Source organism: Pogona vitticeps, chromosome 4, assembly GCF_051106095.1.
Source record: "Pogona vitticeps strain Pit_001003342236 chromosome 4, PviZW2.1, whole genome shotgun sequence".
NCBI classification, from domain to species: Eukaryota; Metazoa; Chordata; class Lepidosauria; order Squamata; family Agamidae; genus Pogona; species Pogona vitticeps.
In genome coordinates this window covers 144,419,070-144,491,158 of record NC_135786.1, presented here as the reverse complement: position 1 = coordinate 144,491,158, position 72,089 = coordinate 144,419,070, and the positions used below count along the sequence as shown (strand labels likewise).

General features: G+C 40.6%; 1 long non-coding RNA gene across 1 annotated transcript; it reads right to left on the bottom strand.

Moving 5' to 3' along the window:
• Window positions 1-30,989: 30,989 nt before the first annotated feature.
• Window positions 30,990-65,980, bottom strand: LOC144588611 (uncharacterized). The gene is made up of 2 exons (XR_013544233.1): window positions 65,922-65,980; window positions 30,990-31,402 (listed from the first exon to the last, which is right to left on the bottom strand). It is a non-coding gene; the product is annotated as an uncharacterized LOC144588611 (long non-coding RNA).
• Window positions 65,981-72,089: the final 6,109 nt, after the last annotated feature.

Sequence of the window (72,089 nt, the reverse complement as noted above, 5' to 3'; positions counted from 1 at the left end):
TATAACCTTGCTTCTGAATAGAAATATGTGGTGATTTATTCATGGAAGCCAATTTCTATATCAAAAAATGAGAAACGACAAGTAAATTCTAGGCAAATATCTCCCCTTAGTCTTCTGAATTTTATTATCTCTTTGATGGATGGGTTGATTTTTTTTCTTCATCTTCAGCTTGTGCACTTTGAAGGAGAACTGTGTTCCCATTCACATAGCAGTGCACTTGAGGCCAATACACTTAAAATGCAGATTTTTTAAAAAAATCTCCTCCCACAATGTGCTCAAGGCTACCTTCATCTGATTTTTATTTAAAATGTCCCATAACTGAGCCTTGACTTGGAAAAATGGGTGCCGAAACTGAGCCCCGGTGAATCTATGAAACAAATTACCGTATTTGCCGGCGTATAAGACAACTGGTCATATAAGACGACCCCCCCCCCAACATTTCCACTCAAAATATAGAGTTTGTTATATACTCGCCGTATAAGACTACCCCCTCCTCCGCACACCTTCCACACACCAAATAAAAGGTGCTATTCATTGTCACCATTGTATGGCTGCAGCGCGACCACAGTGCCTCTGGCCCACCCCTGCATCTCCCTGTGACCGGCACTAGTGCGCAAGTGCGCATGTGTGAGTTCTGCGGAGACAAGGGGCGGGCCGGAGCGCCACTGCTTCCCACCAAGCAGAACAGGCCGGTCACGTCGAAAAGGCTGGCACCCTTGTCTCGCTGCTGATGCTCGCCGCGACCACGCTGGATACTGCACGATACTGGATGGTATTTAGAATGAGGTGGGCAGGCATCGGGAGGCTACTGTGGGCACCGGGTGAGCATCGGAACGCCACTATGGGCAGCTATGTCTATCCCAACTGAAGTGCACCCAGCATATAAGATGACCCCCCCCCACTTGGAGGCATGTTTTTCAGGGCAAAAAAGTTGTCTTATACGCCAGCAAATACAGTAAGTCTGGACAAGAATCCCGTGCTTCTATCCAAGATTTGAGGTACCAAATTTTGCCATTTAGCAGAGGGATCCCTATGACTGAGGAAAAGGTTTACATACCACTGGAAACTGGAACTTATTTTTCCAAGGATTCATCCCCTCCAACACAATAGGCAAAGCTACTCAACTTGGCTACTATTACTTCCTTTATCTAATGGAGCACCTACAATCATTTCCAATCTTATTAATGAGAAACAGTAACTGAGATTCTGCTCTCTACCTGCAGGAGAGCTATGAGATTCACACTGAATAGAGATATGCAGACTATAGGATGTGAAACCTCCCCTGTCCTGCTCACATGTAGTAACATCAGGGCTGAAGAATTGGAAAAGCTTTCAGAGGTTTTTGTGCCTTTGGGGCCAGTCTAATTAAAGTCCTATCATAATATGGATTTTGAAATAATTTATTGCTCAATTAGTGTATTTATAAAAATGAATCTTACAAATCATAAACGTGTTCAATACCGAGAAAAGATGAACAAGATGTAAGCTTTGCTTGATGTGATTTTAATCCAAACTCAAGAAAATTCATGCCGGTTTCCCTCCCCCCCCCCCCCGGGACTGCTTTTAGACATCAAAAATGTTTTGGGTTTCAACTCGACATGATAAGAAGAGCCTTACTAGGGACTTGAAAAAAGATTATAAAGCAGATTTACCAAAATACACCTGGCTGGGTATCACCTTTACACAACCTTATGAGAGAATTGAAACTTTTAAGATATCAAGATTTATTTTTAAAAAGATTGTGATTTAAGGTCCAAAGAAGAGTTAGAAACACAAAACATATATATAGACTGGTGGTCTAGAGCAGTGGTCCCCAACCTTTTCTGAACTGCAAACTGGTTGGGGGGGGTGGGGTAACCCCCTGCTCACAGGTGGGCAAGGCACACCCTGCACTCGCAGGTGGGTGGGGCACATGCTCATGCATGCATGGGTGGATGGGGTGCACTAGCAGGTGGGCACTTGTGCGCATTTGCAGATGGGCAGGGTGTGCTCGCGGGGATGGGGCATGCTTGCACGCATGTGTGCATGAGTGGGCGGGGGCACCCATGCATGCATGGGGCATGCCTGAGGGGGGTTGCATGGGGGAATGCATGCGGGGGCAGGAGATCTGTTTCCATGGCACAGTCCTGCCAAGGCCACAGACCGGTACCAGGCCACAGACCAGGGGTTGGGGACCCCTGGTCTAGAGTACAAATGGAATCTGGGAACACAAAAGACAAAATAGTGGGCTTCTACATAGAACAAATGGTATTTGATAAATTTTGTTGGGTTCAAACAAGAAAGCAATAAAGAAAATGTCTGATTATCTGCTCAAAACTAAAATGCAACTTGAGATTGTAAAAGAATGTATGATTAGGTGGGCACAAAATATAGGATATAATATTGATCAATGGTTGCAAATGTGGAAAAAATAACATAAAGCTCACAAAATGGATAAATTTATATATATATATATAGTCAGTGTAGCGAGAATTCTTTATGCTAAGAACTGGAATAAATCGGAGATACCGAAGCAAGAGGAGCTCCTGGAGAAGATTTGGGATGCAGCCGAAATGGATATACTATTAGAAGTGCTGAAAGACTGTCCAATACAAAAGGCAACTGAACAATGGGATTTATTATATAAATGGCTTGAGTCAGTAGATAGAGCTTGATTAACATAGAATTAAACTAAGATGTAATTGCGAGTAGGAATCTGGAAGGGCAATCAAACTGTAAAAAGGTGAAAAGTGGACTTGATATTCCAATGCAAACAATCAGGATTTGATGACAGTATATTTTATGTTCTCCTTCTCTCTCCCCCCTTTTCCCCCACATTCCCCTTACTTTCTGTACTCTTTACCCTATCCCCAGCTTAAAAAAATAAAAGGGAAAATGGGAAAAATATTTCAGTAGTTTTTCAAACATAATATGAAAAAACAGAAAACAGAAAAAAAACAGTTTTTAACAGAACACCTGAAAGTTCCCTCAGTATCTCACAATAAAAATGCAATCTAATTGTAAAAATCCTGTGTTAAAAAAGCAAATTGCCATAACAATTCAAATATCACATCTTAATTAATGTTTCAAAGTTTAAAATAATATCCAAAACAAGTAAACTCATTTACAGTCTTAATTAAAGGCATTCATTCTAATGTCATTTCCTCTTGCTTTTCTTGAGTTACGGAGAACATTTGATTTCTTATAGATCTCATTATTCTTGCGATTGGACGAGAAGCCTCACCTCTTGCTGTTTTGACATATGAGGATGATTATTTTGTTTCTATATTCTATGCCATTTGCAGAATATTAGTAATTGTGCTAGATGATATACAACTGATGGATTCTGCTGCAGTCTCATGGGAAGAAGGTATAAAGCTAAACATCTCACCCATGAATATACACTAGGAACAGGTCAAAATAGGGAGAAAAGTAGTTTCCATTGCTTATAAAATTATCACTAGAACTATGTAAGGTTACCATTGTTTTCCATCAGTACAAACAGTTTACTTGAGCTGTACCTGATATGCACATTCACTAGTTTGTAGAAATAATTTTACACTAGACTGGCCTTAGCGGTGTAAACTGAAGGAAGCAGTAAGTCCAACAAGGCAGAATTTGTGTATCCCCAGCACATCCATCAAATGGAGATGGAAACTGACAGTTTATAATAAGAAAGCTGTCAGGATCGCGACTAACCGCTACCTTGCTAAGGTGCGGGCTGCTAGACAATCACACTTCGCTAACCGGATAAGCAAAGCTTCAGATCAGCAGGCGGAACTCTTCCGTATAGTTCGCAATCTATCCGGAATTGGTCTAGGTGACAGGCCTCCTAACTAATATCTCACTGACCAATTTGCAGCATTTTAAAAATCTAAATTGGAGGCCATCTGCCGGGATCTCTCTCCTTTTTTAAATACAGTGGATCGAGCAGAGATGTCCAGCACTCCACCTTGCCTGGTGAGTTTCTACCACTTTCAACCTGTGACGCTTGACATTGTAGACAAGGTGCTAGGTCACTGTCGGGCCACCACCTCCTCCCTTGACCCTTGCCCGGCCTGGCTAATCAAAGCAGCCAGGGCTATAACAACAGAATGGGCCACAGCGATAATTAATGGGTCTCTCCTTGTGGGCAATGGACTAATGTTTATTTTGCATGCTCACTCTAGAGGGCAGATCTACTATGTCAACTGGCTAGCTGCTATGCAAGTTTCACCAAAAGTTCCCTCTGTTACAAAAATCAGCTGTCGCAGGATTCCAAATTCAAGGGCAATTTATTTCACATTCGTAAGTAGTATTTGGTTTTGCCTGAACAAGCCACATCTTCATTTCTCAAGTGAATGGCACACTGCCAAAGTACACTGACTCTCCCTAGAGATGCTTCACAATGTCTTCATCTATTATCAGATACTTGAAATCACACCATGGCACCATGACATGATCATGCTGCCACTTACCTAATCAACTCAGGGAACAGGTCTCTGCAGATATGAAAGGAGCCATGAGCGTTCCCCTCTGAAAGAGAATCAATAAATATTAAAGTATAGAAGGTACCTTTGTATAATGTGTACTGCAACAAAAATGTGAATTAGATTTGTTTTAACAATGCTTTTGTTGCTCAAAGCCTTCTGGCAATCAGAAGAACTGTAATTGATATTTACAACCTAAATGGACATGAACTCTCTCACTCAGGATCACCCCCAAGAGAGAACTTAAGAAACTAGAGGAACTCTAAAAATCAAACAAAACTCTATTTGAACTGATTTTGGGGACAATAATGTAGTTATTTAGATCAAATCAATACTCCTTTAAGGGGCCTCCATTATCATAAGTCACCCAAGTATTTCATTTTGAAATCAATGTTTAGGCATATGATTTCCCTAAAAGATGCTTCTGCTAAATCAGGTGGAAGGAACTTTAGGCTCTCCAAATGTTGATGAACTGCCACTCCCACCAGGTTGGCCAGACTAGTTTGGATGGATGGGAATTCAGCTCCCACATACCATAAGGAGCACACCTTCACCAGCCCTGCGCTAAATAAAGAGAAAAGTGCAGTATACGCCACCCAATTACTGCATTATGCTACTTTAAAATGGATACATCAGATTTATATAGTCTAAATAATCACTTGGATAATACCAACTATAATTTCCTCAGCTCTTGTAAATTGAGCTTTCTGTTATGTTACTTTCTAACCACCAACAATTATACTTCTTTCTTTCACAGAGAAAAGGGAGAATACATAAAGATTGTGTGTTTGACCATAGAGTGAGTTTGAACACAGGACACAGAATGAACCTTTGGCTTATTTAATGAGTATCTTTAATGTAAGTCAGCGAGAATCAAATGTTAGTACAGTCTGTCCTCTCAGCACACCCTCAGTTTTCAAATAACTTTGCACAGCCCATCATATGCACACTTTCAAAGGAAGGGTAAGGGCCCAGTGTCCCCCAGGTTCAAAGAGTACCAGTGTTCAGAAACATTATTTCCTGCAACTCATTTGAAGATATTCTCTTTTTCAAGATTGCCCTGGGGAAACACAGTGCTTACAGAAAAATGGGGAGGGAAGATACAAATTAATATAGAGACACCTTCGGAGGGACTGAAAATACTAAGAGTTACATGCTTGTCGTCTACAACTCCACAACTCTGTATGTGTGCAACGCTGATTAATACCATAATATATTGCATACATCCTATATTTACTTGCAATATGAGGATTTCAAAGACAGTGTCTAATGAGTATTGTATTTCTTTTGTATAGGAGAAAGTGATAAATGTAGAAAATGCAGATGCTGTAACACCACTTAGAACAGTAAACTGCTGTATACATTTAAGAAATGCACATCTATACAGCATTTATGAAGATGAAAATAATCAATACAAACCAACCCATTCTGGTGCACACTGACTATGGTTTGTGGCAGATTACATTTGAGACAATTAGCCATACCTAGGGCACTTACAGCAGAGTCCTAAACAAAGTTAGTCAGAAGTAAAACACTGGCTAGAATTTACCCCCACCCCCATGTGTAGAGGAAAAAATCACAGAAGTCACTGTGCTTCATAGATGTGGCTCCAGTTGCTTATTAGTCACATAATTGGGCATACAACTATCAGTTCATCAATTAGCTTCAACTAGTCATGGTGAAATGAAATCAATCTCCCTTGATTTCATTTCCAAGAGGTTTCTGGCCATTGGGTTCTGTAAGATTTACTACCAGGTAATTGAATATAGGATTGCACACATTAAACGTTTTTGCTGTTCACAAATATATTTGCTGTTCTCTATTATACACATATTCAAATGTGTAAAAAAAAACAACCACTTCTAAAAAATTGTGATTTTAGGGATTATGAAGAGCAGCCTTTGAGTTTATAGTAGGATTCATCCTCCCCAACCATGGCAACCTTAGACGTGGCAAGCTTCAAGGCTGTCATGCTTGGAAAGCCTAATTTAACTGTAGGCTCACAGATTGCTCTGTATAATTTCTAATAGATTACATTTTTTTAAAAGAACGTTGACCTTTATCTCCCACCGTCCCTTACTACCAGCCATGCTGATGGAACTTGAAGCCCAAAACATTTGGAGGGCACCATGCTAGGGAATGCCGGGAAAGGCAATGCTCACATGGAGCTGTATGTTGATGGAGCACAAAGTAGAAGACCTGAGGTGGAATCTCAGGGCATAACCACAGCTTATTGCTCTTTTGTAGTCTAAGAGCAGCTACATCCTTTGGGAAATATCCATCTTTTCCATCCCCCAGTTAATCAATATACAAATTGGGGCTGGGTAATTTTGGCAAACTACAACTTTGCTTGCTTCTGCTTTTAAACTGGATATCAGTAAGCAGCATTCCCTGTACCTGTTACTAATTTAGATAACAGATAGAAAGCTACTTTGTCCATATCTTAGAAGTTCTGGATTCTTCCCTTTCCTTCCTGTTGCTTCTTCATCTATTTGTTGCCTTTCCTGTCACCTCCGTTTTCTGCTTTCTGAAGACAATGTGGAGATAACACTCCATACTGTGTAAAAGGTACACAGTATGGAGCTGTAAGTATATGGGCTTTAAGCAAATATTTTTGTTTACTTTGACCTAGAAGTATCCATACTAGCCACCTTCCCTTTTCCAAGAGGAGGCCTGAGACTGGGTGATCTCTCCATGCTTTTCTCATCACTGAAAATGAAACTTAATTTCAGATCCCTCTGCCAGGTTTAGGATTGTCACCTTCTCTTACATCTTACCATAAAGCCTAGAAATGCTTGGCTTTTGACTTCAACATTCCTAAATGGCACTATTCATTGTTGAGCTAAGCCAGATAGCTCTTCAAAGAAGCTGACAGTAATGCAATACAAACCTTTCACCATGGATTTACACACTGTTTTGAATAGATGTTTCTAAGAAAACTGGAGTAGGGGCAAACCCCCACTCCTCTCATGTAGGAGCTTTTCACTTTCTAAAGAGACATTTCTATCACCTTCTGAGTGTTTTAGCCACTCTTCCTGGTATGCTGCTCTTACTCAGAGTCCAAGCATGGGAAGAAAAGGAGCACACTCTACTAAGGTCGATGCTCAGTTCAAAGCTAAAAACTGAAGAGCTATATATTTAATTAACACTTCTTCAGTCTTATTCTCATTGAGCTTACTTTTTTTTTCACACAAACAAAAAAATCTCTTTAAAAGAAGCAAAACCTCAAAATAGTTCACTGAAAGGTTACCTCAGATTAAACAACAATTTCAATCTAGTCTGTTGAGGAAGACATTTGAAGCTGACTTGGCCTATGCTGCAAAGCTATGAACCTGTCAAAAAATTAAATAAATCCTGAAACCATCCTTGTACAAAGAAGCAATGTATAAACATCATTTATCAGTGAAATTATGTGTAATCAGTTTGCATACCAACTACTACCATGCCTAGATTTAAACATAAACATAATCTTTTTGGGAAAATTTCTGGGCAACAATCATCATCCATAAGCTTGCCCTGCTTGGTGTTCTTCACACCATTGATTTTGCAATCACTGGTCAACCAGTCACATAATAGACAGCCCACCCAAGGCATGTGTGATTGCATGTGGTTTCCCCTTATAGCAGTGGTCCCCAACCTTGGGCCTCCAGATGTTCTTGGACTACAACTCCCAGAAGCCTTCACCACCACCTCTGCTGGCCAGGATTTCTGGGAGTTGAAGTCCAAGAACATCTGGAGGCCCAACGTTGGGGACCACTGGATTTTGACCAAAATAACCAACCAGTGTTATAAGAAATTTGAAAAGGAAAGCCTACGTTTATGCCACCTTTGTGCTGGTACTGATGTGGTCACTCTTGTTACACATTTATACTGGGTTTAGAGAAATTAGACTTGGGCACTGTCCTTACTAAACCTACCAGCAAGCTACTAAGCAACACTGAACTATTCTGAAGCCATGTCTAACATTTTGAAATCCAAAGAAGATAAGAGATAACTAAACAATATCTAAATAATGGGGTGACAGACAGCATTGAAATCCACTCTCTCTTGGTTCAGCTTATGACAGTCTTCAGAAAACTGTGCAGGGGAGAGTAGGTTAGCCATTAGAGAAGGTGGAGAGGGTAATGTTGAGGGTTAGAAGAGAAAGAGGAGGCAGAGAATAAAAGGAATACAATTATGATGGCAACTGAATGTTTTACAGTCAACTAGCCTAGCATTGCTTGTGTTGTGCTCATACCTTGAAAATAAAGTTTAACTATTTTGTGTTTTAATCACTACCCAGGTCTTTGGGACCAAGGGAGCTGTAGCATTCCAGAGAAACCCCAAACTCTATACTTTGGCAGAACTCCTTTCTTTGCTTTAGGAGTCCTGGGGTGGGTTCCAGAGAAGAAAAGTGAACAGGGATATAGGAGCACCAGCCAAAAAAGGAAGTGGCTATCTAGGGGACATGTGGTTACAAATGGCAATAGACTAGGAACTGTGTGAAAATGATTACATGCCACTGTCCTTCCAGAAATAATTCACAATTGGTTCTTGATCTTCTAGGGCCATTTTTTTGCTTGTGCCCAGGTTACACACCTCTTATTATCGTAATTTCAGGCAACCATTGTAAGCACATTTTTAAAACTTTTTTTTGGGGGGGGAACCTCATCCATGTTAGCAAATGTGTACTGCAATTTGAGGTCATTTTTGGTTGTGATGGCAACCTTGCAAAGGGAGTAGGATCCTGTGGTGAAGCCAGTGGAAATAGCAAGAGCTCGTTCTGTCTCCCTACTGTAGCCCACCATGTGTTTCTAAAAGTAGATCTGGAGTCACATCAAATGTCATAGCAGGCTGAGAAAAGGAAGGAGAAGAGAGCAGAAGTAAATGCCAAAAATTCCTCTGGCAGACCCTTTCAGTTTAATCCAAGCTGTTGAAATCTGGCTAGAAATCTGTAGAATGTAAGCTATCTAACCGTGATTCTGTCTACATTCTGTCTACCCTCTTCTGGATGCAAAAGGTGACACATATAGCAATCCCTTTTTTCCTTCTCATTCAGCTTCTTTATAATACAGCCTAGCAGATTGTCATCCTGAAAGCAGCTTCGTTTTTTGGGTTGAAGCCATGTAGATAACTGCCTTCTCTAGCTTGTGCTGTTTAACAATAACACATTCAGTGCTAGTTATTAAGGAGTAGGTGTATCAATTTCTGCAGACTAAAACATATTTATCCCTTGAAACCATTTTTCTTTCAGGATGATAGATTTCCCAAAGCCATACTGTAAAGTTGTCATTCACTGCTACATGTTCTAGAAAACACTGCATGATTTTTAAATTATGCTGAAGTTTCATGTTGCCTAATACTGGAAGGCAGAACTGAAGTTCAAAGACATACACTTCACAGTTTATATGGCAAAAGAAATGAATGCTTTGGAAAATATCAACGATGCAATTAAATTACACCTAACTCTGCTAGGAAAATCTGCTCTTAGTTTTGCAACCAAATAAACAAGAAAACACATTTTAGCAAGAAACAATGGATCTTGAAACAGAGTTATATAAACCTTCAAACTTTGACTTAAGTATTTTCTTGATTTAAGATGTTTTCATCCCACTTTTCCCAAGTACAGTATAAACAAGAGCCAGCTATTAAACTGTAGACAGGTTTTATTTTACACAAGGTTTCATAGGCTGCAGCCCACAAATACTTACGTCAAAGAAAGCTGGTTAGTCTTTAACATGATTTTTTGGTTATTTTTGTAACAGACTAACAAGGCTAGTCCCTTAATTATTTAAACACAATGATAGAATTCTCCAAAAATGATTCCTAATAAAAAGGGTTATGTGCCATAATGTCAGTTCTAATGTACAGCAACCTCAATGGAGGTTTCAAAACATGTAAGATATTTGAGGAGTGATTTGCCATCATCATCATTCCCAAGCAACTTTCTATGGCCAAGCAGGGATTCAAACACAGGTCTCTTGAGTCTCAGTCTAACACTCTCCCTTAACACCACATTGGTTCTCACGAAAAAAATAACATCATGAAATTTAAAAAAACAGTACAAACAATAGATAGTCCTGTAATAATTTTCACTCTCCCTTTTGCTTTTTAAACTCCCCCATACATTTCCCCCCCCCCGAGGAATAAAACATTTATGCAAAAGTAGATCCCTCTAAGCCCAATAGGATTTACTCCCAAGTAAGCTAATAGACTAGCAAGCTGGAAAGATAAGTGGTTTAGGTATCTGGCTGCAGAGCCAGAGGTTGGGTGTTCGATTCCTCACTATGCTTCCAGCGAGTAGAGCTATCCTGTGTTGCCATGGGCAAGGTGCACAGCCCCAAAGTGCCCCAAGAAGAACGAATGGTAGACCACTTCTGAATATTCTCTGCCTGGAAAACCCCAAATCAGAAATGACTTCAGGGCACATGATGGTGATTATATTAGTATACAATTGCAGGAGGCAAGGGCAAGTTCTGGAGTGCAGACACCCACAGATCATCTCACCCCTTTATTGCAGGTTGTCATAATAATACTAAAGCAGTATTCTTTAGAATCCTGGCTTATCCTTCAGAAGTCACCAGGCTGATGAATAGCATTTGATCACTCCTTCTTGGCTTCTCTTGGGTCAAGTAATTAGGAACTTCATGTTAAATTCAGCCTGGATTTGAAAGACACATTCTCACCAAGCTTCCTAACAGACCAACGACACTGGAATCTTGGATAGAATATAACAATAGACCTTCTATTCCAGTAACCTCCTCATTAATTATGCCACTCCAGTTTGTAGGAGGAACCACAGACATCAAACACACAGCTGCTTCTGAAGCAGAACTGTGGCTGCCCAGCACAATTCTGCTTCACAACAAAACCCAAGCAGTGTTTTTCTAAGCATTTCTAATCACTTGGCTTTGCCTTACCAGTTGTTCAGATTCTGACCATTATTTATTAAGTGACTCAAAGTCACTTAATTATCTTGTTACAACAAGGTGACAATTAGTGTGCATTAGTTTACAATCCACAGGAAGACAAATCACAGTATGAAAAGGAGTTCAGGAAGGGAAACAAGTACAAGTCTCTCTGTGTGCATTTGTACATGTATTAAGTGCCATCAATCTGAAACCAACCTACAGCAACTCTAAGAAGGCTTTCAAGGTAATTGAGATATTTAAGGAGTAGTTTATCCAGTTCCCCCAAACACTGCAACTGAGTGGGGAATAGAATGCAGATCAGTTGACTACATTGAGTAAGAAGTGAAGCAGAATGGGTAAAACTGGAATAGAGTGGAGTGGAGGTAGATGAAAATTAAGTGCTCTTCCACTAAAAGTCTAGCTTCCATGTTTTCCACCCCTTCCCCATTTTCAGATTGGAAAAGCTAGGTCCTATTTCAATTTTTAGATATTGATTTTTACCTGTCTTGCCTTGTTCATGGGTTTATTAAATTCATGTATATCTCCATTGTTGACTGTACTGCATCAGCAAAGAGGGTAATTGCTGATGTCTGTTTATTTTATTATGTGCTATTTTTATACATCTGGCAAGCATGATCAGGTAGCAGAATATATTTAGGCTTTCTATCTTCCTCGGGGCTTCTTGTGTTAGACCTACATTACATGGGCTCCATATGATAAAAGGCAATTATGACTGATTAATTATTTTTCTGTTCTGTTCTGGCAGCTCGTACCCAATATATGACATTCTGTTCTGTTTAATGCAGATTTAAAGTGGATAGAAATAGACCCATTCAAGACAACTGGAACTAGAGTTGCTTTACTCCATAAAATTATCCTAACTTCCACTTCTGTCCATGTTGATGTCAAATATTCTTCCGATATTATTTGATTCTTTGAATGTTTCTCTTTTTTTGTCTCTACTTGACATTAATGTCATGAGCAGACTCCTGAATTTGGTTCAGAGGCCAGCTTGACATTTCAAAGCAAATTCCAACTTGGTTTGAATCAATATGGACCCCTCCCAATATGGATTTAGACCCTGAATACCATGCAGTTTGGAAACTCCAATTGCCAAGCCCTTCCACTGACTTGCCTTGGAAAATGGAAAAGACTGCAGTTTGTACAATTTTGCCCCACGAACACACAGGTGATTTGGAGGCATAATGGGATTTAAGAAATTAGGTAAATCCATCAGATTTTGGAAAGCTATGTTTAGAGGTTTACATTGTGGACAAATTTCAAGTCTGCCTTTTTCATGAAACAAAATGCAGTAAGCTACGTCCAAGCCACCTAAAAGACAATGTTTCCCCTTAGGAGCCTGGCCAATGTTTAAAATCATGAGGGGAGGCCTTTCCCTCCTTCCTGCCTCCCTCACAAGTGTACTTAGTGAGGACACAAGAAAAAGTCCTTCCTTTTCCCTGCTCCCAAGTTGTGACACAGTCTCCCACAGGATGTCAGGCTGCCTTACACATTGCTGTTCTTCCACAGACAGGCAAAGACCTTTCTCTTCAAGCAGCCTTTTTGTCAATAAATGGCTGCCAAAGAGAGGGGCTACTGTTCCGCACCTTCCAGTTTTTGTATAGTTTAATATTGTAAACCACTTTTGGTCCTCTTGAGGAGAAAGGTGGGTTATACAGTTTTAAACAAACAAGCAAATAAAATGTTAAACTGAGTGCTTGGTCCTCCCCATTTGTCCTGATTTTGTCTTCTCACTGTCCCCCCAGAACTGAGGACTTTTTCCTAGAACCCTTGGAAAATCTCCAAGCTTTACAGTGGAAGAATGGCATGAAAGAAGCGCTAGGTGAAGCAGGTTAAAGCAATGAACTAAAAATGGATATGGCACATGTAGACTGGCAACAGGGCTTGGTGGAGGTGGTAAGGTAAAGGCAAGCTAAGTAGCAGCTGGCAAAACTGAATACAATCCTTTCAGGCAAACCTAGTCCTCTAGTTGACATGCTCTTTAGGGCATGCTAGAGCCTAAAGAACATTTCTAAGGTTCAGAGGTACAGTAGTATGCGGCTACATCAAGTGGTGAAAAAAAAAGGACCAGATGCAATTATCCAATTCAAATTTGTCACTGAAAAGTAGCTTGGTAGGGGCCGGATGGGCACAGGAGTGTCAGTAACAATTGGAAGAGGCAGTCACACAAAGAGACAGAGAAGTGCAGACATCAGACACTTAACTATGTCTGGCCAAAAGTGGTTTGACTGAGTGCCCCTCCCAAGTTTCAGAGGCACCATATTAGATCCCCTAATTGTCCAAATACTGCACTGAGGAGTGTATCAAAAGCCATCTAGTCATTCAGTGCCACCATCTAAAACGTTAAGTGATTGAGGCTGGCATTGGAAACATCCATCTCGCAGCTACCTGTTTCCCCCCTGCCTGTCTCTATATGATGGGGAGACAGATAGGATTGGATCCTAAACTAAATATAGTTCTCTGCTAATGCAAACTTAAATAAAATGAGCAATGAAAATAATGGTGCTGCTTGTCATGCTTCACATTTCCTGTATGAATTAATTTTAGTATAATCATAATACATGTGAATAAAATAAATATACTCCCTGGTAAGATTCAGATTATTATGCAGTTAAACACACACACACACACACACACACACACACACACACACACACACACACACACACACACACACACACACACACACACACACACACACACACACACACACACACACACACACACACACACACACACACACACACAGAGGTAAGATTCAGATTATTATTCAGTTAAACACACACACACACACACACACGGGAGAGGGAGAGAGATATGTTTTTTTTTTTAAATAAACCACACTGAGAAAGTAAACTAGAAAACTAGAAACCTAACAATTAAAGTGAGGGAGACAATAAGGTTTCATTGCCTAAAATACACACAGACACACACGATAGGACCCTACTGAAAGGAAGGCAAACAAAGGATTTTGTTATACTGCTCTGGTTCACAAGACAAAAATGCTGGGAACTAAAAGGGAGAGACTCAGCAATCAACAGCAGACCCAAGTTGTTCCCTGTCAGCTCTATGATGTGCTGAGTATCGCATTAGAAGCTTCAGCTAATAGCTGAATGAACATTTGCATGAAATAAATGACTATATTGATATTACATGATCCTGTAAGCATGGAGATTTGTGGTGAAACTTGCCTCAGGTTGCATTTTAGAGTGTCAATGTATTAAATCAGTCCCCTTTCTTCCCCTGCTGATCACACCACCTTGGTGTTGTTGGTGTTTTTTTTTTTTAATTTGGTAAAATTGGAGACAAAATATATGGTTTTTCCCACTCATTTGAGATAAACAGATCACGAAATCAGTCTGAATTGCTTCAGACCCTGTCATTTCACTTCAGAATGAAATCTGTCCAGCCTGCTTCAGTCTTGACTTCGTAAAGATCAGTTAGAAGTAGAGATGAGCATAAACTCCTGGTTTGGTGGTTTGTGCCGGTTAATTTTTTTGGGTGGTTATGGCACTTCCCAGCCTCGCCTCTGCTGACAGGCATCCCCTCAGAGGCAACTTCCCTGATCCACCTCCTCTGGGTGCTGCCTCTGGGTGGATACCCGCCAGAGGAGACAGGGCTTTGAATCACCAAAGACCTGTCTGGCTGATAAGCAAGCTGACATGAACCGCTGAACTGATGGTTCATCATCATCTTAGATCATCATATCTTAGAACTGCAAAGCTGGAAGGGACCATATGGATCATTGAGTCCAGTTCCTGTCAAGGAGGTCCAATGGGGAATTGAACTCCCAAGTTTATTTATTTATTTATTTAATTTATATGCCTCCCACTCTACCCAGAGTTCTGAATCTGCAGCCTGAGACCTAAACTACTGAGTTATCCAGCAGTCCATTTCTAGTTAGAATGGATCTGATTTTGTTTGTTTGTTTGTTTGTTTAAATTTTTACCCCAACCATCCAGTGGCCAGGCCACTACTCTACGTGGATTTATAATTAGGAACTCAGCTGATAAGGAAGTATGGACCTACTATGTAATTTGATCTCAATATATGATATTAGACAATGTGCAATAGTGTCGCTGGAAGCTAACAAACTAGTATGTGGAAACTAGTAAATTCTTGTCATTTCCTGCATGTCTGTTTCTGAATCTACACAAAGAAAAACGTCTGCTGACAGCATTACTACTACAGACTACTGATAGAATTACTGCTACATGAGCAGGTGGAATATCAGAACAAACAGCACCAAATATAGGTGATACTCATTTACTTTCACATTATGAAATCCTTTTCTGATTAAAGAAAATAGGAAGACAAAGAACAAATGTAAAAAATATAATTACTCCAGGTGCCAGCAACATTAAGGTTCTGAAGCTGGGTATGAGACATGGTGTAAGACAACCCAAAATTTCTTAGCCGTAGTTGTTCTCAATTCTATGAATTAGCATGTGCATATTGGATGCATATCACACAGAATCTTACTGGCAACTTCCACTGATTTTAGTCCAGTGAAAATTACCCAGTGTGGTGCAGTGCAGTGGTTCTTAACGTGGGCGATAATGCCCCCCAGTGGGCGATTTCATTTTTCAGGGGGGTGGTGGAACGAAAAGGGGCGGCGTGGGGGCGCTGGAGCAAAAGGGGGCAGTAGGGGGGCGCTGGAGCAAGCCAAACCTGTGAAGATGGCTGCAGCCTTTTTACAGTGTGCATGAATACGTATATATTTTCCTCTAATTTTAATTTAGTTTCAGACTTTTTGTCTTGACATTTTTAGTTCCTGCATTTGTTTTTATGCCATTTTTATATTTCTTTTTGCGTCTTAAAATTCACTTGCAACTAAATCATTAAATGTTACTTTTTGGGGGGCATTTCATTTTCTTGGAATTTAATTTTGTTTTCAGGGGCCATTGGATTTAAGTGTCTTAAATAAATAAATAAATAAATAAATAAATAAATAAATAAATAAATAAATAAATAAATAAGGGGAAGGGGGCAATGATAACTTCCTCAATGGCTCAAGGGGGCGTTACTTTCAAAAAGGTTAAGAACCACTGGTGTAGTGGATAGAGTGATGGGCTAGGACTCAGGAGGCCTGGGTTCAAATTCCCTCCTCAGCCATAAAAGCTTGCTGGGGGTGAGGAACTGATAAAACCACTCCTTAAATATTAGAGCATTACTTTGAAAGCCCAATTAGGGTTACTATAACTTGCTTCTGACTTGACAGCACATAATTAACTATGTATACTTGTGCAAATCTCAGCAACAAATTGCTGTTAGCTAACAAGTGGCAACTTATATCCTTCATTGTGCACCTGTCACATGACTTGATGTTTCATTAGCAAATGATTCACTAACCAGCAGCAAATATGCCTCTGAGATTTGCACCATAGCATTTACATAATGCTCAAAAACCTCTTTCCTAGTTAATGCTGGCATTAACTCAAATGGCATAACTCTTGGAGGTGAATTGCCTCATGTTAAGAAATCACCATAGACATTGTCAGTTGCATACCAAGTTAAGTGACTTGGAGTAATACTGATAATCTCTACTGTAACTTGTTTGCTTTAGGTTGTTTGCCTCCAAACGTTATGCCATTTATATACCTAGACAAGAGGATTTGGGCCAATCTGTATATAAGGACACATTATGAATATGAGTCAGCAAATGTAGTAAGATGGCTGGATGGCCCGATGACATTCATTAATAAGATAAACTAGTTTAATTGTTTTAATTTGTGACTCTTACGTGGATGGCTTCTCTGTACTTTACTGTAGTGGGGGTTGGGTCAGCTTGTTTTCCTGCATAGTTTGCTATTGTTCTTTCCATACTCTTCTATTGCTACATTTTTAAGATGTTTGCAAAATAAAAGGCAGATTTCCAATGTCAGCATTTTGCCAGCCAAGTTTACTGTCACTTTGATGTAGACTCCTGGCTTCTCAAAAAATTACATAACTGCTCAGTGAGTCAATTTCACTTTTCATATGTAACAGAGAAAGCAGCCTTTAACTCAGCACTAGACAACATGGCCAGTGAAAGATGAGAGGTATGATTTATCTTTTTAATTATCCAACTAGCCTTTCCAACTAATGATATAATTGATAGCTCTTTAGTTGAATAATCAAATTTCCTCCTAATATCTGGATCTTACAAAGCCTAATCACATTCATGTAGTCTGTCATGCACTGAAGAGCCAGTCTGTTCAAACTCTGTGTTGCAGTTAGAGTTAGTTATTCATCTGCTGCAAGACCCTGTACACCAGTAGTCCCCAACCTTGGGCCTCCAGGTGTTCTTAGACTTCAACTCCCAGAAATCCTGGCCAGCAGAGGTGGTGGTGGTGGTTTCTGGGAGCTTTAGTCCAAGAACATCTGGAGGCCCAAGGTTGGGGACCACTGCTGTACACCATGATCTTGGTATCCAGATGGTTCATTGATGGGACAGGAAGTGCAATTAGTTTACTAGCTCCAGAATAGATCTGAGATCATTGTAGGTACCCATTCACCTTATCACAAATTGTTACCACTTTGTGATGTAGTCGTGCAGTCACTTGTGGGCCCAGTTTACTTTCATTGAAGCACGGTATGGGTCTGTAGGAAAGAAAACTATGTTTTCCCCAAACACCTTGGCACACGCAGCAAAATGCTAGATGATATCTTGTGTTCCATCATGATCACCTCCATCCTGTCAAAATGCCAGCTTGTTCACACGACAGCAATTGGATGAAAAGCCAAAGTCTACCAGCTTCATTATAGGAATGTCAGGAAAGTATGCTCAGTAAGTTACAACATACTTCTTCTAAACCCCTTGCATGTAGGAGCTTCATGGCACTTTGGTTAAACTGCAGTAACACAGTTGAGACTCTGCTCATGATCTGAGTTCGATCCTGATGGGCTCAGGTAGCCGCCTCAAGGTTCACTCAGCCTTCCATTTTTCCAAGTTCAGTAAATTGAGCCTGCATAATTAAATTGTAAACTGCCCAGAGAGTGCTTGAAGCAGAGTATAAGCAGCATTTTACGTTTTCTTTTGCTCTGCATGCTTTCATATGGAAGCTATACAACACTATAGTATAGAATCTAACTTTCACATCCATTTTAAATCAATAATAAGTAGTAGGTGTTGCACTGTTGAGGGGCATCATTTTGTGTAAGTCCTACAGTTAAGGGTAGCATCTCATGGCAGATTTCCACTAGCGAACAGAGGGACCGTGAGATGAATTATGTTCCCTTAATGCTATAGCCTTTAAGGACCCTAAAAAGGCTCTGGAGCACTAGGAATTCCCTAGAGTCATTTCCTGACTGACTCCAAGGGCTGCAGCAAAAAAGGGACATTACAAACAATTTGCAAGTACAGTTGTTTGTTGATGTTAACTCTAAGGAACTAGATTAGCCAGAAGTCTAGTACGATATGCTGATTTATTAATATTGATCCTTTATACTGAGATTAAACAAAAGCATGTCAAGGACAGCCCCTAATGAACTGGATTAAATAAAAGGCAGGTACCTCATCCTCACCGTGTGGGGTTTAGTCCAAAATCTTCAGGTGAGGCCAGTGCTTAAGCCACCTCTTGGCACATCACTGTTGTCATTTATAGCAACATTTAAAAAGATAATATTCCAAAACAAAAAATCAAAATAAAAAAACCAAGAAAAAGTCATTTATTTGAACAAATACAAAAAGCACATTTTTGAATTATACATAATGTGGACCTAAAATAATTAGTATTTTAAAAGCATATATATTGTACAGTGAACCTTTTTTGGGCATTGTTTTTTTGCTAGTAGGCTTTTTTTAAAAAAAAATCACCCTATAGATTTAGTTAATTATGAACCTCTTTTTACTGGCTTTCAACTCAGACTGTGATTAACAACATGGTCGCTTAATCAAAATGAGAGTCTGAAGCCTATTAAGGGATTACGGTTTGAGAATAACTGGTCATATTAATATGCTCTAATGGTCTAAGACCTTTTACAGCTCAGAGTTCTCCCAACAAATATTTCCCACGGAAGAAGATAGATCCCTGTTCATTAATGTATGCCAATCTATTTAAAACTGCAAAAATAACATTTTTGTTCATCACCAAATTATGAGCTAAGATTTTAAAACAGGACAACTGAATTTCATGCCGCATTGTAAATGAAACTTAGCCACTATCAGTTTGATCGCACATGAGGAACGAATGTGACAGTGTTCAAAATTGGAGGAGATAGAGAGGCAACTTATTGTTATCCTTGATCACTAGCCCACTATTATACTCGGCTGGGATACATCATGGTGCATAATCTTATCAGATTATATTTGCCCAATGTGTCAGCTAATGTGTTTACTAAATCCATAACAAACATACACCATCTCTTCTGAAGGTATAAACAGCTAAGGATCAGATAGTCACAAAGGCTCACCCAAGACTGATAAGTAAAAAGTTATATGACATTTAATTTATATAACATGAAAAGAATTTTGGATTTGGAGAAGAAAAATGCAGATAAAAACAGGATAGGACATTTGGATGCAGAGATTAGCAACATATTACTACAACATAAATACATATGTTGTGCACATAATTTGTATAACCCTGTGTCTAGTTTTGTAACTCTTCAGAAGCATTTGCAGCCATATGATCCATGTGCAGTCCCTGTATAGTTGTGTAGTCCCTATATAGTAAAACTGATGAGTAACATTCATGTAGTCTCAAACAAGGTATTGCTTAGTATGAACATGATGCCCTGTGTCCAAACTTCTCCTGCAAAATAACATATAAGAAGAACCTGATTTTGGACTATCAGACTATGCAACATGGCCCAGCTATCAAGGCGAATCATCATGTTCAAAATTCTAAAATGTGTAACTAATAGTCCTTGACTTAGGTATAGTTAACGTTTAAAAATTCCTACTTTCGCTCCATCTTTTCCCAAAAGACAATCTAATACCCTCCAGGCAAATATGAAGTACAAATGGAAGGGACGGGGCTGCAACTTGAGACTCATAAACAAGTTCAAGTCCCCAGGGCCAGATGAATGTATTGAATGATTTAGCTGAAGAACTCTCAAAACCAGATTCTATTGTTTTCTTGAAATCATGGAGGATGGATGAAGTGCCAGATGACTGGAGGAGGGCTAACACTCGCCAATGTTTTTTTCATGAGTACAGTGGTTGAGAGGGTGGTGGCCGATCAACTTCAGGCACACTTGGATGAAACAAATGCCCTGGATCCATTCCAGTCGGGCTTCAGGCTGTGCCATGGCACAGAAACGGCATTGGTCACCCTGTTAGATGACCTCTTGAGGGGGGCCGACAGGGGAAAAACTTCTCTGCTGGCCTTCCTCAATATTTCAGCCACCTTTGATACTGTCAACCACGGTATCCTCCTGAGGAGGGTCTCCGAGTTGGGAATTGGTGGTCAGGCATTGGCCTGGCACCAGTCCTTTGTGGGGGACGTCCTCAGAGTGTTCAGCTTGGGGAGCATGAGTCGGCCCCGTGGAGCCTCAATTGTGGGGTCCCGCAGGGTTCAACCATCTCCCCAATGCTGTTTAACATCTATATGAGGCCGCTGGGTGAAGTTATCAAGGGGTGTGGAGCATCATGCCATCAATATGCCGATGACATGCAGCTTTACATCTCCTTTTTGCCAACTACAGTGGATGCCGTTCTGTCCCTGCAGCACTGCCTGGGGTCTGTATTGCAATGGATGCAGGAAAATGGGCTGAGGCTGAACCTGGACAAGACTTCTCAGTGGGGTAAGGAATCACCAACATATCACTCCCACTCTGGCCGCCTTGCATTGGCTGCCCATTCGGTTCCACATAGATTTCAAAGGCTTAACACTTACAGTACGTATAAAGCCCTAAATGGTTTAAGGCCTCGTTACCTGACGGAACGACTTCTCCCACCTAGATCTACCCATATCACCAGATCTAGCCAGGAGGAGACAGCTGCGGAGCCTAACACTGAGGGAAGCCCAGAAAGAAAAAAACAAGAAACTGAGCCTTCTCGGCAATGGATACTTGTGTCTGGAGCCTCCCTGCTGAGATCTGCATGGCCCCTTCGCTGGGCATCTTTAAATGCCAATTGAAAACCTGGCTGTTTAAGCAAGCCTCCCCTCCACCCACCGTCTGAATTTTTGTTATTTTGTGCTTTTCTCCCATCTTGGATCATTGTTTACTTAGTAATATATTGTTACAATTTTAAATTGTTAAATTGTTATATGATATGTTGTTACCCTCCCAGAGTAGTCTATATGACTAGATGGGCGGGCTATAAACAAACAAACAAACAAACAAACAAACAAACAAACAAACAAACTGCATGTTGACTATTCTCTCTCCCACCCATGCCCTGGCAGTGGCAAATGAGCTTACTTTTGTTTCCTCTGCAGGCCTTGCCACTTCGCTTCCACCAGTTTCCTGTCAGGAGTGGACAGCTGAGGCAAGGCCTGGCCTAGACCTGCCAAAGAGAGGAGAGAGATGAGAGCTTAAACTAAACACTGTGGACTTGGCTCGGACTGTTCCAGACTTCATAATCCCTAAAAGGGGCAGGCAAAAAAGGTCTGCAGTGGTATAGTCAGAGGCCATCATTGAGCCTCTGCAGAGGGAGGCCTAGAAGCCAACCCCTCTGTTCAATGCTTCTTCCTATTCCCTCCGCTGTGCATCCTACAGGACTCAGAGAAAGAGAGAATGTTTGTGGGGTGCATGTGTGGCAAAAAAGCTGTGGCACCTGGCAGATTAAGCAAATGCCATTCTTCCCTCAGGAAAAAGAGGTTTTTCGCCCTGAGGAAGCCTGTTTTTGAAGAACACCTTAGGCACTGTTGTTTTTGTTCTTGTTAGTCTGAGAGTGTCAGTATTGTTTCTCTTAACCCCTTTTATTGTGTATTGGTTGCTCTAGTAACCTGCATGTTCATCATGTTAGGGATGCCTAGTTTTGAGGATCTGCCATGTGTTGGTGTTGGCTAATATGAAGGGTATAATTTGTGGAAATGGGCTGCCAAAGGGTAACCAAGTGAGAAAAGTTTGGGAACCACTTGTCTACGTATACAGTCATTCTGCCCTTTTGTGCGTGTTGTGTTTCATTCTCCACATTTCTCCTCAAACACCAAAAACATATGTTCCTTTAACCCCAACCCATCCATTCCTCTCCAACATTGTCTTCCCCTGCTTTTTTTGATTGCATATATGTACAACAGGTAATTCATGCTTCCTGGCACACAGAGGTGGAGAAGGCAAACACTTAACAGACAAAGATAGGAGGAAAATGGGGAAAGGAGACAGGGGCTGCAACTTCCATGTAGTAGCTTTCATAGTCCTTTATCCATCAAGGTCAATCAAACAACACATCCAGTAAAATGGCCCACATGTTCTGCTGTTTGACATAAATTACAAAGGACTTGAGGCAAAAAAACAGCTTGACATCTTGCTCCCAGCTGAAGAGGAATCACGCAGGCTTTAGAATTCCTTGTCAAAGAGTCTTCATGTATAGAAACTGGCTAAATCAACAAGAATGAGGACTTTAGTAAATAATCTTTCTTCCCCAATCCAAACACAAGCAACATCTTAATCATACTGAATGTTTTTGGAACCATTCAATTTGATTTGCCCTATGTATTTCAGTATTCACTAATTAGTATACTTGGTCATGTTCTACACTAATTATAGCCCTGTTCTTCAGTAGCAATTGAAGTAAATGGCTTAGAGTTATCTCTTAATCATTTTCTTTGTGTGCATTGAGAAAGAAGGCATTGCCCTATCATAAATAAAGAGACAGGCAATGGAAACCAGACCAACTGGAAGCAACAGAGCAATGTTTATGTAAACTACTTTGCTTGAGAGAACACAGCACAACAATTTCCATCAAGTTGTATTTTCGAGGTGACATCCCACAAAGCCCTGAAGAGATTGGCCAGTAACAAAGATTTTCTCTCTGGCTTGGTCTCTTCAGATTCAACATGGATAAGAGAAAACACATCTAAGTAGAATGTGGAAAGACTTACATGTGTTCATAAGAATGATCACTGTGTGAAGTGATTTTCTGAAGATAGTGGAACATTAATACATTCACATGCACACACTAACACACACATTGCCCTCTGCTTTTATTCATATAAAACGCAAAGGTAGCGATGATAGCCATAAAACAAATTCCAAATGCATATTGTTAGCCTAACTTAAAAATGCAACTGTTGTGCAAGCTTTCACAATGTTACAAAACATTTGATCCTGAATTCCTGCAGTCTGGTTGTTCTCCTGAGAGGTAATGGACAAAGGATCTCCATACTCTCAGATGGGGCCATTGGGTGATGTGATTGATGATTTTGAGTTCACTTTGGGTAGCTCCTGTGATGTTCACCTCCTTGAAGCACCAACTTTTTGTTCACCTCCTTGAAGCACCTCACAAAGATTCCAGTTTTGTTTCCCTCACTGCACCAGTGGATTACCTCTATCCACAATATAAAAGACGTTGGTCCAAACACTTGTCTGGTAAATGCAAACAGAACTTATTTATTCAAGTGTAGCAAAGTTAATAATAATCACAGATATTCTTCAGTTGTTCATTGTACACAAGCAAATCATTCACAGGTCTCTCTATACATACTTTCTTCTTGCCATATAATTAATTTCCACCTCTATCAATATATCTTAACCAGTCTCTAACTCAATCTCTCTCTTTTGCCTCTGACTCTGAATAACTCACTCTCTCTCTCCTGACTGACACTTCTCTCTCAGGCTCCGCCTTTTAAACTCTCAGCTCCGCCTCTCCGCCACATTAGCATAGACATGAATAATATATGACTTATATTGCCTAACAAGGGGTGAACACAACATACCTCCCCCCCTTAAATATGTTTGTTTGGGAGGGGAAACACATTTTCTATCCCCAAACAAACATACATCATTGCATGAAACTTTACTTACCCTCTGGCATCAGTTTGCAAGCAATAACAATATTTATTATAACAATCACAATCTATTTTAGTCTAAAAAGTCTAATACAATTCAATAATATACTTTACCTTATCAGTTATACTTACTACATTTAACATTTTCAACCTTACAGAAATCTACCACAATCAGGAAACTTTTACATAGACAATTAACCAGTAAATCAGTAGTCCATTCCAGTTTGTTTTAGAAGTCCTTGAATCATTCTCCACATTTCAGTTCATCAGTATTCAGTTTTTCCACACTATGCACAAACAAAACATTTCTTATAACATTATCAGCTTGGTTTATTCCCCCCCCCCCATCAGTCATTTGGTTTTCGAGGCATGATCTGCATCTGTTTTACTCCATGATTTGCAAAGTCCAAGTCTTTCACCTTCCCATTGTAGTAAGGTGAACTGTGGACGGGTCCAGTCATTACTGCCTCCTTCAGGTGGACACATGACTGCTAGCACTCAGGGGTCCCTCTGATGATCACTGGCTCCTTCTTCCGCATTCTTTTCTGTGGACTGGAGGTTATCGGCCACTTGGTTGTCCACTGGACCTCCTCTGCTTGTCGTTTGTTAGTGACGTCTGCTTTAAGTCTGGCTTGGGGCTTCACTTTCTCAGCTGGGGTAAGGGTAGGCAGTTCCCTCTCATCCTCATGAACATCTCTGGATGCGTCCCTCTTTAAGAAGTCAGGGCTTTCGCCTTTCTCCTCACTCACACATTAACTCACAGGTATTTTCACTGAAATGTTTTTCCTGTGTGTGGGACCATTATCATGGGTCACTTTAATATTCTCATGCAAGTTTCTCTTAAGTGAAATCAACAATTGGTTTGTTTTAGATGCACTGAGTATGTTAGCTGATTGTATTTCTTTATTCAGTGATACGGTAGATAGGGGGTTGCCTTGCAAGGATTTAAGGACTACTTGTTCCGCCCCTGCCAAAAACAATTTTCTCCCCTCTATAGTTCTCAGTTCTACTACTTGGTCCTCAGGACAGAATACTCTTTCCTGGGACTCATACAAACCTTTCTTTTTCAGGAGTACTTCCCAAGCTTGGCTCTGCCACTTCTAAGGACTTTTCCCTACATAAAAGCTCCTTATCCAGGCAAGACCTTTCAGGACATTCAGGAGATAATAAAGTGGGTATACTGGTGGCTGCTTCAGAGCAACCTACCAAACTAATTTCCTCCTTCTGCTCCTGAGACAAACTAGTTTTATTTGGGGTTTTCAAAGGCATGAGATCAGTTTCTAAGAGACTTTCCCCCTCCGGGCTTCCTTCTGCTACTGTATCCATTTCTGCTGCAGTGGGTGTTTCCTGGCCCTTGTGAGCGTGTAAGTGCAAAAGCACACTTAACACGCTCTATCAGATGTAAACCCTCTCTATATGTCAGGTCTTTATCAGTCATAGACCTCTCTGGGTGTTCAGGGGTCAGTGGAATCGGATTCTCTCTAACTTTTGTAGTACAATCATTCAAAGTACTATCTTACATCTGTTCCTCAATACAGGAAGGATCATTAGGGGTTTTCAAAATAACCTCATCAGCCATTTTGGTTACCTCATGGCTCTTTTCTAACTTGGGGCATCCCTGGTTTGATTCAGAGGTTTGGGATTCCATTTTTCCCTCAGGGATTGTTAACTGCTCTCTCAGGGAACCTGTTACTTCACGAGCACTCTGCACATGCTTAGTGAGATCTAGCCCAATTAAACAAGGTGCAGGAATTTGATCAGAGATTGCCACACCCCAATTTCCAATCTCTATAGTTTATTTTCACTTTAGCCATGGGTAAAATCACTGGAGTAGAACTTATTCTCTTGATGGTAACAATCTGGTTTGGGAGAATTTGTTCTTTAGGAATCACATCAGGATGACACAGGGTTATGTTAGAACAAGTATCAATCACTCCAACATAGGACTTTTCATTAATAATAATCCTCTCACCAGGGTTATATATTAAAATATCTTCTGCCTTTGCTGGAAAACAATGAACGACCTGGGATAGTGGCAGATTGGAATTTTCTATTGTGCCAGTTGCCATGGAGACAGAACCAGAACTTTGGTAACTGCTTCTCTCAGTGACTTCAGCTGGTTTTAAACAATAAACCTTCTTGAGTTGATTATCATCCTTCTCATTCCTAAGTTTAGTTCTCATACAATTGAATTGTAAACTGTGAACTCCCCATAGTTATAACACTGTCTTCTTCACTCACTCTGAGGAGATCTGTTCAACTTTAACTTTTCCTCAGGGTCCATTTGGGTTTGAGAACTAGACTGTGCTAATTTAGGTGAAGTACACCTTGGCCTTCTTTCCCTGATGCTTTCCTGAGGTAATTTTTATTAAAGGGTTTCTTATTATTGTCCCAGGGATGTGGTGGCACTGCGAGTTAAACCACAGAAGCCTCTGTGCTGCAAGGTCAGAAGACCTGCAGTCGTAAGATCAAATCCACGCAAAGGAGTGAGACCCCGTTGCTTGTCCCTGCTCCCGCCAGCCTAGCGATTCAAAAGCATGCAAAATGCAAGTAAATAAATAGGTACCAACATGGTGGGAAGGTAGTGGCATTTGGTGTCTAGTCGCACTGGCCACGTGACCACGGAAGATTGTCTTCAGACAAACGCTAGCTCTATGGGTTGGAAACGGAGATGAGCACTGCCCCCTAGAGTCGGAGACAACTGGACAAATTGTCAAGGGGAACCTTTACCTTTACCTATTATTGTCCCAGTTCTGCTTGTTTAATTTTACATCAGAGAACAAAAAGCAGCTTTCCCTCCATGTTTGCAAAGAAAATGGAGGGGGAAAGCAATTTCTGCTTTTCCCCTACATTTTCATTGCAAAAAGTAGCTTTCCCCCTCCAGGTTTTGCAAAGAAAATGGAGGGGGAAAGCAATTTCTGCTTTTCCCCTACATTTCCTTGCAAAAAGTAGCTTTCCCCTTCTAGGTTTTGCAAGGAAAATGGAGGGGGAAAGGAATTCCTACTTTTCCCCTACATTTTCATTGCAAAACATTTGCAACAAAAATATAGGGGCAAGAGCATAAATCGCTTTCCCCCTGCATTTTCTTTGCAAAACCTGGAGGCAGAAAACTGCTTTTTGCAACAAAAATGTTGCTTGCAAAGAAAGAAATTTTGATTTAGAAAAGTGGGGGGCATTTTATACATGGGGCATATAAAAATATGGTATTATCGTGTTGATATACTTATTAAGCCAACTAACAGGGCAGGAAATTAGTATAAGCTTTGTAAATCTCAGACACACTCACACACACATCAATCCTTCGCCCAAGACATACCTATTCCAATCTTGTTCAAATTGCCCCCATCATTTTAAGTACCAAAAAGGTTCCCTTTTGTTAGAGTGAACTTCTAGCCAGGAAAGACAGCTGAGAGGCTTAACACCGAGAGAGGCCCAGAAAGAAAGAACAAAAAAACCAGGCCTTCTCGGCAGTAGCCCCTCAGCTATGGAACACCTTGCCATCGGAAATCACCCTGGCACCCTCGCTGGGTGTTTTTAAGAGTCATTTAAAGACTTGGCTCTTTAGGAAGGCCTTCCCTCCAGTCAACACTTGATATTTTTTTCTTCTCTTGTTTTCCTTTTTCTCCATCTTAAACTTCTAAATTTGTTGATTTAATTATGTGATTGTTTTATGATGTTTATTTTATGATGTTTTATAACTGTAAGCTGCCCCGAGTAGACTGTGTCTAGAGGGGTGGGGTAGAAATCAAATCAAATCAAAAATCAAATCAAATCAAATCAAATCAAATCAAATCAAATGAATGAATGAATGAATGAATGAATGAATGAATGAATGAATGAATGAAGTTGGTGAGAGCCTATAAGGCCATCAAATCCAACATCAGCACTCAATGAAGGAATTCAAATCAAAGTAGATGGTTATCCAACTTTCTCTTGGATGCCTCCAGTGTTGGATTAATGCATTTAATTAGTATTTACAATTAAACATTTTCCTTACCTTTAATATTATTCAAGAAGTTGGCATTACTTTTAGAAATGCTTCTCTTTGTTTTTGGGTTTGCTTGGTTTGGTTTGTCCAGCTTTTCCCCTCCTTTTAGTGAATGCTTCAGTGGGCTCAGGATAGAATTGGTTGGGGGAGTATGAGTACAGCAATCAACAGTATTTTAGGAAGGTTGAATTATGGTAGCAAATGACTTGATGGGACAGGTGAGGAGAAAAGACTTAGATAAGTGCAAGAAATGCCTATCTGTGTCAACAGGAGAATGTATCTGTTTGCTGTCTACGTCAATTTTGTGTGTGTTCCATCCTATTTCCACATCCATTTGGCATTTTTCTAAAAGAGCAGAAGCTACACAAAAATATATTTAAGTGCTTATTTATATAGATAACATCTAAATATTTTCTCACAAAATATGAATTTGTGACTGCATTTTATCTAGGAGCATGCATTTCAAAGTACAGTATATTTGACATTCAAATGCTCATTTTAACATTCATTTCAGTACTTTTTTCTAGGGAAAAGCATATTTATTCACATATTTATTCACATATTTATTCACATATTTATAAATCAATATCCTTTGTAGAATCCTCCAAAATATAGAGAAAGCTAAAATGCAAAGGTTATTTATGTTCCAATCCGCATGTTCGGCTTCCACATGAACAGATTCCCGGGAACAGTTATGGACTTGATAAGAATTAATAAACTTGACCTTAATCCAGATACCAGAGAAATGCAGTCAGTTGCCTAAGAGTTTCTCAGCCCAAAGAAAGTGGTTTTCTGTTGGCTGTAGTCCTTACTGTCCCTACACTGCAGGAGCTAGTGGGTGCAGAATCAGGCAGTTACATAGACATCTTCTCAAAGAGTAACAAGTCCAGCTTTTCTAAGGCTTCAGACATTTCCAGTATGTTGCTGAGACAACTGCTCTTCTTCAAAGAGGTCAGATGCCACCTGCTATGTTGATCGGTCCATGGCCATGTATTCACACTGACAGGTTCAGGTTCACAGCCCAGAGCAATGCTAATTTTGCTTTGGCGGTGAAGGGATGTTCAGGAGCCCTGAGCAGCTTGCAGTTTAATTTATCAGAATACTCAAAAGCAAACAGGAGCCTTAATAGTTTTCTTGTTGCTGCTGCTGAATCAAATTTAGAAGTTACCTTCTCATCAGGAGACCTTTTTGTTCAGATAGGCTTTCCCTCTCTGCCGGGTGTCTGAGATGTTTTTTTTATTTTTAAAAAATGGATTGTTGTGCTTTGTTGCTTTTAAAAGTGTTTTCTGTATTGACTTCATTTACCATTATTAATATAATACTTGTTTAATTCTTTTAAAATATAATACTTATAATACTTCAATAAAATACTTATTTTTTTTAGCCTTTAAATTTTTTTATTGATGGAATCTGCTGTGGCAGAATGCCCATGTCCCACCTGTCCGTCACGTGGATCTCTAGAGCTGGAGCCTATGAGAGGACAGGAGAGCGGAGTCAAAGTTATATTTAGAAATGGGAGTTGGAGACTGAGAGAAAAGGAGAGAGGAGGTTTTGAAGGTTTAGGGGAGAGATTGGAAAGTTGGTGTAGTTGGTTGATATGTTAAAGAATAGGTAAAGGATAGAAGTATAATAGAATAGACAGACAGTCATCAGATCTTATTCCAGTGATTGATGTGAAGATGACACCCAGCTCTACATCTCCTTTTCACCAACTGCAGGTGATGCCGTCCTGTCCCTTCAGCACTGCCTGGGGACCATACTGCAATGGATGCAGGAAAATGGGCTGAGGCTGAACCCAGACAAGACGGAAGTTCTGAGGGTGGGGCCCCCCATAGCTGGTGGCCTGGGTGACTCTCTCTCGTTTGGGGGGGTGACCCTGGCTGCGAAGAGTGGGGTCCGCAGCTTGGGTGTGCATTTGGACTTGACGCTCACCATGGAAACACAGGTGGCATCAGTAGTCCACACCGCCTTTTTCCACCTTTGGCGGATAGCCCGGCTACGGCCCTACCTTGACACGGGGGTGCTCACTACCTTGGTTCATGCGCTTGTAATCTCAAGATTAGACCACTGTAACACACTCTACATGGAGCTGCCTTTGAGGTTGATGCGGAAACTTCAAGTGGTGCAGAATGCAAGAGCCAGTCTCCTTACTGGAGTGAGAAAACACCAGCACATTTCTCCTATTCTGGCCATGCTGCACTGGTTGCCCATTGACTTCAAAGTTCTAATGCTTACCTATAAGGCCCTAAACAGTTTGGGACCTTGATACTTGGCAGAACGCCTGCTCCCACCAAGATCTACCCGGATCACTCGCACGAGCCAGGAGGTGAGGCTGAGGAGCCGGACGCTGAGAGAGGTCTGGAAGGAAAAGACACGAAACTGGGCCTTCTTGGTGGTGGCTCCTTGCCTCTGGAACAATCTCCCTCCGGAGATTTGTGAGGACCCTATGCTGGGTACATTTAAAACCCAACTAAAAATGTGGATGTACATCCAGGCCTTCCCTCCTGCCAGCACTTAACTCTTTTTCCATTGCTATCTATCTTTTATTATATTTTGCCCTTTTTTTATTATTGATTATGTTAATTGCTTTGTATTTTTTAATGAGTATATGTCTGTTGGTAGCCGCCCAGAGTGGTAGAATATACCAGGTGGGTGGGATATAAATCAAATAAATAAATAAATAAATAAATAAATAAATAAATAAATAAATAAATAAATAAATAATAAACAAATAAATAAATAAATAATACACATAAAGAAATGTCTTTAATATCCAAGTTTAATAATAAAACATAATAAATATGTAATAAAACATCTATGAACCTACTTATGTGATTCCACAACTAAATAATAAATAATCAGTTATATTTGACGACACATGTCTATGCTACATAGACAAGGGTGAGACAAGGGGGCCGTTGGTGAAAAGAGAAATAAGCAAATCATGTCCAAAGGTGGACGTGGGTTTGAGGGAAAACAAACTGGGGGTGCACGACATCCGCCTTGGGTCCTTTTAAGGAGAAAAGTATGGTAAACATATTTCTCATAAATGAATCTTCAACAGCAATTTCTAGCTTTCAGCACATCCACAACAATGTATGTGTTCTGGGCAGGATTCTTGCAGTTGTTGGACCCATTAGGTATTTTCAGAGTTGTAGACATTGCTGAGGGATTCTGAGAGTTGGAAAAAAATAAAATAAAATACTATTACACAGGTCTGCTTAGTGTTCTTGAGTTATTTCATCTCATCTTTAGTAAATATTGAACAAAAAACAACATTCTGCTGACTATCACAGTGGAGCTTCCTTTAGATCACTGTGCCACTCAAAATGCAGCTCTGGAGGGTTTTGTTAACTCCACTCCCAATTTCACTTCCCTGTTTCATTTCACCAGATATAGTCTATTATTTCTGTTTCCTTTTTTTCGTCAAGAGAGGTGGCAAAAAGAAAGTGAACTGCCTACTGTCAGCTGTGGCAACACTCACTTCTGGCTTCAGCTCCATTAGCCACAGAGAATGAATGAACCACAGAGAAATTTCCCCTAAAGAAATGCAGCCCTTGACATTTTTTTTTTAAAAAGGGGGAGGGAGTACCCATCATGGCTGTGAAGATAGCTTCTCTGCATGGGTTTATCAATTCACATTTGTGCCTCGGTAAGAAAACTTGGGTAACCTTCTGTATCCCTATCAATTGCACGTGTTCCCTGATTAAGAAGGGCAACCATTTGTTAGGTAACTTATCTGAGAGGAGAGATTTTAATGTATAGTATCCTTCCTTAGAGACACAGTGATTGATCTATTTATTGGTCTGAAGATGGCAGGGTAACTTCTAAGGATGATCCAACAGCAGCAACAAGAAAACTATCAAGGTCCCGTTTGAACCTTAGTTCCTCCTTGAACCTTGATGAAATATCTTTTCCAAAGTTTAATACTTTGCATCAGAGGCAAATAACACAAGTTAATAAGGTCAAAGGGATCTATTAGTTGGCTGCATGCAGAGAGCATGACAACAGCCTTCTTGTCTTAATTATTAGTTTAAATTACAGCAAAAGGGCACAGATGACAAAGGAGGGAAATAGCACAGTCTAAGTATCTCCCTGCTGAAACAAAAAAGAAAGTGGCTCATCCACCTCTCAGAACCCACTCGTGGATTTATTCCTTTTGCATAGCAATAAAATTAGTAATTAACAGTGTCATCGAGCTAATGAAGGCTCCAGCCATGAAATCTCCCATTTTCCTCACTCATCTGGAGCAAGGAGCAGTTCCTACGAGTTAGTAGCCAATTGGCTAATTCTCGGTTCCTGTCTTACTATGCTCTGCCTCCTTTGCTACCACTACAAAAATATATCTCTCTTAACCCTTCAAAGCTTGAGCAGACAAGCGCTGTAGACTTAAGGTTGTAAGTCCTAAATTATCTCACCCTTGTAGGCAAGGATGATGTCCCACACAATTTCCTCCTTGCCAGTGAATATTTTCCTGGAACTATAAATGAGGGATCATGCATTGGCCAGGATGATGTTCCCACAGTTGCACAAAATAAGATGACTGAAGCTTCATCACATGGACATTTTAAGAACTAAAAGCATCAGATAGGTTATCTGTCTCTCCTTTGGCTGTGAACCATTCCTTCAGTGCTCATCCTATGGAGGCACTTTATTTCTCTAGGGGAGGCGACACTAGTTTTGCACAAAAGAATATTGCACAAATTGCAGAGATTTTGATATGGAAAATTGACTCCCTTGTCTTGCTATCATGCTGGAGGTAATTTTGTGGGACTTCAGATTCCTCACAAAGATGTTTTGTCCTGTGAAAACACCCTGACTTAACAAACAAAAAATTTAGCAGGTTAATATCCTTGGCAGGTTAATAACCATTTGACTATCCCATGCGTTGATTTTCTTCCTAAATCATTAAGGCAGATATCTAGATGGATAGACAGATGTCAGTATCCATGATTTTTGTGAGCATTTTTCCAAACATGTACACACTTGCCTTCCAATCTGATACCATCCAGAGTGGACAATACTGGGCTGGAGGGACATACAATTACCTCTTCTATATAGTCATACCAAGGTATTTGGAAAATGAGACAGTGCCGTCAAATAACATAAGACATAGTTATGCCCACCACTGTGGATAGCTTTAAACAAATGTACTGTAGATGAATTTGTAGACGGTAGGTATAAACTGTTGGCTGCTAGTCATGATGGCTTATTACTTCCAGCATCAGAAGCAATATGACTCAAAAGACCAATTGCTGGGGAACAGGAGTGGGAAGGTACAACTGCTATTATGCCTTTTTGGGACTCACTGTAAGAATCTAATTGGCTACTACATTCTATTCCAGAAAGATGAGCTAAGTAGACCATTCCTATGTTCTTATGATGTCTCACTTTCAGCCAGAAGACAAACATCCTGTTCTGCTGAGTATCTGGCTGGTATTGATTTTTTTTTTAAAAAAAAAACTGTCACAGTGGTTTGTACTGTTGCATCCCCTGTTGCTCTGTTATGATTTCATTGTACTTTGCCCTTTTAAATTGCTCCAAAGTCTCCAAGGTGATGAAAGACACACATCCCCGTGCACGCACAGCCTGCCTGTCCACATGCACAGGTGCCCTGCTCCTACGAGCGCGCCCTGGCCCCTGCAAGTGCACCCTGTGCCATCCGCACATATGTGTGAGCACACACTGCCGTGAGTGCACCTCGTGCCATCCGTGCATGCATGCCCCACCCCCGTGAGTGCACCCTGCACCATCATTCATGTGCCCTGCCCTCTCGTACATTGACCCCACACCCCCAACCAGTCTGCAGGTTGGAAAAGGTTGGGGGCCACTGCTTTAAGGGGTATCTTTAGCTGTCGATGCTTTGGATTTTAATTTCCAGTAGCCCTGCACAACATAGCCAATGTAAGGAATTATGGAAGTTGAAGCCCAAACATCTGGTAGGCCAAATGTTCCTTAGATTGTCCCAAAAGTGTCCATGCAAGTGAAATAACTTCTGGATCCAGAGAAGGTGACTGATAAGATTTGCAGCTAATATGACATTGGCTGAAATTCCATTGCTTAGCATAAACCAAATCATAACTTTTGTCCCTTTCCTCCACAGTAAGCAAAATGTCTCTGTCATGATTCTCGGACTTGTGTACATGCACCAAGCCAACATGTGTGTGTGTGCCTCCAACAGTCATAGCAGGAATGATTTGTTTACTGATGAATGATGAACCAAAAGTTACAATTTGACTTAAGTCACTGTGTTGTTTACCACTGGAAGAGGTTATGACTAGAAGGCACTAGAATACAGGGTGGGCAAACCTCCAGCACCTGGAACATTCAGAACTTTGTATATTCTTAATGGCCTTGCCACTCTTGATTAATGTAATGCAGTCCCTTCAGTAATAATTAGGTATGCCGCAAATATCTGATTTTCTGCTCCAGATGCAAAAGTTGCATATTTGTGTCACCAATTAGTGTCCCACACAAGCAGCATGGTAATGAAAACTATAATAATGGAGCTACATCATGTTGGTCTATCTTGACTGGCAAGTGCAGGATTGGAAATAATATATTTTCCAACTCTATTTGTAGATGCCAGGAACTGAACATTTGATTTTTGGTGGGGAAAGCATGTGGTCTCCCACTTTCCCTATAAACATTTTTGTAAAACTTTAAGATGAGACAATCAGCCCCTTTCTGTCTTTCTTGATGAAAGAAGAGTAGCAATCTCCAGTTTCCAGAAAACGTCAAGGGAAATCAAATAATGGGAATAAGATGGGTAAAATATTTGCAGTCACTTTTCCAATGAGATAAGAATCATCACAAATCAGGGAAATGTCAATACATGAAGAGCAAATCACACCCATCCCTGTAAGAAGATCATCCTTCCTTCTACCTATCAACTGCATGTGTCTTAACAGAAAGGAAAAATCGAATTTGCCACATCATAATTTACTTTGAAAGCATAAAGAGGAAACACAGTAATCCCTCATACTTTCTCTTTTAGTGTTTATGATATTATATCCTGCCAAAGGTAAAGTAGTCAGCTAATGATAAGTCTGTCAGTCAATACACAGTTTTGCATAGGGGAGTACAGTAAATAGTCAAGGAAATTAAACATCTGGGGGCTGATATACAAGCGTGTGAAGAGGCATGGAGTTCTGCTTTCAGGAAAGAGTTAATTGTGCTGAATCCAAAGCACCCCACTGATTTCTGCTTGACTTAATTCTCAGAATCTCCTCACCTCCATAGCCATCATTACTTTTTTTAAAATAAAAGTTTTATTCATTTTCAGTAAGGGTAAGGGTTGGGGTGTGGGTACAAGGGAATAAGGAAGGAAGGAAGGAATAGGGGTGGGGAGTAGGGGTAAAATTACAGAGAGCAAAAGAGTATTCTTACATTCACTTACCGTACAGTGGTGCCTTGCATAGTGAAAACATTGCTGTACGGAACGGGGAAAGCCATTGGAACACATTAAACTTAGTTCCAATAGGCTCCAAAACTCACCATTCAGCGAAGTTTTCCCATAGCCGGCAGCCATTTTCGCGCCCTCGGTAAGCGAGGGGAGGGTGTGAAAATGCTGCGGGCGGCCATTTCGGGGCTTCCAGCGGCCATTTTGGAGCCACGGAACAGCTGATCGCCGGGCGTCGCAAAGCGAAGATCGGTAAGCGAAACACTTACTGATCTTTGCTATGCGAGTTTCGCCCATACGGCCATCAGTATGCAATCACTATGCGATTTCGTCGTTATACGGTGTGCTCGTTAAGCAAGGCACCACTGTACTTAGTTATGTTAAAAGGGAAATCACATAAGTAAACAATCTAACAGTTTTTCCAGACTATCTATCTTTGCAACTGTCTCCATTGTTTTGGACCTTTCTCATATGTCTTTTATCTATGCCTTAAATTTGGTTGTTTTATTATTATTATTATTATTATTATTATTATTATTATTATTATTATTATTATTATCATCATCATCATCATCATCATCATCATCATCATCATCATCATCATCATCATCATCATCATCATCATCATTAAAATAAAAGGCTGAAAAAATCCCCCTGTGCTCCCTTAAGGGGCATGGGAAGCAATTTTGCCAGGTCTTGACGGTCAACTCTAAGCCCTGTACACCCCTCTTGAGTGGAGTACACTATGATGTAGAAATGGACAGACACCACTGCTGAACCTGTGGAGGTTGCCCACCACTGCTGTAAGGAATATTCATTGGTAAGACAGTATACATTTTCAATGACTTACCAAGAATAAGAGTTAATTAATGGATTTAATTATGTGCTGCCAAGTAAATTCTGACTTATAGCAATCCTTTTCTGGTTTTTCTACATAGAGTATAGCATAGTGGAGTCAATTAAAATATCCTGCTTGCTCCTAAGTTAACTGTGGTAGTGAGTAGCTGGCTGGGTTTTCTCTACACTTATTTTCATGTGCTGCTCACTCCCTCACTAGCAGCAAAAGAAGCTTGAGGAGCAGAAACTTGCCATCTAACAACATCTTGGGGGCCAGATATTTCCTGTCTGGAACATATATTGTTCTCGTCTTAACTGGTGCCAGCCTTTGTCCAGAATAAAAACTAATACTGAAAATGAGAGCTGTCTGTTGCTTCACAGTGAGGCTGGCATGGATCTGACCACTATACTGTACATCTATCCATATTGTTAATTATTTCAAGCATACAGAAAAGGGTATAACAGGACCAAGGCATATGTAACTCTAATCCAGGCTGGGAGAGGTTTCAGTTCTCCACGGTCAAATTTTGTGGCAGAGTTCACACAGATGTCAACCTGCAAAGCACGTATTTCATACTGTTTGCATCTCTTAGCACCAATGTTACCCAGTTTAAACTTCTTGACACATGCTGCTTTCCATGTACTGATTTTGATTGTTCGGGGCAAAACATATTTATTTATTTGTTTGTTTGTTTGTTTGTTTGTTTGTTTATTGGTTTTCTATCCCGCCCATCTAGACCAAAGGTCTACTCTGGATGCTTAACAAACAAACAAACAAACAAACAAACAAACCCCCAAACCCACAATTATGACAAATTTTCCCAGCAAAACTATCACTCTATTCCACTGGGATAATTTTTTGTCCCAGCAAATGTAACATGGTTACATTTGCTGGGACAAAGGTAGCTTTTTACTGAGTCATAATGCTGAACAACAGAAGTGGCATACTGTATTCTGGTATTCAGTAGGTTGGCCCCATTCAGGAGCACCATTGGAACTCTCAATGGGTTCAGGTAATACCTCCTAACCCTAATCCCACCCCTATGCCTAACCTTTTTATTAATCCTCAGTGCAGGGGAATTTCCATGTAGTCAGAAAATACCCCAAAGGGTATACCTGCATTAGAGTTAAGGGCCTTATGCAGCAAATGAGACAGCAGAATTTTAGGAGAAGTGTACCCAGTGTGGTGTAGTGGATGGAACAGGACTCTGGAGAACAGGGTTTGATTCTCCACTCGGCCACTGAAACTCATTGGGAGAATGGAAGTGGTAAAGCCACTCCTTAAGTATCATACTTACCTTGATACCTTGTCAGGGTTGCTATACGTTTTATTTTGACTTGACGGCACATAACAACAACATATGCTGTGGCTCAGAACGTGGCTGAGCCTATGACTCATGATGTTATGGAAATCTGATAAATGTAATATGCTAAACAAAAGTCTGGTGTTTGGCTCAAGCACTAGAGAGTAACATGACTGCATGCTCTTCAGATGTTCACATATGTTAGGAGAAACCAGATTCTAATTTTAGATCTTGCAAGTAGGGTACTGGACTACTGAAGCATGAACATTGTTCCCAGAGGTATTCATGCTGTAGTACGCAAATTCACAGAAATAGCATCAAGGCATCCATCCAAAGAATATTGAGAAAAGGGGGGAGGATCCTTGCTACAATACTTTAAGAGGAGGCAATGTGAAGCAAGGGCTCTTCTAATTATTTATTGATTGCAGTTACATAAGGGTCCTTGCTATTGTCTAATCTGGCAAATCAGGAATAACCCGGTGGTTCACTGTGCTAGGCAATGAAGAGATATAGTGTGAATCATGGTGATTTTTGTTTGTTGTCATTTTTTAAAATTCTTGTAAATCCCAAGAATTCTTGTTATAGTAAAAAATGAAATCCAGAGTAAAAGTTCGTGCTTGGCAATAAGTCAAACTAACCAAAATAAATAAAACTCCACTGGTGATACAGGTTACAATACACCATGGTGGGCTACTTGTAGTCCATGGGCTGCAGTCCATTGAATTTACCATCATAAAACCCAAATTTTGTCACTATCAGGTTTTAACTTAGGCAGATAAAGAGGGTGCATACTTTCAGGCACTCCTAGAAGCACAGTTTGGTTTGAAAACTAGGTGCAGTCTTCCCATTGTGCAATTTTTAAAAAATGTGACCACTTTCTCTAGTATTTCTTTGCCTTTTTTCAGTGTGGTAGTAATTTTGGTGGTGGTAGTGGGGACTGGCTGTAGATACTGACAAATTGGAGAAGGAGACCTGCCATTGTACCAGATGTTGCACTACTCTACCTTACACTGCAACAAGAGAGGGCTTCAGTCAACCCTATATGAATGGAATTCCCCTCGTAGAACTGGACTTCTTTGCTCTTTTCCTTATAATGTCCTGCACATTTTTTAACTGCAACACACAGACACATTGGCTGAAATCTTGTGGTTTAGTGTTAGCCAAATCACAGCCATTCCTGGGTATTAAACAAAGTGTTACCATCACAATTCTCGGGGCATGTGCATGCATGCACTAAGCCAGCATGCATGCACCATCTACAAATTGTGATAGGAAAAGTTACAATTTAGCTTAATGTTAAACAACAGGATTCAACCATTATGTAACTTCCTATTGTGGGATTCTTTGTGATTATTATTCTTAGTACTGCTTCTGCTGCTGCTGTTATTTGTTATTGAGATCCACTGATATTCAGTAGTAGAGATGTGTAGCATCGCGCACTAGCAAGGTTATGCTCAAAATCCTACAGGGTAGGCTTCAGCAGTATGTGGACCAAAAACTCCCAGAAGTACAAGCTGGATTTTGAAGGGGCAGAGGATGTAGAGACCAAATTGCTAACATGCGCTGGATTATGGAGAAAGCCAGAGAGTTCCAGAAAAACATCTACTTCTGCTTCATTGACTATGCAAATGCCTTTGACTGTGTGGACCACAGCAAACTATGGCAAGTCCTTAAAGAAATGGGAGTGCCTGACCACCTTATCTATCTCCTGAGAGATCTATATGTGGGACAGGAAGCAACAGAACTGGATATGGAATAACTGATTGGTTCAAAATTGGGAAAGGAGTATGACAAGGCTGTATATCATCTCCCTGCTTATTTAACTTACATGCAGAATACATCATGCAAAAGGCAGGACTGGATGAATCCCAAACTGGAATTAAGATTGCCGGAAGAAATATCAGAAACTTCAGCTATTTATTTATTTATTTATTTATTTATTTATTTATTTATTTATTTATTTATTTATTTATTTATTTATTTATTTATTTCCCGCCCATCTGGTCTAGTCGACCAGTTATGCAGATGATACCACTCTGATGGCAGAAACTGAGGAGGAATTAAAGAAACTCTTAATGAGGGTGAAAGAGGAGATCACAAAAAATGGTCTGAAGCTCAACATTAGAAAAACTAAGATCATGGCCACTGGTCCCATCACGTCCTGGCAAATAGAAGGGGAAGATATGGAGGCAGTGACAGACTTTACTTTCTTGGGCTCCATGATCACTGTACATGGTGACAGCAGCCACAAAATTAAAAGATGCCTGCTTCTCGGGAGGAAAGCGATGACAAACCTTGACATCTTAAAAAGCAGAGACATCACCTTCCCGACAAAGGTCCGCGTAGTCAAAACTATGGTTTTTCCAACAGCAATGTATGGAAGTGACAGCTGGACCATAAAGGAAGCTGACCGCTGAAGAATTGATGCTTTTGAATTGTGTTGCTGGAGGAGACTCTTGAGATTCCCCTGGACTTCGAAGAGAACAAACCTATGAATTCTGAAGGAAATCAACCCTGAGTGCTCACTGGAAGGACAGATCCTGAAGCTGAGGCTCCAATACTTTGGCCATCTCATGAGAAGAGAAGACTCCCTGGAAAAGACCCTGATGTTGGGAAAGTGTGAAAGCAAGAGGAGAAGGGGACAACAGAGGATGAGGTTGTTGGACAGTGTCATCAAAGCTACCAACACGAATTTGACCAAACTCCAGGAGGCAGTGGAAGACAGGAGGGTCTGGCGTCCTCTGGTCCATGAGGTCACGAAGAGTCAGACATGACTTAATGACTAAACAACAACAACAACAGAGATGTGTAATGGCCCTCTTCCCCATTCCATTCTTGAATGAGTGGTGCATAGACAGGTATCTACCCTGTTCTGTGCCCTTCTGGTGATATTCTAACACAATCCTTGTTCAGATCTGCAAAATTAAGGGCATGTTTCTGGGTTTCCATTTAAAACCCTATGCCTGCAAGTGGGGAAATGCAAATGCCTATGATGCAGAAGGTTATGCAAGATTATTGATTATGGAGATGAGATATGCAGGAGGATTTAATTTCTGCTCACGGGCACTGTTCTAGCATAGCACAAAGGTAAACAGGCAATGGGATGTGAAACAAAAGTGAAAGAAAAAGAAAGCAGGAGGAGAGAAAGATAGATGCAAGCACGCTAATTCAGTTCTAGCTATTCAAAGACCATACAAGAAAAATGTGAGTATTCATCCACACACACTAATGAACTGGTAGTACTGTATTAAGTTTCGTAAACTGAGGGCTTAATCAGACTGGAATTTATCCCACTGTTTGATAGACTGTGTGGATGGATTGGTTCATTCTTTTTTCTGGCAATCAGATGACATAATTGGTAGAGCAAACCAATCCATCTCCAGAGCACCTTTCTGAGCTGATCAGGGGCTTCTACTTTTTTGATGCTGGTAGGTTCACTCTAGTTTGGTCCATTTCCAGTGCATGTGATCACTAGAAACAGATCAAGAAGTGAATCTGCCAAAGCTCCTTCTGCTATCAGTTTCCTCTGTCATGAAGTGGTTTAATAAGAAAACCACTTCAGGATATAGGCAAACTTCCTGGGCAGAGGGGCAGGGGAATTTTTTAAAATTCTCCTAGACCACTACATCACTGAGATTAAATTTTAAAACATTTTTCTTTTCTTTGTCTGAAGTGCTAATCAAGAAAGTGCTTGTAGTCAAATCCATGCCTTTTTGTATCTATGATTCGAAATGCCAGGAAATAGCCCAATATTCCTATATAATATTGTGCTCATGTTGCCACCAGGAAAAAGATGCCAAGCTTTAGATAGCAAAGGGCAGCCTGAATGTTGACAACACCAAAGGCAGCAGTTAAGATGGCCTGCTAGTTACTCTCCTGTTCTCACTACCATTCACAAAATGACACCACACAAGGGGAAATCCCAGAGGTCAACTCCTTTTTCCCTCAGTTCAACAAAGCAATTGTCATGCCTTTTTTAGCAAGTGTGAATGGAAGTGAGCACAAGAGGTTATTATGCTATTTACTGCAATTTTTAAAATTACCTTGTAGAATGTTGATTTGGTATGCCACTCAATAACGTTACTGTACTCTCATGCAGTGATAATCTGAAAAGAACAAAAAAGAGCGACATCTGCACTGAAGACCCATCACATGCAAGTTACTATACCAACAATTACTATTATTTATTACTATTGTTTAGTATGAAGGATCATGTACTGTCTTGGCATTGTATGCTTTCAGTTGAGATGGCCTACTGATCTGCTAGTAGTGGTGATGCAGTGTGCCTTGGCCATAGCTGCCGGTCTTCGGTAATTCACCAAGTCTGTGAAAGAGCTGTAGAGCTGAGTCTTGAGATCCTGCCAGATACTGTATATGGATGCCTATCTTTCTCATGTTGAAAGAATACGTATAATCTCTAATGCCCCTGAACCCCACAAAACGGTGCTTAACATGCACACGTAAAAATACACCCCCCATTCTTTTGAAGATTAGGTCACATTGAAGCTATCTGCTTGGCAACTGTCTTTGAAGACTAGGCAGAAATCCAATCCAGTCAAGATCACCTGAGCAGAATGAGCATGCAGAGACTCGACACAGGAAAAAGTTATTCACAATATCTACAGTGGTGCCTCGCTTAACAACGATAATCCTTTCCAGGAAAATCGCTGTTAAGCGAAAATGTTGTAAAGCAAAATTAAAAAGCCCATTGAAACGCATTGAAAACCGTTCAATGCGTTCCAATGGGCTAAAAACTCACCGTCCAGCGAAGATCCTCCATATGGCGGCCATTTTCGGTGCCTGTATAGTGAGGAATCTGTCCCTAAGCACAGTGGGGAACCATTTTAAGCAGCCGGTGGCCATTTTGAAAACCCAACAATCAGCTGTTTTGGATCCTCGTAAAGCGAAAATCGGTTCCCAAAGCAGGGAACCGATCATCACTAAGCGAAATTCCCCCATTTAGACCATCATTTTGCGATCACAATTGCGATTGCAAAAACATTGTCATAAAGCAGATTTGTCGTAATGCGGGGCAGTCGTTAAGCAGGGCACGACTGTACTGCCATCTTAGCTGGAACATGGTGTGTTCTGACCACAGGCTTAAGTTCTGCTTTCCAAGACCTGCACTATGGAGGTTGTGAGAAAGAAGGTGTTACAGACTTGTTCAATGAAAGTGTGATTCTGTTGGAATAGTGGATCCACAAGAGATCACACCATGAAGAAGGGGAGTTGTAGCAGAAGACATCTTCAGGACAAGTTGGCCACCAGCCACATGGTGTAAATCCTTCCTGATGCTGGAAAATTTCCTCCTTAGACATGCATGTGCAGTTCGTGAAAGGCAACAAAATAAATAGAGTTTACCATCAGTAATATACAGTGGTAAATGAATATGGACACATCTTAGGAGTCTCCATTGTCAGCCATCCCCACACCCCCTGAAGAGTTCAAAAATGCAGGCCAGGCATCAGTACATATCAAGAAAGGAGAAGTGGGTCTTTTGTAAAGCTAATGACTCTTAATTGTCTGTACAAGACCGAATCATTTTTCATTACAATATAGATAGCTTGCAACAATATACTATTCGGGGCGTGTGTGTGATTTCTAGCCTTACTACTCCACTGGCTATCATACATGGCCAATGAAGTGGTTCACCTTGGCAAGCAAAACTTTGCACAAGGCTGTGGGTTAAAAAGGCAGGGAAGTTGGCAAGTCCTTGGGTTGGAGTCCCAAGTCTGAGTTCAAGTCTTTGCTACCAAGCCCCAAGTCTGAGTCCCTATTTAAAGCAAGTGCTTTTTCCTCCAGAAAAAAAAGGGAGAGGTGATGGGTTCTCAATTGGTAGCTAAGTCCACCTCATGGGAGGGGGAACCCAGAGTCGAGTCTGTGACTTAAGTCTGACTTAACAGTGAGTCTCACGACTCAAGTCCCCATCCCTGGAAAGTGCACACTGCTGCCTTCCTGAAGATGACCAGTCAATGCATGGGAGACATATTACCTCTTTAGGCTATAATGGCCAGAATGCATTAGCTCAGCCCAATCTTTTTAACACCAGGGAACGGTTTAGTTGGAGACCATTCTCCAAAGGACCGGGGGGGGGGGACTTGTGGTGAGCAGAAGCAGGAGGTAAGGTGCAATTGAAGCTCTGCCTCCTGTTAGATTAGCAGTGGCTTAGAACCTAATAGGAGCTGTGCCTATTAGGGAATGGCTTAGAACCTAATAGAGCCTAGATCCTAGCTTAGAACCTAGCAGCAGCAGGAGGGGAGTGGGAAGCAAAGCGCCACGTCCTGTGAGATCAGCAGCGGCATTAGAACCTAATAGGAGTATGCTAACAGGAGTTGGAGCTCCGCTCGCTACTACTTCCTGCTTCCTGCTCATCTGTCCTGGCGGCCAGGTCCTTCCAAAGCCACAGACTAGTACTAGTCCTCAGCCCGACTTACCTGAAATAATAGGTAGCTGCAGGAATCTGGGACTCATAGTCCAAAAAGTGATGGAAGTTTGTAAAGGACTCCCATTATGACTAGACTTCTGAATGGAAATGGCTAGCAAATGATAGAAGAGATGCTTCTTCCCAGGAACACATCTCTCCCAAAGGAACACATTAATTCAGTCTATGGAAGTGGGGGTAGTTTCAGATAAAGACAACTCAAGAGAGAAATAGCTGGATTGGAGCTAATGAACGTGGATGCAAGAACACTTGTTGTTGTTGTTTAGTCCTGTCCAACTCTTCATGACCCCATGGACCAGAGCACACCAGGCCCTTCTGTCTTCCACTGCCTCACAGAGTTTGGTCAAAGTAAGAACACTTGCAGGAAGAATAGTGGAGGTCAACACTGGAAGAATAGTGGAGATAAATAGGAGGCTGTTTAGGTGCAAATGGTATGAACTCCTCCACCTTCTTCTCTGGCCACTTTAAGATTTATTCTGAGCATGTTTGGTAGTCTGTCTGGCCCTTACAGGGTTTTGAGGCAGAAAATTAGCACCCAGACCATCAAAGTTCCCTATTCCCAGTGTAAATTTAGACTTCAGATTTTGAAATTCTCAATGCTCAGGCAATTGGAGAGTAAAGAAGTAACAGTTCCCGTACTAACAATATGTGTTTGTTGCATTCAGTGGTTTAGTTTTGTACACAATGCAGGCATTGGAATGTTTACATCAGAAAGGATTCTTTGCCAGGACAGAAGATCTGCTGCAACTCATGTTTTTAGCACTACATTGCAAAATTCCTTGGTGTAATTTTGGAATATTTCCCCAAGGAACTGTAACAGCAATGATTCCTGGCATCTCTGAAATGAGATAAAGAAGCAGCAGACACTACACAGATTTTTCCAATATAACTTTCCATCCTTCTTGTTTTCTTTCATTTCTTGGGAAATGAGCGTAGGCTGCACATTTTCATGACATATTTATCGTTAATGATAAGCACTGTCTGGCTCTTTGTTTTTTTGTTGTCGTTGTTTTTGTGGCCGAGGAGGACAGCTCTTTACTGTCCATTTAAATGGGTGGCAAATTAAAAAAAACTGAAGAAAGGAAATAAATCAAAGAATGTGTGTAATTGCAAGTTTGCAAGATGAAAATTCTGGAGAATAAACAGGTTTGTTTGTGATACTGTGTATTTGTGCCTATCTTTATATTATGTGTAAGAACTTTAAGTTTTATCTTTAGTGCTACTTCTCTGTGTGTCTTGTGTTATTATACACAAGGACTCTGAGAGATGGTAGTGCGCTAATGTTTATTTCCTGACTTTCCGGATTAAGAAAATTCTGCAGGCAGCTTCTCCTCTGATACCTCACTGGTGCATGGAACTCAGGAAACACGTATATTTATAATATATCAAGTTTAGACTATGTTCCTGTCATTTTGCTGCTGCTCTTGATGCCTGCTTTAAAATGTTCAGATCCTTGCAAAAAATGAATTTTGTTTACAACCCCTATTTCAAAAGACAGCCCAGGGAGACAAGGGACAGCACAACCTACAATATGAAGAGGGATGTGCTTGAGGGTCAATACACAATCGCTGGCTGTAGACTGGTTGTGATCGTCTGCCTCCGTTATTACAGAAGACACAGTGCACCAAATGAGCTCTGAAGTTTTTTTAAAAATTACCATATTTGCCAGCGTACAAGATGACTTTTTTGGCCCTGAAAAACATGCCTCCAAGTGGGGGGGGGGTCGTCTTATACGCTGGGTGCACTTCCAGCAAACCCTCCCTCTCTCCCAGCGAAGTCACTTACCTGGTAGTAAGACTGAGTAGACCGAGCTCCTCCTTGGTAGCCTGGAAACAGCCTGACTCTAGCGCCGAAAAGCTGACTGTCAGGAACCAGCAGAGAGGCGGCAGCCATTTTGAGATGCGACCACATGGCTGCTGCCTCTCTGCTGGTTCCCGACAGTCAGCTGTTCGGTGCCGATGCTGTCCTTCTTCCAGCAAACCCTCGCTCTCTCCCAGCGAAAGGAACCAAAAGCGGCAAAACGAACTCTCCCCATGATGCAGCCAAAGCAGAATCATGCATGCAAAAGAGAGGGTAGTCTTATATGGCAAGTATATAACAAACTTTACATTTTGAGTGGAAATGTTGGGGGGTCATCTTATACGCCCAGTTGCCTTATACGCCGGCAAATATGGTAAGCCAAGAGTCCAGTGGAACATGCTTCAACTCTTAAGCTCTCCCTTTGGTTGTTCATGCACCCTTTACCCCTTTCTGTCATCAGATTCCTTCTTCAAGCCAGCTCCAGGCGCATTATAACTGATGGTCAATTCCTACATGTATCTCCTAATCCATAAACCCTAGTGAGTTCAGTGAGATACAAATTCTAATCATTTTCTATTACGTCAATTCTGACTTATGGCAACCCTTTCCAGGGATTTCCAGGCAGACAGTACTCAAATAGTTTACCAGTCCATTACACTACCATTCAATTCTGCACAGAAACTCAGAGCATTAATCGCAAGTTGAGGACCAGTTACATAAGGATGGGAGCAGGAGGAGGGAGTTCAGCTTTTTCTGTAAGCAGTATACAAAGACCAACAATGCTATTTGCACGCATGAAAAGTAGGTTGATTGTTAAATGTTGTTAATAGAACTTTTTGATCTTGTTCATCAGACTTCACAAGAATATCCAATTACTTCTGGCTGTACAGAGAATAAATCATGCTGCAATTTTAATTAGCAAAATGAATATACATAAGCAATGGCAATTTAAATTATGCCCAAATAATCTATTCTACACAAATATTTCTTATTAAATTTAAATATCCTGCTAGCTTTTATTTTTCATGTTAGTACCATTCTGTTAGAGATCAAAAACACTGTATTCATTTCCTTATTTTGATACTAAAACTTTGGGGAAATAGGGATTTTTGCTGCAAACTCACATTTTGAAGTTAGGTATTGGCTTCTTTTTATTACAAGAATCAAAGAGTACATTTTACTTGACTAATACTTTTTCCCAAGGTAATTAAACATTTCATTAGTTAGTGAATCAAGAAAAGTTTCCTCTAGAGTGAAAATAAGATGGGAAAATAAAAGGTTTAATTGTCCTCTATACAGTTGAGAATTGTTAATGAGGTGTTTGCTTTATTTTAAGAAGGGATCATACAAAAATGCATATGAATAATACACTTCACAGTCTCATCACAGTCAAGAATTAACAGAACTATTCCACACAATGGCCATAATCCTCTTGCTTAGTGTGACGTGTGCCATGACGTCACCTGCCTGTCTTGGCTAAGGCTGGAGTTTTCTGGCCTATGGCAGGGCAGGAGGTGGGTCTTAAAGGGGTGGAGTTTTTGTATATAAGGGGGGAGTGAAAAGAGGGAAGAGTTTTTAATTAGTGAGTTGGAGAATTAGAGAGTTGGAGTGGGAGAGTGAGAGAGGGCTTTAAGGAAGATCTGTAGACAGGGTTAGATATAGGTTAGGTAATTGAGTAATTGAGTGTTAAGTAACAAAGAACTGTGCAGGGTTAAGGTCTGAGAAATATAGTGTGACAAGTGATTCTTTTACTCAGTGATTTCCATTTTATTTTTGTATTCAATAAATCATCATTTTTATTTTGAAATCCATACTAAGTCTGAAGTGTCAGGTTTATGTGTGGTTGGTGGCAACGAAGTTGTGTGTGTGTGTGAAGGATCGTGACCTGTCATCTCTTGTGGTGACGTAGGAGGAGGTGGCAGTCGCGACAAAACTGGTGCCAGCGTGTGGGATACGAGTTGTCCAGTAGCCCAGTTGCCCAGAAAAGCCTTGGCTAGTGTGACCAGAGCAAAAGGATTTCAGTTAGGTGCACCTGAAGTGGGGTGTGGGTAACTCTCTAGGATTTGTCTCCAGGGGGGAGCAGATCTAGTAGAGAGGCACCTAAACTTCAGAGTGAGGGAACTGACTTATGAGCTCTAGAAGGTCCATTTTGTGAGGGAGATTGGCCCAAAGTAGGAGGCTGTTGTGACTTGGTCTGAGAGTCCAGAGTTGGGAGAACTCGGAAGCGACAGACAGACCAAGGGCAGCGAAGATTTGGGGTTTCTCTAGTGAACTACAGAGCCTGAGAGAAGGTGAAGCTGTGGTGGATTTTGAAGTAGAGCCAAGGGCAGAAAATTAAAGTAGCTCTAAATCTGGCAAGAGGCCCGGTGAAGGGGCAGAAGCCATTAGAGATTACAGTAACAAGCCTAGCCATATCTGTTGGTATACCCTGTTAAAGAGTGTCAGACCTAAAGCACAGCAAGAAGAAAAGTATTTTTAAACAGAGGCATGGAAATTGACAGGAGCCTTTTGAGTTAGTAAAATGCCTCTCACACGCAGTCAAATGGCAGAAGTGAGTGAACAAAGAGACCAAGCAATGTCAGACTGGTCTGGGGATGAGTCAAATAGTGAGGGAAGAGTTGCTTCAGTGCAGGAAGAAGCTAATGGTGAACAGTTATCAGAACTGAGGAAAATTCAGTTAGCCCAAGAACATGAATATAGGATGAGACAATTAGAAAAAGAGGAAAGATTGGAGAGAGAAAAGATGGAAAGGGAGGCTGAGAGAGAGAGAATGGAAAGAGAAGAAAGATTGGAGAGAGAGAGGATGGCGTTTGAGTTAAGAAAATTGGAAATGATGAACCAGAACAATAATAATAATAGGGAAAATGAGGAGAGCCAATTATCAAAAGCAGATTTAAAGAAATTTCCATCCTATAAACAAGGGGATTCGGTTGAAGCGTTCCTTACAAGTTTTGAGAGAGCAGCCTCAGATTTTTCCCTCAGAGAAGCAGAGAAAATTGTAGTTTTAAGGTCTCTGATTAGTGGGAAAATGGCAGAAATATATGCTGATATGCCAGTTGAGCTCAGTAAAGATTATTCAGAGTTCAAAAAAATGGTTTTCAATCGTTTTGGCATTAATTCAGAACATCTTAGGCAGAAGTTCAGAAAACTTACTAAAAGATCAGATGAATCTTATATCCAACTTGGTTTTAACTTAGAAAAGTGTTTAGATCGGTGGCTTGAACAGGAGAATGTAAAAACTTTTCAGGAATTGAAAAATGTTGTGGGCCTGGAGCAGTTTTATTCCTTACTCCATGGGGAACTTAAATTTTTAGTTCAAGAACGGAAACCAACTGACGTTAGAAACGCTGCACAAATAGCTGATTTTATTTCTCAAATAAGGGGTCTTAGTTGTTATGAGGGGAGAGGTGTGAGGAAAACATGGGACCCAAAGTTCTCTAAGGAACAAGCACAGAGACAGACTAAAGTAGGCGGCCATTTTAGTGAAAAGCCCTCAGAACAGGGCCAGCACAGTAAACAAGTTTTGGAGGGAAAAGAGAAACTTGAAAGATTTGATGGGAAAAGCTCATGGGGGGAGAGAATCTGCTTCATTTGCAAAAAGAAAGGCCACATTGCTGCACAATGTTTTAATACAAGGCAAAATAAAGAAATTCCACCTCAGAAAGTTAATGTAAAAGAAGCAAAGGCTGTATTTTGTGTTCAGAGTAAACCTCAAGCTTCTTCTATTGAAAGTTCTGTTACCATGGAAACCCAGGCAGAGGCAGTTAGGAGCTCTGAATTGGATACATTGAAGGAGCTGCCTCTCGCTGAAGTTGTTCACTGTTATTATATAGAGACCCATTGTGCGTTATTGGAATCTGCTGGGGACAGGATAAAAGTTTTTGAAAATGACTATACTGCTTTGAGAGATTCTTGTTCTCAAATTTCTATTTGCCACTCAGACATAGTACCACAAAGTTGTATGATTGCTGACCAGACTCTATCTGTGAAAGGGATTGGGTCAGAACTAGTTTCATTACCTGTAGCTGATTTGAAAATTGAATATCAAGGTTGGAAGGGATTGTGGAGAGTGGGGGTGTCTTCTGAGATTCCTACCCCTTTTCTTATTGGTAATGACTTAACAAAGCATGTCAAGAGTGCCCTGGTGGTAACACGTGCACAATCAGTACAAAGTGAAGCCAGTAATGAGACTGACTCTCAAGAGCCAGAGAAATTTGTACCACAACCTGAGGCATTCTCAGTTGAAATACCTCAGAAAAGCCTCTTTGTCAAGGAACAAACAGCAGACCCCACCTTAAAAGACTGTTTTGGAAAGGTGACTGATAAAGATTTATCACCTGAGTGCCCTGAACGTTTTATTATTAAGGGTGGTTTACTTTATAAGGAAAAACTGAATAATATTTCAAAAGGGGGGCCTGAAGTTAAGAGACAGTTGGTGGTGCCTGAGAAATATCGCCCTATGATTCTGGAAAAGGGACATGCAGACATTTTCTCAGCTCATATGGGGATAAACAAGACCAAACTAAGAATAGCCCAAAACTTTTACTGGCCTGATATGGGTAAACATATTAAGAGTTTCTGTCAAAGATGCCATATTTGTCAGAGACAGGGCTCTAACTGTGATAAAACTAGAGCAAAGCTATGCCCATTACCAGTGATTTCAACTCCTTTTACACGTCTAGGGGTGGATATCATAGGTCCAATGACCAACGCCACTAAGCGGGGGAACAGATTTATTTTAACTATAGTAGACGATGCAACGAGATATCCGGAAGCGATCCCATTACGTAATATAGAGACCCAGACTGTAGCAGAAGCCTTAGTAATTTACATGAGTAGGATGGGTTTTCCTTCTGAGATAATCACAGACTTAGGAACCTCTCATACATCCAAACTTATGAAAAGGTTAGGCAGGGGGGTCGTTCACATCAATGCCCTGAAGCCTTATTACAGAGAGACCAACCATGTGCAGTTTGCAATAAAAGCGGCTGATAAGGAGGAACATGGGTTGCCCTTCGGGGAAGGGAGGGGCCCACAAAAGTTCAATCCACAAGAGGTGCAGATCAGCCCTGCTCTATCCAGAGAACAGCGGAATAGTTGTAGAACGCTGGTTACAAAACCTCAAGAAGTGTTCTCAAACAAACCTGGAGTTGACAAGGGAGTGCTACCCAGGACTGACACAGGGAATGCTTCTCAGTCTGTAACACCATATAGAGTAACAGGTTATTACTTTGACAATATTCGCAAAGAGCTAGACGAAATGCTGAACGATCAAATTATTGTACACTCATCTAGCGCTTGGTTAGCCCCTGTAGTTTTAGTAGACAAGCCAGATGGCAGTGTCAGGTTCTGTGTGTACTACAGCAAGTCATATTCAGAAACTAAACCTGATGCTTATCCTATGCCTAGGCTTGATGACCTAAGTGAGATGATTGGAGGTTGCAGAGTCATATCCTTTTTAGGTCTAACCAAAGAGTGTTGGCAAGGAAGAAGTGATCCTAGGGCCCAAGAGAAAGTCGCATATTGTAGTCCATTTGGCCTGTTTGAATTTCGAGTCCTTAGCTTTGGCTTGCGAAATTCACCAGCAACATTTCAAAGGCTCATGGACCATACTCTGAAAGGGCTCAGTGACTTCACGGTAGCTTATATCGATGACATAGGGGTCTTTAGCAACACCTGGCAAGATCACCTACATCATCTAGAATTAGTGCTACAAAGATTGAAAGATGCTGGCTTAACCGTTAAAGCTAGTAAGTGTCAGCTAGGTAACTCAGAGATGAAGTACCTAGGTCACATAGTGGGAGGAGGCCTAATCAAACCTTTAGAGGCCAAGGTAGAAGCAATCCTGAATTGGCCCAGACCTACCACTAAAAAGAAAGTGAGGTCCTTTTTAGGTCTGGCAGGGTATTACAGAAAGTTTATACCCGGTTTCAGTGAGATTGCTGCACCTTTATCAGACCTGACAAAGAAGCAGAGCAGCAACAGCGTTTCCTGGTCGGAAGAGTGCGAGATGGCGTTTGGATGGCTGAAAGATGCTCTAACCAACCATGCAGTGCTGCATGCTCCTGACTTCAACAGAGAGTTCATCATCTACACGGATGCGTCTAATGCCGGTGTGGGAGCGGTACTGTGCCAACAGGATGACAGCGGAGACCAACATCCAGTGGCGTACCTGAGCAAGAAGTTGCTTCCCAGGGAGAAGAATCTTTCTACCATCGAGAAAGAATGTTTGGCGATCATCTTCGCGATCCGGAAGTTGAAGGCTTACGTCTGGGGTCGACATTTTACCTTGTGCACTGATCACTCACCTCTGTCGTGGTTGCAGACTATGAAATCACAGAACAGTAAACTGATGAGGTGGGCGCTTCTTTTGCAGGACTATGATTTCGAGGTTAAGGTGGTCAGAGGGACTATAAACTGTGTGGCTGACGCCTTATCCAGAAGACCGGAAGACGACGTCTGAAGAACTTATGGACTCTGTACATGGTATATGGCAATGTAAAATGTTTGAACAGTTATGTGTTGTGTTATGATAAATGTTATGCATTGCATGTTTTTGTATACCTGTATGGCGGAAGTGTAAGTATGTTTGAATACTGTAGTTATAGTAAACTGTGTTAATAAATGTAATGCTTTATGTTGGTTGCAGTTGTTTTGGGGAAAAAGCACCTTAGCTTTCCCCCACAAAACAACTTATTAAAGGGGGAAGGTATGTGACGTGTGCCATGACGTCACCTGCCTGTCTTGGCTAAGGCTGGAGTTTTCTGGCCTATGGCAGGGCAGGAGGTGGGTCTTAAAGGGGTGGAGTTTTTGTATATAAGGGGGGAGTGAAAAGAGGGAAGAGTTTTTAATTAGTGAGTTGGAGAATTAGAGAGTTGGAGTGGGAGAGTGAGAGAGGGCTTTAAGGAAGATCTGTAGATAGGGTTAGATATAGGTTAGGTAATTGAGTAATTGAGTGTTAAGTAACAAAGAACTGTGCAGGGTTAAGGTCTGAGAAATATAGTGTGACAAGTGATTCTTTTACTCAGTGATTTCCATTTTATTTTTGTATTCAATAAATCATCATTTTTATTTTGAAATCCATACTAAGTCTGAAGTGTCAGGTTTATGTGTGGTTGGTGGCAGCGAAGTTGTGTGTGTGTGTGTGTGAAGGATCGTGACCTGTCATCTCTTGTGGTGACGTAGGAGGAGGTGGCAGTCGCGACACTTAGCATAGTAAATTGCAATTAAAGTAACCCCATTAGAATCAATGGAACTCTTTCATAGGTTCCATTGATTCCAATAGGCCTAATATAACTGTGACTTAGTTTAGTATAGTAAAATGCAGTTAGAATAGTCCCATTTGAATTAATAGTACTTAAAAAGGAGTTAACTCTCCAAATCCCCATTGATTACCTGAGCCTACTGCAGTAGAAACATAGATTTGTTACAGACCACATCTAGAGTACTGTACTTGGCACTCAATACTTTTTAATTGCCCTGTCAGAGCGTGGAAACCATGGCCAGAATCTTACTGTGATTTTACTCCAGAGTGAGTGAAATTGTGTAAGATAGAGCATGTATGACTGATGGGACTCCATGTTCTCCCATCTTGGGTAAACAGAATCCTCTTAGAGGGCCATCAGAAGGAGCAGCTAGTAAATCACTTCTGAACACTTGATACCTTGAAGACCCTAGGAGCATCAACATGAATCTAAACTGACTTAATGGCACATCATTTCTTGTTTAAAAACAGACAAGTATTCCCAACAGTATAGACAATTAACTATTAGTATCTCATAATGCTTATTAAAGCAGCTTCCTTATATTTACAAGAGCATCATGAAGATAAAATGATCTCTCTAAAAAGGTTTTGCAGGAGCTTGTCAAGCATTTGCTATGAAAAGTTTCATACAATATTGAAGAACTATTTCCTGTGGCTGAAGAGTCCTTTTTTAATACTCTGGAACAGTGATCCACTTCATGGCTTCTTACAGGTTCAAAAGAACAACTTACTGATGTTAACATATGGAGAGAGTGCAGACAACATGTTGCTTTGCTCATCCTATTATTCACCACATTGTCACACTCGGTGGTCAAAGAGTATTTCCACATACTTTTAACTATAAAGTTGGCCAGTGGTTCCTCCTATTTATTATTATTATTATTTATTATTTTAAAGCAAGGCTCATACACTATGGTCTGCTGATGGCTGTGGCCATTCAGAATCTGAATAAAGCAAGATAATGTTGTTTGCACTCAAGGAAGCGTGACTGACAGCCTCAAGCCGCATTTCCTGGCGAAGCTAGAAGTTCCTGTAATACTAGTCTCCTCTCATTCTGAATGATGTGACTGCTGGAAATGCTTCTGTTTTTGACACTGGTTGTCACTTAAGTTCATGTTCTGAATCATCTACTAATCTTAATGGGTTTTCTCCCTGTGCCTCAGAATCCTTGAGACCACTCCTTTTTTGCTGCTTCCTTTAGTATTCTCCTTTCTCCTTATTTCCATTTTTTGTTCTTTGAAGACAGAGAGATGTATGGAAATCTTCTCTCTATTGTGTAAGGACCACATGGCTTGTTCTAAATTTTACCCCCCAAAAAGTGAAGAAGGATTACTGCCTCCTCCTTCATCATGAAACTTGTTACAAGTAACAACATTACTTATAACACATTTCTTCCAAGTTCTGGATCCACCACAGCACTACAACGTCCATGCTTTTCTGAGTTTCCATTTCAGCTGGTCTCATCATGCTCAAAATAAAATAAGCTTCCACCTTCTGTTTTGGACTATTCCTGGCAAAAGCTTAAAAAAATAGGTGAGGAGATATGGAATGCCCAGTTATAGGCATAGTATGGTGAACCCTAAAGGCTTGTTTGCCATGCCCAACATCCTGAAGGGGTTAAAAACAAGGGGAGGGTATGCTTTTTTAAAAAGAAAATGATACCACCACATTAAATATATTTCTGAATATATTGTTTTTCTTTTTCAGGAAATGATATATATGAACACGTCCTGTGCCTTTAGGTGTCACAATTTTAAAGCCCTGAATTCTCTCTCTCTCTCTCTCTCTCTCTCTCTCTCTCTCTCTCTCTCAATCACACAAACAGGCACACAAAGATGCACACATCTATCAGCAAATGTACCTCAAACTAACACACTTTGCTGTGTTGTGTCTTTGCATTCAGCATGAAAGGAAAAAAATGATAACATAGGAGAGGAAAAATCTAGCACACAGAGAGATGATACAAGCATAATACGGTCCTTCCTGGAGGGGAGAACCCAAGAGGTTGGTGTTGCAGGACTCCTGTTTGAAACCTTGGCCTTTGGTTTGTGGTGTTCCTCAGGGATCTGTTTTGTCCCCTATGCTATTTAATATCTACATGAAACCACTGGGAGAGGTCATCCAGAGTTTTGGGGTTCAGTGTCCCCAATATACTGATGATGCCCAACTCTTATCTCTCCTTTCCATCTAAATCCAAAGAAGCTGTTTTGGCTTTAGATCAGTGTTGCGGTGTCAGTAATGGAGTGGATGAGAGTGAAACACAATCCAGACAAGACAGAGGTGATCCCGGTCAGTCAAAAAGCAGATCAAGGAATAGGGATTCAGTATGTGCTGGATGGGATTACACTCCTCCCGAAAACACAAGTGCGCAGATTGGAGGTACACCTGGTTTCATATCTGAGCCTGGATGCCCAGGTTTGGCCAGGAGTGCCTATACACAGTTAAAACTAGTGCACCAGCGGTGCCTGTTTCTTGAGAGGTCTGATTTGGCCATGGTGACACATGCCCCAGTTATATCTCAGCTGGAATACTGTAACAAATTGGGGCTGGTTACAGGGAACATATACAGTGGTGCCTCGCTTAACGATTGCCTCGTTTAGCAATTAATTCGCATAACGATGTGTTTTTTTCAGAAAATAATATGCACCGTATAACGATGTTTCCTATGGGCGATTTTCGCTTAGCGAAGTTTGGGACCATGCTTCGCATAACGAATGCGATTTTAGGTCCCCTGCTTCACTTAACGATGTTTCTTTTTTCAATTAAAAAGGTGTCTTAGAAGGGTCAAAAACGGTTCTAAATGCTTGGATTCGTTAGAGGACCCCCTAAGTCATGTGCAAACCTGATTTGGCTTTGATCTGACTTTTCGTTAATTTATGGTTATTTTTTTTTTCCGGCCCATAGGAACCAATGGACCTGTCAAAATCTGACAGCTCCATGCTTTCCTATGGGGGAGAAAACAATTCGCCATAAATTAACGAAAGTTCAGATCAAAGCCAAATCAGGTTTGCACACGACTTAGTGGGTCCTCTAACGAATCCAAGCATTTAGAACAGTTGCTGTGTCTTCATTAATTTTTTGTGAATTTTTTCTTCCCCCATAGGAAATAATGGAGCTGTCAGATTTTGACAGCTGTCAAAAGTTGGGGGGAAAAAATTCACCATTAATTAACGAAAAGTCAGATCAAAGCCAAATTAACTTTTGCATCCGTTTTAGAGGGTGCAGAAGCTAATCCAAGCATTTAAAACCATTTTTGACCCTTTTATGACACACTTAATTTTGCAAAAATTGACTTCGCAAAGCCATTGAAATGTATTGAGTCAGCTACAATACATTCCAATGGAGGAAACATTGTATCGTTTAACGATGTTTCCTATGGGTTTTTTCGCTTAAGGACGGCAATCCGTGCCTATTGGAACGGATTAACCGGTTTCCAATGCATTCCTATGGAAAATGGTGTTTCGCATAACGATGTTTCACATAACGTGTGTTTTTTTTAACCAATTAAAATCGTTATGCGAGGCACCACTGTAACTCCCTTATTATAGCAGCTCAACTGACTGCCAATTCATTTCCAGACACAATTCAAAGGGCTGTTTTTAACCTATAAAGCCCTAAGCAGCTTCGGTCAAAGTATCTAAAAGACCTAATCTCCCTTTATGCCCGGGCACTAAGATAATCAGGGGAGCCCATTCTCTCAGTCCCACCACCCTCACATGTGCTTTTGGTGGGGACATGATGAGAGACGGCCTTCTCTGTTGCTGTTCCCAGACTCTGGAACTCCCTCCTAGGGAAGCTAGGCTGGCCCCATCATTGCTGTCCTTCCACAAGCAGGCAAAGACCTTTCTCTTAAGGAAGACTTTTCCTTAACGACTGGTGGTCTGCTGTTGTTTTAAATGTGTTTTGTTATTGATTTTATTTACCATATTTAATATAATACTTGTTTAATTCTTTTTAAAATATTTGTACACTTGCTGTTTCTAGCTTTTGTATACTGTCCTGTTACCCGCTAAAGGGGGTTACAATTTCAATGGCCTTCCTGACATCTGCGGAAAGAGATAATGTCTCCAAGAAGAGAGTATTTGGGTTTCGTTTCTCATAATAATTAGAGGCTCTATTTCATCAACAAAGGGTTGTCGGGAAGACAATTCAGGAGATAGATGGGCCATTAGAATGAGGGGGGAGGAAGTTGTATCCATCTGTAGTTTTAACATACTTTGAGGAATTGCTTCTTCTGAAGGCTAACCCAGGAAGGCAGACAAAAGTTACATAAACATAAGAATAGAGATAAGGGAATCCAGACATGCTCAGAGGAGACACGATGACTCTTTTTGGGGTGTAAAATGACCTCTAGGTTAAAGGGACATGGGGTATGACATGAGAAACTTCAAACGGGACCAATAGGTTGAACTTACAAGATATCTTTGGCCAATAACAGGCAGGATTGAAAGGTATGGGTTCAAGGCACCAATCGTAATACTTCTCTTTATGACTCTTTGTGTAAAATCTATATAATTCTGTTCCAAATCAATATCGGGGCTCTTCTCTGCTTTAAGAGATTGGGCCCTAGCTGTGTATCTTAATAAATTGGCATAAATATAACAGCTGGATGAGGTGCATCGTAGTCTGTTGTCCTTCGCCGGAGTTTGTAACCCCCTTTAGTGGGTAATATTTACTGGTGCCGTGACTCGGATATTTTCTCCGGTGGGCTTTACGCCCCTCAACGGGAGGCACAGACTTTCGTATACTGATCTTCTGAACCCACCACTCGCTCTCCACGGTGAGTACTAAGAAGAGTACTCTTCATGAAATATAAGATACGGGATAATCCTGAAAGACGGTATTCCCGCGAGGCCTGGTGTTAGTCCTTTTAATGATGTAAGCTGCCTTAGGTCCTTTTTGAGAAGAAAGGAGAGGGAGGGAGGGAGGGAGGGAGGGAGGAAGGAAGGAAGGAAGGAAGGAAGGAAGGAAGGAAGGAAGGAAGGAAGGAAGGAAGGAAGGAAGGAAGGAAGGAAGGAAGGAAGGAAGGAAGGAAGGAAGGAAGGAAGATTTTAAGTAGTAGTATCACTTTGGTTGCTTATGACTAGTGGTGGATGAGAACTTTGCTTCATTTAAATTCTTACTAGAAATTTCCAAAAGTTCTCATGTTTCTTCATATTCAAAATCCAGATGGGAATAATTTGATTCTCCCCACCCTTCATCATGCAGTAAATGACGACCTAAGTTTTAAGTGCTTAACTAGCTACCTTTCTATGAATGGCCTAGCAGATGCTTGACAAGGAAGGCTGTACACAGATCCCCTGATTTGGTTTGGAAGTTAATTTGGGGCTTCAGGATGTATCCTGATCTTGTCCAGAGTGATTTGTATCCCACCAAGTTTGATTTGTGCCCCAGATATGAATCCAGTTGTACATGTGTAAAAACAATACATGGGAAAATCAGAATTGTTCTAACTTTCTAACTTGTGTGCACTGATATATATATGATATTTGAAGACACAATAGAGCCTAAAGAAGGGAGTAAATTTGCTAGGATTCAAATAGCTAGTTTGGAGAGTTTGCCTACTAGGCATATTTCAAAATTGCTTTTGTTTAAGAAGTATACACCTTAGTAGGCTGAAGCAATTTGTTCCCCATTCAGTTTGATTAATGGCCTAGATCTGAACCAGTTTGTGAATTTGCTTTGTTTTACCATGGAATGGAATCTGGCCGTTCTGCTTCAATCCAGACCTCATACAAATCAGCCTTAGTCAGGCAGATCAGTTTGGAGTTTGTCCAAATCTGATACACAGCCCCACTGAGGAACCTCTGCTCCATCTTTTGCAGCCCCAGGAAGGCCAGGAAAGCAAGCCATTTTCTTTTGGCAAGTTGGATCCCTATATGTAGTTCTTGGGCCGCCTTCAAACCTAGGTAACAATTCGGGCAGATTGTACAGTAACTAGCTGCTGATCTAAAGCTACCCATATCAAAAGGGATCCTGTTTCAGGTTGTCCAATTAGTAGCATTTAGATTTACAGATCTTTTCCCAATACCTTTCTGATCACAATTCAACATCATGTTCACTACCATAGATGGCATTGGTCCAGATTCCTGAAAAAGATAAATTTCTCCTGCAAGAATTCACCTACTCTAAGATGATTCAATTAACCCAGTTTTCAAGTGCCACTAATTTCTAAGAGTCACATTTCTACCACATTGTTTTGAATGTTCTGCTGTTTAAGGTGCAGTTTCCACCTGAGCTTGCTTGCTTGCTTCAGTCTGGCTCTCAGATATTTCTTTTTAAAGTGTTTTTTTTTTGGGGGGGGGGATAGTCTTGAAGATATTTTAACCATTCTGATTGCTGTTACCGTGTTTGCTAATGCCACTGCGTCTGTCTGTGCTATCAACTGCTTTAGTGGTCTCAACAGGAAGAGAAATGCAGAACATTACAGATATAAAGATGATCCTTAACCACAGAATAGTGTGCTCTTTGAATCCCTGAATATATTTGCTCTACAGGGTCTTAGGATCATAATTTCTCAAAACATGGAAGAGGAGATGCTTGCTTTGGGAAAATAAAATCCCAGTGTGATTCAGAGTGGCCAGTAAAAATGATGGGACAGACCCTTCCCCTCTGTCAAGATGCACTTTGCAAAAGATGATGTCATTCTGGCAAGACATGTGAGCTCATGAGAAAAGTAACATCTCCAAGGACGTCCTTTGCTCTCCAGAGATGGGATCCAGAGCAGCATAACAGATGGCTCTGGGATCTAAAAATTAGCTAGAAGTGACTGTGTTGGATTAAATGGAAGAGGATCCTTCTCTGTGACATGAAAAAACAATGTTAATCATACAGCAGCCTTTTCTTTACCACTCTTAATCTCTCTCTCTCTCTCTCTGTATCTCTCTCTCTCTCACACACACACACACACACACAGAGAGAGAGAGAGAGAGAGAGAGAGAGAGAGAGAGTGCTCTTCACTGCTTAGTGAGGACCCTTTTCATCAGCAATATAATGACCTCCCTCATCAATTCCTAGATGTGCAGGATGAATGCTCCTAGTGGAATAATTCTCAGGAGATAAGGTGGCTTTGTTTATATACACATGGCTATGTTGTGTTTTTAACAAGTTCCTATGCATCATCTTACCCTTGCTATGCAGGAGAAAAGCAAAATTCAGAAATATTTGCAATCTCTCTGCTGGCTCTGTAGAAGGCCTTACTCCTATGCTTCCAACAGTAGATATGAAATTCAGCCAACATTACTACTCATATATGGATATAATTGTGGAAGGGCAGAGATCAGCTGCCAGTCACTTCTGTGCCACGCAATTAAAGAGACATAGAATTTCTTTTGAATCAAGAGCTGGCTGCTTTACAGTGATGCCTCCCAGTTTCATGGTTGGTAGAAAGAGCTGGCAAGACCAGCCTTGCCAAGAGACCAAGCTAGACAGTTGCCTAAGGGGCAGAGCTTTGGGGTGACCAATATGCTTCTCCTCCTTGCTTACTGGCCTAGAGTGGCCCATTTAGATTTTGAAAAACCCTCCAAACCTATCCATTTTTCAGATGTCTGACGTCAAGAGGTGCTCAGAAGCAAGGCAACAGAGGTGAGCTGGAAAAATCAACTATGACATGACACAGTTGATTTCTTAGGTCCCTCTCACTCCTTCTCATGATGCCTGGGCTCTGAGAACCATTTAGAGTCAGACATTTGGTAACACTAACTAATTTCCTTGATGCCACTCACCTCTTCTTTTCCCATCCTTGGCAGATTTGCCAGCAACAATTAGTACTGTGTTCCGTATCCTTCCTATCTCATACGACAGGCTGGTGCCCAGGCTCAGCCATTTCCTTCAATATGAGAGAGATTCCTCCTCCTCTACTCCAACAGGGTGTTTGACTGCCTGCCTGCACTGCTGCACACCTAATAATGGGGTGGGGGGACAGTGTAAGGAAGTCACTGTGCCCATACACATCAACAATGTTCACCTTCCAACTCATGTGGCAGATTAACTTGCACCATCCCTAACAGTTAAATGGTGTACCACCCAGGTACCTCAAAACACAGGGCATTTCTTTGGTTCCAACAGATATCCAAGAAATGGACCACTAGGTGAAGCTATGAAGGGAGAGGCTGGATCAATTTGGAATGTTTAACATCAAATTTCATGGGAAGCACTAAATGGCTGCAATCTTGGGCATAGTTAGGATGGAGCAAATTCTGCCCCTTGCTGTTCATGCTGGGGTCCATAGAGTTACATATATCCCTCCCCTAATGTTGAGTGCATCCCACATAACTGAATGGTTGGCATTTGCACCTCTGTAGAAAATCGCAGAATCATGGCAGTGTTGTGGTAGAAGCAAAACATACCCATCTCCCCCTACACTGGGTGGCCCAGCATCCATTCACAAGGAAGTCCTACAGAGGTATCATATATATTTAAACACAAAGATCATAAAGTGCTACTACAGTTCTGTAGTGCCAGCACACCCTTCTTGGCTGTAGACATAAATCCAGTACGTTTAGTTCTTTAGTGCTTCTCTGGTTAATGGAAATGCTGAGCAAACCACAATATTATCTTGAATCTGCACACACTGTATCTGATAACCATTTCCAGATACAGGATTAGACAAGACTGCTTCCTTGAAGACATATAAGGGAGGTAGTTTCCCTAGCAACCAAGCTTGATGCAAGAAAGCATGGCTGTCAGGCTAGCATAAATACTGCTTCTTAAGAATTTAAGAGAAATTTCTCTATATTTATTTATTTATGTAGCTCCAAATGCTATCACAATGCTTCCCACTTAGAGACAATGTCCCTTCCACTTAGGCTTCCCACTTAGGGAAGATGTCTCTTCTGTCTAGTTGCTGCTGTGGTTGTCTTCTGAGCCTCTTACCAATAAAAAACATTTGCTTGAATCCAGCAACTTCCATCTTAAAATAAATCTAGGTTCCTTTTAACTTCAGGGGGAACATACATTCTCAAACTATCCTCTACAGATCACCACAGCATTAGCCATAATGTATGAAAAGAGGCCTTGTGTATACAACAAACAGTTATCCCTCGTGGAACTACGTATATTGTCCCAGATCAATGTTTTCTGACAAGTAAATATCTTCTCTAGAATACAGCATGAACAGAGAAACTGTGTGCTTCCTGAGGTTGATAGGCCTGAACCTCCATCAGTCATGCACAGCATGGCTGATGCTCAGGGATGGTTGGAATAATAATTCATCAACACCTAGAAGGCCACAAATTTCAAAGCTAGCTCTACTATTGGACAGACTGAAGCATCATCTTAGGCAGTAGATCTTAGATGTCATGGAATGGCAGCAGATTGATATTTGTTATTATTGTGTTTTTGCTGCCAGGGTAGGGAGAGGAACTTAGGAGAATTTCTACCTCATGGAAAAGCTAACAAGCAGAATTTACATAGCATTTTTGGTTGTCATTGATCAATCAACAGAAATTTCACACAAAGTAAACAATAGTGGAGACAAAAGAAAATCCAGCTATTCAAAGTTAGAACTGTTGAAGCGTAAAATAAGTTACATTTCCTCGGCTCTTGTCCCAATTAGAACATGAAAGAACTTAAGCGGGCCTTGCATGCAACAGTGGCCTCCCCAGGAAATGGTATGGGCAGACAAACTTCTTCTTACAACCGATGATAACAACTTCAGAACAGGGGGAAAAAATCTTCCAATGCAAAGCTTACACTGAACTACTTGATGTGTCATTAGCATGGCTGTCTTGATGATTAGGCAGAGCAAGGTGGCCACTTCAGGAAGCAGATAATGAAAACTGTAAGAGGAACTAAATGTATTGTTATTTACTTTGCTGTTAGCATAATTTTACTGCCAGCAATGAGAGGAGTTTACACAATCTTTTGCCTCATGTATTAAAATGACTTGGTTGGTATTGAATACTGTGTCCTTTAACCTAGATGAAAAGGGAGCACGATTTGTTGCTCTGTCTCAGGCAGCAAAATATCTTGACCTGCCCAGCATGTTAGTATTCTGCATGGAGGGGAATCTCTCCAGAAGGAAGTTTATAAACATACAACTGCTATGCACAAGGTGAAAGAATTCATTCCAAGAAAAGTCCCAAAGCATGATTCTGCTGTATAGACTTCATTCACCCCTACTTTCACTCTCATAGAAAATACTGTACTGTATTACATAAAGCCAAAGTCAGATTTAAAAAATAATAATAATAATAATAAAGTATACCTTCCCTGGCTTCCAGTTCACCACAACAGCAACTGAAGAGGATTCCAGTTTTCTCTGTTGTCAGACAATATATCAAGAGAGATTGTTCTGTTCAGGGTGTTGTGCAAGTTTGGTCAATAAACCCATAGGGAGTAGCTGCCATATAGAACAGATAAGCAGTTTTGCATGAACAGATGCTCTGCTAACTAAAAATTTACAATGCTCAGGTGCCATCAAAGTGGAGGAAACAAATCATTCCTCACTCCATTATATATAAACTCTACATTTATCACAAAAACTGGAAGACAGGAATAAAGATGTGAAATAAATCACAATGTGCAGCTTGTCAAGAGAGGCAGAATCATACTGACCAATAGTTGCTAGCTCAGTATGAAGTATCTCATGAACATCTCTGGGGATTACAAACAATAATCTGATTTTGAAGGAAGTGGCTGCGTGATCACTGCTAAAGAAGCCCTTCTTGGTGCCCACTGATCACGTTCACTATTAGCTGTTCACCAACCCTCCAGTTTGCTGCAAGGGGCTTGAGTGAGGTGGCTCCAGATACTGCTAGTTGTCACTGATCATTTACATCCATTTCAGTCTCCTTCCACTGAGAATAGAACTTGTTTTGGTTTATATATGAGATGATCCATGGGGGGGGGGGGGGAGAAAGGGAATGTGCCCACGATCCTGTTAACTTACTAGACCTCTCAGCAGTTTTCAGTACTATTAGTCATGATATCTGTTTCTGGATTTTCAATTTCAGTCGGGTGTTACAAACATCTCAATCTTACAGTTCATTCTTATTTATTTATTTATTTATTTATTTATTTATTTATTTATTTAGCTATCATCTAGCTAGCCAATCGCTACTCTGGGCAGGGTGCAGCAAAAAATAAAAGCATACATTATGCAATTGCTATAAACACAAGGCTATCCCACAAATAAACAGACAAGAAAAGATAATTAATTAGCAGAACATAATGGTGGGGGAATGTTATACCATGCTGCATTCTACACAGGCTCTGTGACAAGGCTTCTTGATTGCTACCCAGACCCACTTGCTAACGGAACTCATTTGGATATTTGAAGTGATGTCTCTCCAACATGTCTGCGACTCCCAAACTCTATCTCTCCTTTTCCTCTAATTTAGATGAAATGCTGAGCCAGTACTTGATCCGGATGAGAAATTCAACCCAAATAAATTGGGGATGCTGTGGACAGGTGGTTCTGTGGACTAGGGAGCTGATATTCAATTGTTCAGGCCGCCAGGAAAGCATTTGCATTGCCCCTTAGCATCATCACTCTGCCAGCATAACATGAGTGTTGTCACTAGCAGTAGCAGATTGCGCCTAATTATAGAGTTCCTGTTTCAGTCCCAGGTTGTGCAGTTGGTGAGCAAAATCAGGCATAACCCACAAGTGAAGCAGGAGCTCTTTAATTAGCAGCAATCTGCTGCTTCCAATTGAAAACATAGAGCTACAGAACAGAACCCTCGTATAAGTGTTGTAGAACAGCTAGAACATAATAATAAAACAATGAATAGTGACAGTAAATAACTAAAAAGTAGCACATAGTAAAACCTCCAAAAACACATGCCAACACCAAGTATTAAGTCCAAATAATGGCTGGTTGTGGATAACTGATAAAGCATAAAGCAATACCTCAGTTGAGCAATCAGGCATGTGACCATGTCAGCAACCAAGACATGCCCCAACATCTTCAGTTAGCTGAAGTTAGCCACAGCAAGTTATGCAAACCTTATATGAATTCTAACAGGACTTTGGTCCATCATCTTTAAATATGTACCATCATGTTGCTTATCCATACATAGCTCAGAAAAAGATATTACTTGAAAAGGATAGTGTATGTTCTTGGCTGTTTCTAAATGAACATGTTTATGCATGGGCAGAGCTCTAAATTTGAGTAGTGACCATTAAAATTATCTATTTCGGCAACAGCAAGTAACTCTTGGAATGAACATTCATGAGGTGAATTGTAGTCGTGGGCCCGTTAGTATCCCTGTCTGCACAACAGCATATCCTGTGAAGGCCACTGAGAGAGTGGATCAGACCATAGTCTAATATTAATTTCAATACTAGAAAGACTGTAATAATATTGGACCTAAAAATGGTTTGGGGCCTTGCTTGACAATGGGTGGGGGTGGGAAGCTATGGCCTTCAGATCCAACAGCTGGATCTCGCATTGAAGGGTTGTAACAGTTAGAACAAGAATTGGAAGGCCAAAACTGATTTATGGGCATTCCTTCTACCTCTTATTTCTCAGTAGATGACGGACATGCATTGACAAGATGAGTCCCCATTTAGAAAATGTACTCCATGTCTAGGCTTTACAAAATAATGGCTGAACTTCTGTTGTGTAACATTTGGAATCCTTTGGAATGGTGATGACATCACTGTTAGGAGGTGACTTTCAGTAATTAATATTGCCTTACCTCTATAGCTTTTCCAGCTCCCATATAATCCCTTTCATCACGTGGAAGACACTGAAGCTGTGGGATGAAAGGAAGATGTCTTTAATTACTGAAATTTACCACTACTAGATGGCATTACTGGCAGGGGAGACATTGAGTGATTAATTACTTCCTCCTTCCATCCCATAGCTGTCATAGCTTTTATATGATGAAACCAATTGCATAAGAGTTCAAAAAGTCACAGGGCAGAAGTAAGAAATGTTTAATTGCTAGAGATGGGGGCATTCATATAAGAATACGAATATCCCCACGCAGCTGGACTTAACGAGGGTCTGGCCCCCTGGGCAGGACCATCCACTCACACATCCGGCAGCAGTGGCAGCTTTGCTCTTTCTTCCAATCACTTCCAGAGACACGCTCAGCTAGCCACTCCTGGCAACGGGAGGGCGGATGAGTCTCTCTGCAAGGCTACTGAGTCGCTAGCTGAGCAGGAAGAGTAGTGAACGAGGCTGCCACTGGATAGTCTGGCCCCAGGGGCCGGACCCTTGTTAAGTCCAGCTGCGTGGGGATATTCATATGCGAATATGAATATCCCTATCTTTATTAATTACTGAAAATCACTCCCTACCATTGACATTATCACACTTTTGCAAGCACCAGGTATGCGGTAGGATTTCAGCCAAAGTTTTTGTTTGATGTGGTATAATTTTATACTGAATTTTAAAATTGCAGATCGGCTATTTATTTTTACTGAACATACATTTTGCAATGACATCTTATCCTTTTATTCTCCCTCTGGGTTTTTTTTTTTTTTCTTTTTTGTGTGTGTCGTATCCTCCCCTTTTAGCTCTGCTCAAAGCTGGCTACAATATCTTTTCCCTTGTTTATTATTTTTAATACAGGTGTGTTTTCCTTGTTATTTAATAATACCAGCTATCAATTCACTAGCATCTCACAGCAAGCACAAAGGAAAAAGCTATTTTTTAAAAATGTCGAAGGTGACTATTACAGAGCCAGTCGTACATATGTACCATATTTCTCAACTGTCTGACACACACTAATTTAGCCACCTGTTCCGGCCTCTATCGACTGCACAAATTAGATTGTCTCTGGAGAGTTTGTGAAGCTGATTGGTTCAGCCTTGCTACCAAGGCAACCATTTTCTCTCTGCTATATGATTTAGACACTGCTTTATAATTCAGGATCAGCTCACAAAGAAGAATTAGAAGGGGAAAATATGTCTTTTTCGTGTTTCAACACAGAAGTGATTTGTACCTAATAAATATTTACAGCAGCCTTTCATTCAATTAAAAAGAAGTAATGTACATTTCTGAAAGACAAGCAGAAGGAGAAGCACATGTAAATCTTTGAAATATAGCAGCTATGTGGAGTAAGGGCAAGGAAGGTGAAATTAAATATTATCCTTCTTTCCCCCTCACCCCCATGGTAAAGAAGCCTTAAGGGGGAGCAAATAATTGCACACACAGCCTCATTTTTACACTTTGAATTTAGTATTAAATATAAACTACCCCTCATCAGAGTCATTTATGAGTAGACAGAAAAGACCATCTGCAAGAAAATTCGACATGGTGTTTGAAGCAAAATCTTTTGCCATGTTTACTCTGTAGATTCAGAATATGGTTTTCACTTTCACAGCAAGATGCATGAAATGAAATATTAGGTAGAAGTCTGAAAGGAGGCCTAAAAAAATTTGAAATGTTTTATAAATGAGATAGGGGCATAGATTCTGTTGCGTGAGTGGTGGCTGTAGCAGCAACACAGAACATGTGCCCTTTTAACTGCCTTGTATTTTTCTGTCTCTTTGAGTAGTTCAAGGCCTTTGTCATATCATCCCACTTTGTTCACTTGAATTTTAATGAGACTTCAGATGATGCTGTTCTTCTCTTGTAGTTATGATTACTGTGAGATTGCTCAAAGCCATTCACCTGAACATTTTTCAAAAAAACTAGAAAAATGCTAAATAAATAGCACAGACCTTTGGAAATTGCAAGCACTGAATGGCCTGTTTGCATCTTTTTGAAGAAATCAGACAATTATTTTGTGCTAGCTCTTTATGTGTGTGCTTCCCTCTTTCAAGATAAAATGCATAATTTTACACAAACTGCTGCACATACATTTTGTAGAGATCACAGAAATTTTGCTGGGCAGTGGGGGAAGAAGCACTGTTTGTCTCAGGTTGGAACTAGATGACCCAATTAGCCCAGCCTGGATCAATCTCAATCATGCTAAACAGGGTCACTATGAGGCACAGTATGTCCTTTGGGGCAATCCTTGAATCCATACCTCAAGCAACCCTGTTTAGTACAATCTAGATTTATCTTCTTTTCCTTTGAAGAGAAAGAAACAAAAACAAAACAAAAATTCCTCTTCCTGTCTCCTCCTCCATGCTTTTTCTAAGTCACTTAGCAATCTTGAAAAATGGAAAGCTTTCTTCCTGCATGCCTCTGGAGGTAGAGGGAGGGGAAGTTTTCCATTTCTTTTTAAATGTCACTGACTCAGCACATCAGAGATGCTTGGAAAGGGCTTTTTAAAAAGCCCTTTCAAAGCATTATGGATGTGTTTGCAACAAACAAACAAAAACCCAGGCTGTCCACAGCCCAGACCAAACTGCAGGCCAAATGCCTGTCTGATTGCACCCTCCCTCTTATTCTAGATATAAGAAACATCATTCAGCTTGCTTCATTGTGCTGCAATAGCCTAAATCAATGGAAATGATGAATTAAGCAAGCATTCCTAACATCCTTCTCTGCACTGACAGCCACACTACAACCAGGGTCAAATTAGATGATAACTATGGTACTGATTTAGAAGAGGTGCTCTCTCAGATGATTAAATACATTTATCTATTATTACATGTGCTTTTCTTTAGCTACATGTCATACATTCACCATCTTTCAGTTTGTGGTTGGTTATAGGAAATGAAACAAAGGATTCATTTCCACATCTTATTGTTGAAGCAATATCTAAGGAAATCCAGGTGTTATAAGGAAAATATGTTAATTTGAGAGGATACAACTTCCCCATAATGTCCAAATTGACTCTGCCTGTCAATTCTACTATAACTGTACTGGAGTCTACTTTCCTTTCTTCCATCTGGTTTATTCTCGAGGGACATCAACATATTCACAAACAATAAAGACAAATTTTAGGGCAAACTCTAATTATAATTTATTTTTCACTGTTAGTAGAAAAGATTTTCACCACCACCACAATAAATAAAAGAAGAAAACTACTGCAGAGTGTAAATAAACCCTGTGCTAATCATCATCACCATAATCTCCAACAGAGAATTGTTCAACCAAGCTAATCTGCTCCAAAAAACTAGAATAACCAGTGTCATAGAAATCTATATACAGTTTAACTACAAAGTGCCATATTTCCTTTTTTGTTTGTTTGTTTTGTTTCAAAAACCTTCATTCAGGTAACCCAAACCAGCTACATTTTTTAAAAAAATTATTCACAAAGGGAATAATGTTAAACAGAAATATAAACTACAACTAGAAGGAAACAGGTAGGATGTCAAGGAATTATCACTGATATTGATTGTGGGCTTGCTCACATACTAAACAGTTAATTGAAGTGTCTTTTGCCACCACCTTTTGTAGGGAATACTGTTTTGGGCGACATACAGTGGGGTCTTGACTTGAGAACTTAATCCGTATTGGAAGGCGGTTCTCAAGTCAAAAAGTCTGTAAGTCAAGTCTCCATTGACCTACAGTGCATTGAAAACTGATTAATCCCGTAACAGGCTGTTTTTGTTCCGTTTTGGTTTTTTTCTGGTCTGTAAGTCAAATCTCAGTCTGCAAGTCAAACCTAAATTTTGCGGCCAGAGAAGTCTGTAACTCAAAAAGTCTGTAAGTCAAGCCGTCTGTAAGTCAAGGGTCCACTGCAGTTAATTACAGCACTTCACTTCTGAGTCAAGCAACTCATGTCTCATGAGAGTCCCAGAAAGGTCAGGAAGCATCCTTACTCCACTTCTCCACACCACCTGGCGAGTGAGGTTGTTTCTCTTCTCCCATGACTTACCACTGTGATGTAACAGAGAGTGAAGCAACTCATTCACAAATGGTGAACCGTGGCAATACTGTTGTCACTAAACAGTACAGAGGGCAGGCTTCCCACTTCTTGCCATTTCTTTGTTACAGAAGGAGACAAAAACTGGTAGGAAGCTGTAAATTAAGGAACTAGATACAAATTGTGAACCTTGAAGGCCGGGACACAGATCAATGCATTTTTTTTTCTTTTTAAGAAAAATACGTTAAGAAAAAAAATCCTTCCTCTCCCCAAGACTGCAAAAGACTTGAGAGTAAATGTCTGTTATTGGCAACATCTTGTTTTTCTATAGTTAGATATGGACCACCATATCATGTTCTGCTTCTTTTAGGTGTGATCAAACAGTGAGAATGGGGTTTCTTCCTGATATATTCTGTGAAAAGCAGGTAGAAGGGACATGTCCTTACACTACAGAACATATGGTCATTTGTTGTGGCAGGATCTCTATGAGGCTACACATTTGAAAGGTATCAAAAGATATAAAAGTATACTCAGAAGATGAAAGTGAACAACAGGGACTTTAAAATGATTTTCAAAGGTTTTTGTAAATTGCACCAAACTACCTCTCCAAATGTGTAATCAATATACAGTACCTCCATCCAAAGAGTTAGAATGAAACCTTCGCTTGAAGTCAATTGTCCCACCTACTGATTAATTTCTTTCATCTCCTTTGAAGCCTAAGATATCCAACATTCAACACAGTCAGAAGCAATCTATTAGGCTAGCCAATATGTCTGGTGCAGCATGGCAAACTCCATATCCCTAAGCAAGGTAAAAACCAGCACAATGTCTTAAGTATTGAGATATATCAGCTCAATGTATCCACCACTTCCGAGTGTTGTTCAGGGTTAACTGCAGACCACTTGATGCTGACTTTGTTATGTATGCCAACATAACAGCCCAAGGAAGACATATTATATAAGGGCTGCTGTAATCCAAAAGTAAAAGGAGTGAGAGCTAAGGACTTAAAAAATACAGAGGGAAGCCAAATGGCTATGAACCAGACAGTAATCACTTAATCACATGGTTAGCGGCTATAGACAATTTCCAACCCATGCAGCTTTAAGCACCATGCTGTAAGTTTCTAAGATTGTCAAACAATTTATCTACAGCTGCTCGGAAATTCGGGGATGTGAAGTGGTGGCAATGCTGTGCTTATTCCCTCTGGGCAAATGTGAGCTGGGTCTGTATTTTGAACATGCAACAGAAACTGAATTTGCTACAATCCAAATGGAGTATCCCAGGATGCAGAGATGGCACAAAGCATGGAGTCATCCTCACTACATTATCCTGGACAACACTTCTTGCAATTTCTGCTGCACCACCTCAGTTGCACATTGCTCGGTGGGTTATCTTAAAGACATGCGTCTTCTGGGGGTGATACTCAGATGACTTGTGCAATGCTGCTGGCCTTCTACATGACTGTGAACTGGGATTGCTTCTTTAAGGCCCAGCATTTCCCCTTCTGTGTAGTTGCATCCTGAATTGCATCTTTATCTACCCTGGCACACCATTTTGCAATTGTTGCTGATGCTTTCCTATGACATCACAAAAGTATGCCCCATGTGACAAGGATCTGCACCCAGGTATTATTGGGCTTTGGGCCTGAAATTGCAGAGAATGAGATACTGCATGGCAACCTATAACCCCTGTGCTTCCACCATTACTTTAGAGCTTTTGTAGAGATTGTTTTTAGTCCACCACATTTTGACATTTGTTTGTAAGTTTTTGGCATCCCATTTTCGTATTAATATGTGAGCATTTGTTTCTTAAACCTCACAAAAATCTGTAAATAAAAATACGTTAAAAAGGTTTTGTGCTCATTTTATTGCATAAATTGCATTTTCTTACTCGTTTCATCATATATATACATTTTATATGCATATGGGGGGGGTTCCTAAAAAGAAATAATTAATTGTTCTATTGTTATAATCTCTCCCAAGGCACTCTTTTGAACTTTATGTGACTTTTCTCCTCACAAATCAGGACAACTAATGACATTAAAATCTGCAAAAGAATTTGTAGCTACAAGTAAGATACAGCCCCCTGTAGTGTCATTAGGCTTAATGTGTCATGATTTTAATTGGGCAATTTATCTGTTTAGTCATATGCTTG